Raw genomic sequence first — 72,089 nt, 5'->3', positions numbered from 1 at the left:
ATACCTATATGAATATTGTTCACCGCAGAGCCAAGTTGTATGTTAGGATTGTATTTTCTTATGTAATAGCCTAATGAAATGACCTCTGGGTTGCTCAAGATAGAATTGTTGTAGCATCAAGGTCAAAAGGTTTCTGTTGCCTTACTTTGCAACAATTGCTTAAAGTCATAGAATGCTTCACTACTGAACCACACGTTTCTCAAATATCGTTTGATTATTGTTTCTGTTGCCTTCCTCCCTCGGTTTTAATGGACTCGTATTGCTCATTTATATTTAAAAGTAAAAGATTAAGTAGCTAATATGGATTTCCTCTGCCCTATGGAGAAAGATCTTGTGCCTAATGGCCATGCACAGATAGACTGGGATACATCACTGTCAGGCTTAGCTCTGGGATGAACAGGCTGGGAGACCCTCCTCAGGTCAGAGTGAGAGAGACACTTCTGAGCAAAACATCCAACACAGAGCCATTGCTTCTTCCAGTCAATTGTTTATTCAATTTCCTTAAATAGGAGCTTTCCTAAATTTTTGTTGGAGATAAAAGCTGGGCTGCCTGTAGCAAGAGGGGAAAGGAAAGGGATATGGCACTCTCTAATACAACTGTTTTGTGTACAGACATTCTAAGAAGCCTTCTGGTAGCCTGACCTCCAACATTCCACTCTGTCTTACATGACTGCTCTAAGCTTGGAGCCCTACAGAGGCTACTTGGGCAGATCAGGTTTCACCTTCTCTGCAACCCCCTCAATTAGATGTTTTGGGCTGTTGGTTTCATGTTTCTGTTTCATCTATCAGCAGACTCCCATACTTTCTATTTTCCAGAAATTTGTTGAAATCTCTCATCTGTCAATGCAATAGACTGAATGTTTGTGTCCCCCACCAAATTTCATATGTTGAAATCCTAACCCTCAAAGTGATAGTATTAGAAAGTGAAGCCTTTGGGAGGGACATAGGCCATGAGGGTAGAACTCTCATCTATGGGATTGGTGCTCTTATAAAAGAGACTTCAGAGAGCTTTCTTCTTCTCTTTCTGCCATGTACAGATACAATGAGAAACAGGTGATCTACAACCCAGAAGAGAGCCTTTATCAGAACCCAGTCACGATGGCACTCTGATCTCGGACTTCCATCCTCCAGAACTGTGACATTCTCCAGAACAGAACATAAATTTGTGTTGTTTATAAGTCACTCAGTCTATGGTACTTTGTTGTAGCATTCCTAAGGGACTAAGACAATTACCCACTTTCCTGTTCTTTTCCAGGGTTTGGAAAATGAATGGAACAAAAGTTACCCTCACGAATAAGAAAAGTCATACTTCTCTTCATTTTTGAACCCCGCTTTTTCCTCTTTATCTCTAAAACATTTAAGTCTGTATTAGTTTTCTATTGCTGTGGCAACAAATTACTGTACACTTAGTGACTTTAAACAACACAAATTTATTCTCTGCTCTAGAGGCCAAAAGTCAGAAATGAGTCTTACAGGACTGTAATTAAGGTGCAAAGTCAAGGGCTAGTTTCTTCTAAAGCCTCCAAGAGAGAATCTGTGTCTGTCTTCTTCCAGTTTCTGGCAGGTGCCGGTATTCTTTGGCTCATGGTTGCATCATTCCAGCCTCTTGCCTCCTTTGTCACATCTCCTACTTCCTCTTCTGCGGTCAGAATCTCCCTCTGCCTTCCTTTTATAAGGACACTACCTGGATAATCAGGGACAATCTCCCCATCTCAAGGATCCTTAACTATCACAGCTGCGAAGTCCCTTTTGTCATGGGGTAACATTCACAGGCTCCAGGTAGAAGGACCTGGATATCTTTGAGGGCCATTTTCTAGCCTTCCACAGTCTTCCTCGGTTTCTTCCTTTCTGGGCCACACACATTCAATCAGTAACTAAGTCCCATGGACTGACTAGTACAATGGCTCTCAACTTGATGCATATTACAATCACCTGTAGAGCTTTAAAAAATACCATAGATCTTGGCTCCATTTTGAGGCTAAGATAATTAGAATTTCTGGGAAGTTAGATCTGGGCATTAATTTTTTTAAACTTTTTGTTTTGATGAAAATTCAAACTTACAGAAAAGTTGCAAGAAAGGTACAGAGAACTCACATAGACCCTTGATTCACCAATTATTTACGTTTTGCACCATTTACTGTATCATTCTCAATTACTCTCTATTTTTTCTAAACTCCTTGAGAATCTATCACTCTGAAATATTCTTCAGCATGTACTTCCTAAGAATAAGAACATCCTCTTTTATAACTACAATACCATGGCAAAAAACAGGAATTTAACATGGATACAATACAGTTTGCTTTCCCACCAGGGATATACGGGATGGTATCAGGGTTGTAATCCATGCTTTTTTATTGCTTCCATTTGTCTGGAAAAATCTTTGCCTATTCCTTTACTTTTAGGCTTTCTAAATTACTTTGTATTAATTGTGTTTCTGGTTAAAGCATATAGTTGAGTCTTGTTTGTGAGCCAAATAGAAAATCTTTTAGCAAGTGAGTACAGTCTATACATATTTATTGACAAAGATGATGTGTCAGTTTTAACTCTGCCACATGATTTTATGTTATTATTGATGGCAGTGGCGGCCCATCTGGAGCGGCTGCTGTGAAGACGCCAGCTGCATCAAGGGAGGCATGGCCAGGACTGCGTGCTCTGTGGAGCCAGCGGGGGCCAGGAACACGTGGGATCCCTGCCCCCTACCAAGTTGGCAGGGTGGAAATCCTGTGCTCCTGGGTGCAGCCAAACTTCCCAGCTGTGGCTCTGAACTCAGGCATCCCTGTGCTTTTGGGGGTCTGGGAAGCCCCCCACCCCTGCAGGCTCAGAAGTGCCTGCTCCTGCTCCCTGGCCTGTCCCCACTCCCAGTGACAACTCTAATTTTGGAGCAAAGCTGTCGCAACCTGGCTGGGTGTGCGCATACTCAGGGCAGCACTGACACACAATCCAGCCCCCAATGCCTTGGCCCACTCCAGACTTTGAGCACCAATAAGCATGGGGTCGGGGTGCTGAGGGTAGCTCAGTGTGGGCCTGCAGGTACCCTTTGGTGTAAATAGCCTTGGTGCTGTGGATGGCATGTTGATGATGGGGGCAGACAGGTTCCTGGGTGGAATGGTGTGGGTCCCCAGTGAAACTCCACCTTCAAGTCAGGGCTGGCCTGAAGCCCTGGGGCCGGGCTGCCAGTTCTTGGCGGAGTCTGTGCCTGGAATGAGAACTTATAGTGCTTTATCTGGGCCCACATATGGCCACTGATGGACCAGTAAGCATGCACTTTCTCCCTTCTGAGCCCATAAAAACCCCAGACTCAGCCAGACTCACACAGACATTGGACTACCAGCTGTGGTAAGCAGCTACCCACTTCTCATCTCCTCGACTCTTCGGGATGACCTGCCTGCAGAAAGGAGCTACTCACTGTGGGTCTCCTCTCTGCTGAGAGCTGGACACTTGTCAGGGTGACCTGTCTGTGGAAAGGAGCTACCCTCTTCAGGTCTCCTGAGAGCTGTTCTGTCACTCAACGAAGCTTCTTTTGACTTGCTTGCCCTCCAATTGCCTGCACACCTCATTCTTCCTGGATGTGGGATAAGAATTTGTGACCTGCTGAATGGTGGGACTGAAAGAGCTGTAATGCAAACAGGGCTGAAATATGCTCCTTGCTCACCATGTTGTGGATGACAAGGTGGGAAGAGCTATGGCCCTTCAGGAAGCTCAGACCTAGGGCATCCCTGAGCCAGAGCTCTGACACCCTCTTTGGGCCTCTGTGGTTCCTGGCATCTCCAGGCTTCCAGGTGCCACTGAGTTCCCCTCGTCCAGACGTGGGTGCCCACAGCAGAAGCTACGTGTGGTACATCTGGTCCAGCTGCAACCTTGCACAGAGCTGGCACCTGTGCTGATTCCTGAAGCTGTCTGCCTCATCACAGCAACCAGCGTGCCTGGCTGTGTGCAGTGGCCAGATCCCATGCTTGCTCACTTGCTCCCACACCCCTTGCTGCTTCTCAACTGGCTCACCCTTGGCAGGTGTGGGATCTGGGTCGGTAGTAGGAACCGAGCACAGCCTGCCAGGTTGAGTGGGGGGAATGAGCCCAGTGGGTACAAGCAAAACCCAAGTAGAGGCACCACCAGCCACAGAGGTTTCCGGCTGCCAAAGTGATACCCTAAAGATCTTGTGACATTATTATTATGTTTGTTATGTTACATTAGCTGTGTTTCCCTACACAATTTGTTTTCATTCATTTTAGATTTTTTAATTACTTTAACATTCAGGATGATTTATATTTTTGTTTTAGAGATTATCTTTGTACTTAGATCTTTAAAAAATGTCCTTAGTCACACTCATTAGAGTGGCTACATTAAAAAAGCAAAAAATAACAAGTGTTGGTGAGAATATGGAGAAGTTGCAACCCTTGTGCATTGTTGAATGGATTGTAAAATGATGTAACTGCTATGGAAAACAGTATGGTAGTTCCTCAAAAAATTGAAAATAGAACAACCAGCAATCCTAATTCTGAGTATACACCCAGAAGGATTGAAAGCAGGGTCTTAAAGACATATTTGTACATTCATGTTCATAGAAGCACTTTTAAAAATAGCCAAGAGGTAGAAACAACCAAATATTCATCAATGTATGAATCAATAAACAAAATGTTGTGTATATCTATACAATGGAATTATCTGCAGCCTAGAAAAAAGCTACAACATGATGAACTTTGAGGACATTATGTGAAGTGAAATAAACCAGTTATAAATAGACAAATACTGTATGATTCCACTTATATGAGGTATCTAAAGTAGTCAAATTCATAGATATAAAAAGTAGAATGCGTTAGGCACAATGGCTCACGCCTGTAATCCCAGCACTTTGGGATACCAAGGTGGGAGGACCACTTGATCCCAAGGGCTTTGAGACCAGTCTGGGCAACATAGTATGACCCCATCTCTACAAAAAATAAAAAGTTTACAAGGCTTGGTGGTACATGCCTGTAATCCCAGCCACTTCAGCGGCTGAGGTGAGAGGATCACTTGAGCCCAGAAGATCAAGGCTGCAGTGAACTATGATTGTGTCACTGCACTCCAGCCTGAGCCACAGAGTGAGACCTAGTTTTTAAAAAAAATGTTGTTAGTCCCCCTTTTTAAATTATTATACTTTCAGTTCTGGTATACATGTGCAGAAAGTCCCCTGGTTTTCATTTGACGTTTTCTATTTAGTTTTTCTTTAGTTAAGTTTTAAATGGTACTTTATGTCCTACCTCTGGTGTATACAATAGTCAATGAACTTAAGCATTAATAGTTTTTTAAAAATTATACATTAAGTTCTAGGGTACATGTGCACAACATGCAGGTTTGTTACATGTGTATACATGTGCCAAAGCATTAGTAGTTTTTCAAATATCTCCAGGTGATTCTATTATACAGCTAGAGCTGAGAATCACTGAGTAGCACCCCCACCCATTCTTTTCCTTCCAGTCTTATATCATGATTCTGTTACAGCTTTCATCTCTCTTACATACTGTAAACTGCCTTATCTGCCTTTTCCCAGACTGTTTATTCAATCCTATCTAAATACTATGCCCAGAGTAATCTTGCAAAAGTTCCACTTTGTGTCACTTTCTCCCCTCTTAAAAATTTGTCAATGTTACCAGGTGTGGTGGCTCACGCCTGTAATCCTAGCACTTTGGGAGGCTGAGGCAGGTGGATTGCTTGAGCACAGGAGTTCGAGAACAGCCTGAGCAACACGGTGAAACCCTGTCTCTACTAAAATACAAAAAATTAGCTGGTCACGGCAGCATGTGCCTGTAGTCCCAGCTACTTGGGAGGCTGAGGCAGGAGAATTGCTTGAACCCAGGAGGTGGAGGTTGCAGTGAGCCGAAATTGTGCCACTGCACTTCACCCTGGGTGACAGAGTGAGACTGTCTCAAAAAAAAAAAAAAAAAAAAATTCTCAGTGTTTTTTTCTGTGGCCTCAAAGTTCGAATAGGTGAATCAATTTGAGTCCCAGCTGAGCCACTGGATTAGTCCATTTTCATGTTGCTGATAAAGACATACCCAATACTAGGCAATTTACAAAAGAAACAGCTTTAATGGACTCACAGTTCCATGTGGCTGGGGAGGCCTCACAATCATGGTGGAAGGTGAAAGGCACGTCTCACATGGCAGCAGACAAGAGAAGAGAACTTGTGTGGGGAAGTTTCCCTTTATAAAACCATCAGATCTCGTGAGACTTACTCACTATCATGAGAATAGCATGGGAAAGAGCTGCCCTCATGATTCAATTACCTCCCACTGGTTCCCTCCCACAAGATATGGAAATTGTGGGAGCTACAATTCAAGATGAGATGTGGGTGGGGACACAGCCAAACCATATCATTCCACCCCGGTCCTCCCCACTTCCCATGTCCTCACATTTCAAAACCAATCATGACTTCCCGACAGTCCTCCAAAGTCTTAACTAATTTCAGCATTAACTCAAAAGTCCACAGTCCAAAGTATCGTCTGAGACAAGGCAAGTCCCTTCCACCTGTGAGTCAGTAAAATAAAAAACAAGTTACTTACTTCCTAGATAATATGAGGATACAGGCATTGAATAAATACACCCATTCCAAATGGGAGATACTGGCAAAAACAGAGGGGCTAAAGGCCCCATGCAAGTCCAAAATCCAGTGGGGCAGTCAAATCTTAAAGCTCCAAAATGATCTCCTTTGACTCCAGGTGTCACCTCCAGGTCACGCTGATGCAAGAGATGAGTTCCCATGGTCTTGGGCAGCTCAGTCCCTGTGGCTTTGCAGGGTACAGCCTCCCTCCCAGCTGCTTTCACAGGCTGGCATTGAGTGTCTGCAGCTTTTCCAGGCATCTGGTGCAAGCTGTCGGTGAATCTACCATTCTGGGTTCTGGAGGATGGTGGCCCTCTTCTCACAGCTCCACCAGGTGGTGCCCCAGTAGGGACTGTGTGGGGCCTCCCACCCCACATTTCCCTTCTGCGTTGCCCTAGCAGAGGTTCTCCATGAGGGCCCTGCCCCTACAGCAAACTTCTGCCTGGGCATCCAGGTGTTTCTATACATCCTCTGAAATCTAGGCAGAGGTTCCCAAACCTCAATTCTTGACTTCTGTGCATCCACAGGCTCAGCACCAGGTGGAAGCTGCCAAGGCTTGGGCCTTGCACCTTCTGAAGCAATGGCCTGAGCTGTACCTTTGACCCTTTTAGCCATGGCAAGAGTGGCTGGAATGCAGGCCACCAAGTCCCTAGGCTGCATACAGCAGGGGGACCCTGGACCTGGCCCACAAAACCATTTTTTCCTCCTAGGCTTCTGGGCCTGTGATGCAAGGGACTGCCATGAAGGTCTCTGTCATGCCCTGGAGATATTTTCCCTGTTGTCTTGGTTATTAACGTTTGGCTCCACATTATTTATGTGAATTTTCTGCAGCTGGCTTTAATTTCTCCTCAGAAAATGGGATTTTCTTTTCTGTAGCATTGTCAGGCTGCAAATTTTCTGAACTTTTATGCTCTGTTTCCCTTTTAAAATCGAATGTCTTTAACAGCACCCAAGTCACCTCTTGAATACTTTGCTGCTTAGAAATTTCTCCCACCAGATATCCTAAATCATCTCTCTCAAATTCCAAGTTCCACAAATCTTTAGGGTAGGGGCAAAATGCCGCCAGTTCTTTGCTAAAACATAATAAGAGTCAACTTTGCTCCAGTTCTTAATAGGTTTCTCATCTCCATCTGAGACAACCTCAGCCTGAATTTCATTGTTTATATCATTATGAGCATTTTGGTCAAAGCCATTCAACAGTCTCTAGGGAATTCCAAACTTTCCCACATTTTCCTGTCTCCTTCTGAGCCCTCCAAACTGTTCCAACCTCTGCCTTTTACCCAGTTCCAAAGTTGCTTCCACATTTTCAGGTATCTTTTCAGCAGTGCCCCACTCTACTGATACCAATTTACTGTAATAGTCTGTTTTTACATTGCTGATAAAGACATACCCAAGATTGGGCAATTTACAAGAGTAAAAGGTTTAATGAACTCACAGTTCCAAATGGCTGGGGAGGCCTCACAATCACAGTGGAAGGTGAAAGGCACGTCTCACATGGTGGCAGACAAGAGAAGAGAACTTGTGTGGGGAAACTTTCCTTTATAAAACCATCAGATCTTGTGAAATTTATTCACTATCATGAGAATACCATGGGAAAGACCCACCCACATGATTCAATTACCTCCCACTGGTTCCCTCCCACAACATGTGGGAATTGTGGGAGCTACAATTCAAGATGAATTGGGTTGGGACACTGCCAAACCATATCAGCCACTTACCAGTTATGTGACCTTTTTTAGGTAATTTAAGGGGCTAACATGTTGCTGGATCATAGTAGGTGTTCAATAAACCTCTTTCTATTCTTCCTTCCTCAAACTCTGGTATCCCATTGTTTCTGTCCACCCATCCACTCCCTACGCTCACCCTCTCACAGCTGTCTTGGAGTTTTAAAATTAGACTTATCTTTTAAGATGAAATTCAAGCACCATCTCTTGCCTAAACACTTCATTCAGAAGTAACTGCTTTCCTCTGAGCACCCGTGACACTGTCTAGCAGGTGGAATCTTTTAGTGACTGTTATGTTCTTTCTCTTTACAAAAATGTAAATAAAATTAATTAAATGGAAACAGAAACCAAGGGACAGGTGAAGGCAGGAGCAGACTAAATTCACACTATCAGAGAATTGAGGAGTCAGATAATCTACCTTGGAAACTCGTGGTCTTATTTTAACACTTCCAGTCCCAAGTCACTCATCCCCCTTATATGCTGTGGCAAGTTACACATTTCACAAACCTATTATACTGAAAGCTCTTTGAGGACAGGGATTGTGTCTTAGGCATTTCTGTACTTCACACATTGTTGGAAAGCAATAAATATTTCTTCTGTAATATGATCTACCTATCTAGTAATAGCTGACACTTATTGAATGCTTATTATCTACTTTTCCCTGCTCTAAGTGCTTTACATTAAATCTTCCCATAGCATATAAGGATGGTCCTGTTATTAGCTTCATTTTACTATTATTAGGATCTGAAACAGCTTCAGAGAAGTGAAGTAACTTGCCCAAGTTCGCACAGCAAGTGTGTGGCAGAGGCTGACTGGGATATGAATATGAAGTATGTCTTCAGAATTCATGCCACCCTGCCTACTACTGCCTCTCACTAGTGGACTTAACTATATGCCTGCAAATTATAATTGTTCATATTTTGTTCCCAGATATAGACCATATTAATATTTTCTGTTTCACTGAATTTCTAAGCAAATGAATGTCAATGATCCCCTCTGTGTTGACCAGGTGGACTTGAGTGCCCTTTGGGGTCAGCACTTCTGCATTTTAAAGTCAACCCTGCCACCTACTTGATGTGTGGCCTTGAACAAGTCACTTAACCTTTCCTGTTTCTCATCTCCACCTTCTATCATTAGGCATTTACATAGGATTTGTTGCCATAGAAATAGAAAATAATACTGACCTATCTCGCAGGAGTGAGTGTCATGGGGATTAACTAATTTACAGCTGTGAAGAGCTTTCAACATATGAACTGCTAAACAACAGTGAGATCGTAAAGAGAATTTAAAACACCATCAGTTTGTGGAGCGTGCCCATTTGATGCCTATCATTATATGTTTAACTATTAGTATTACTACTCATAATAAACTTTTATGAGGTACTTTAGGCGGTTGAAGTGTTTTTATGAGAGCTAATTAGTTGTTCCAACCAGCTCTATGAGGTAGGTCAGTATTTTTGTCATCCTTGTTTTGGAAAGTACACTAAATCGGTACATGCATCATTAAAAAAATCTTTTTTTGAATTAATTAATTTTATTATTATACTTTAAGTTCTATGGTACATGTGCACAACATGCAGGTTTGTTACATATGTATACATGTGTCATGTTGGTGTGCTGCACCCATTAACTCGTCATTTACATTAGGTATATCTCCTAATGCTATCCCACCCCCATCCCCCCACACCATGACAGGCCCCAGTGTGTAATGTTCCCCACCCTGTGTCCAAGTGTTCTCATTGTTCAATTCCCACCTATGAGTGAGAACATGCAGTGTTTGGTTTTCTGTCCTTGTGATAGTTTGCTGAGAATGATGGTTTCCAGCTTCATCCATGTCCCTACAAAGGTCATGAACTCATCCTTTTTTATGGCTGCATAGTATTCCATGGTATATATGTGCAACATTTTCTTAATCCAGTCTATCATTGATGGACATTTGGGTTGGTTCCAAGTCTTTGCTATTGTGAGTAGTGCCGCCATAAACATACGTGTGCATGTGTCTTTACAGCAGCATGATTTATAATCCCTTGGGTATATGCCCAGTAATGGGATGGCTGGGTCAGATTGTATTTCCAGTTCTAGATCCTTGAGGAATCGCCACACCATCTTCCACAATGGTTGAACTAGCTTACATTCCCACCAACAGTGTAAAAGTGTTCCTATTTCTCCACATCCTCTCCAGCACCTGTTGTTTCCTGACTTTTTAATGATCACCATTCTAACTGGTGTGAGATGGTATCTCATTGTGGTTTTGCCTTGCATTTCTCTGATGGCCAGTGATGATAAGCATTTTTTCATGTATCTGTTGGCTCATAAATGTCTTCTTTTGAGAAGTGTCTGTTCATATCCTTTGTTCACTTTTTGATGGGATTGTTTGATTTTTTTCTTGTAAATTTGTTTAAGTTCTTTGTAGGTTCTGGATATTAGCCCTTTGTCAGATGAGTAGATTGCAAAAATTTTCTCCCATTCTGTAGGTTGCCCATTCACTCTGATGGTAGTTTCTTTTGCTGTGCAGAAGATCTTTAGTTTAAGTAGATCCCATTTGTCAATTTTGGCTTTTGTTGCCATTGCTTTTGGTGTTTTAGTCATGAAGTCCTTGCCCATGCCTATGTCCTGAATGGTATTGCCTAGGTTTTCTTCTAGGGTTTTTATAGTTTTAGGTCCAATATTTAAGTCCTTAATCCATCTTGAATTAGTTTTCATATAAGGTGTAAGGAAGGGATCCAGTTTCAGCTTTCTACATACGGCTAGCCAGTTTTCCCAGCACCATTTACTAAATAGGGAATCCTTTCCCCATTGCTTGTTTTTCTCAGGTTTGTCACAGAGCAGATGGTTGTAGATGTGTAGTATTATTTCTGAGGGCTCTATTCTGTTCCATTGGTCTATATCTCTGTTTTGGTACCAGTATCATGCTGTTTTGGTTACTGTAGCCTTGTAGTATAGATTGAAGTCAGGTAGAGTGATGCCTCCAGCTTTGTTCTTTTGGCTTAGGATTGTCTTGGCAATGTGGGCTCTTTTTTTGGTTCCATATGAACTTTAAAGCAATTTTTTCCAATTCTGTGAAGAATGTCATTGGTAACTTGATGGGAATGGCATTGAATCTATAAATTACCTTGGGTAGTATGGCCATTTTCACGATATTGATTCTTCCTATCCATGAGTATGGAATGTTCTTCCATTTGTTTGTGTCCTCTTTTATTTCGTTGAGCAGTGGTTTGTAGTTCTCCTTGAAGAGGTCCTTCACATTCCTTGTGAGCTAGATTCTTAGGTATTTTATTCTCTTTGAAGCAATTGTGAATGCAAGTTCACTCCTGATTCGGCTGTTTGTCTGTTATTGGTGTATAGGAATGCTTGTGATTTTTGCACATTGGTTTTGTATCCTGAGACTTTGCTTAAGTTGCTTATCAGCTTAAGGAGATTTTGGGCTGAGACAATGGGGTTTTCTAAATATGCAATCATATCATCTGCAAACAGGGACAATTTGACTTCCTCTTTTCCTAATCGAATACTCTTTATTTCTTTCTCTTGCCTGATTGCCCTGGCCAGAACTTCCAACACTATGTTGAATAGGGGTGGTGAGAGAGGGCATCCCTGTCTTGTGCCAATTTTCAAAGGGAATGCTTCCAGTTTTTGCCCATTCAGTATGATACTGGCTGTGGGTTTGTCATAAATAGCTCTTATTATTTTGAGATACATCCCATCAATACCTAGTTTATTGAGAGTTTTTAGCATGAAGGGCTGTTGAATTTTGTCGAAGTTCTTTTCTGCATCTAATGAGATAATCACGTGGTTTTTGTTTTTGGTTCTGTTTATATGATGGATTATGTTTATTGATTTGTGTGTGTTGAGCCAGCCTTGCATCCCAGGGATGAAGCCTACTTGATCATGGTGGATAAGCTTTTTGATGTACTGCTGGATTCGGTTTACCAGTATTTTATTGAGGATTTTTGCATCGATGTTCATCAGGGATATTGGTCTAAAATTCTCTTTTTTTGTTGTGTCTCTGCCAGGTTTTGGTATCAGGATGATGTTGGCCTCACAACATGAATTAGGGAGGATTCCCTCTTTTTCTATTGATTGGAATAGTTTCAGAAGGAATGGTACCAGTTCCTCTTTGTACGTTTTGTGGAATTTGGCTGTGAATCCGTCTGGTCCTGGATTTTTTTGGTTGGTAGGCTATTAATTATTGCCTCAATTTCAGAACCTGTTATTGGTCTATTCAGGGACTCAACTTCTTCCTGGTTTAGTCTTGGGAGGGTATATGTGTCCAGGAATTTATCCATTTCTTCTAGGTTTTCTAGTTTATTTGCATACAGGGGTTCATAGTATTCTCTGATGGTAGTTTGTATTTCTGTGGGATCAGTGGTGATATCCCCTTTATCATTATTTATTGCATCTATTTGATTATTCTCTTTTTTCTTCTTTATCAGTCTTGCTAGTAGTCTATCGATTTTGTTGATCTTTTCAAAAAACCAGCTCCTGGATTCATTGAGTTTTTGAAGGGTTTTTTGTGTCTCTATCTCCTTCAGTTCTGCTCTGATCTTAGTTATTTCTTGCCTTCTGCTAGCTTTTGAATGTGTTTGCTCTTGCTTCTCTAGTTCTTTTAATTGTGATGTTAGGGTGTCAATTTTAGATCTTTCCTGCTTTCTCTTGTGGACATTTAGTGCTATGAATTTCCCTCTACACATTGCTTTAAATGTTTCCCAAAGATTCTGGTATGTTATGTCTTTGTTCTCATTGGTTTCAAAGAACATCTTTGTTTCTCCCTTCATTTTGTTACGTACCCACTAGTCATTCAGGAGCAGGTTGTTCAGTTTCCATGTAGTTGAGTGGTTTTGAGTGAGTTTCTTAATCCTGAGTTCTGGTTTGATTGCACTGTAGTCTGAGAGACAGTTTGTTATAATATCTGTTCTTTTACATTTGCTGAGGAGTGCTTTACTTCCAACTGTGTGGTCAATTTTGGAATAAGTGTGATGTGGTGCTGAGAAGAATGTATATTCTGTTGATTTGGGGTGGAGAGTTCTGTAGATGTCTATTAGGTTTGCTTGGTGCAGAGTTGAGTTCAATTCCTGGATATCCTTGTTAACTTTCTGTCTCATTGATCTGTCTAATGTTGACAGTGGGGTGTTAAAGTCTCCCATTATTATTGTGTGGGAATCTAAGTCTCTTTGTAGGTCTCAAAAGACCTACAAAGGTCCTTAGAGAATTGCTTTATGATTTATAAATCTGGGTGCTCTTGTATAGGGTGCATATATATTTAGGATAGTTATCTCTTCCTGTTGAATTGATCCCTTTACCATTATGTAATGGCTTTCTTTGTCTCTTTGGAACTTTGTTGGTTTAAAGTCTGTTTTATCAGAGACTAGGATTGCAACCTCTGTTTCTTTTTTTTTTTGCTTTCCATTTCCATCCCTTTATCTTGAGCCTATGTACGTCTCTGCATGTGAGATGGATCTCCTGAATACAGCACACTGATGGGTCTTGACTCTTTATCCAATTTGCAAGTCTGTGTGTTTTAATTGGAGCATTTAGCCCATTTACATTTAAGGTTAATATTGTTACATGTGAATTTGATCCTGTCATTATGATGTTAGCAGGTTATTTTTCTTGTTAGCTGATGAAGTTTCATCCTAGCATTGATGGTCTTTACAATTTGGCATGTTTTTGCGGTGGCTGGTACCAGTTGTTCCTTTCCTTTTTTAGTGCTTCCTTGAGGAGCTATGTAAGGCAGACCTGGTGGTGACAAAATCTCTCAGCATTTGTTTGTCTGTAAAGGATTTTATTTCTCCCTCACTTATGAAGCTTAGTTTGGCTGGATATGAAATTCTGGGTTGAAAATTCTTTTCTTTAAGAATGTTGAATATTGGCCCCCCACTCTCTTCTGGCTTGTAGAGTTTTTGCAGAGAGATCTGCTGTTTGTCTGATGGGCTTCCCTTGATGGGTAACCCGACCTTTCTCTCTGGCTGCCCTTAACATTTTTTCCTTCATTTTAACTTTGGTGAATCTGATAATTATGTGTCTTGGAGTTGCTCTTCTCAAGGAGTATCTTTGTAGCATTCTCTGTATTTCCTGAATTTGAATGTTGGCCTGCCTCACTAACTTGGGAAAGTTCTGGATAATATCCTGAAGAGTGTTTTCCAACTTGGTTCCATTCTCCTCGTCACTTTCAGGTACACCAATCAGACGTAGATTTAGTCTTTTCACATTGTCCCATATTTTTTGGAGGCTTTGTTCATTTCTTTCTACTCTTCTTTCTCTAAACTTCTCTTCTCACTTCATTTCATTCATTTGATCTTCAATCACTGATACCCTTTCTTCTGGTTGATCAAGTTGGCTACTGAAGCTTCTGCATGCATCATGTAGTTCTCGTGCCATGGTTTTCAGTTCCATCAGGTCATTTAAGGACTTCTCTACACTGTTTATTCTAGTTAGCCATTCATCTACTCTTTGTTTCAAGGTTTTTAGCTTCTTTGTGATGGGTTCGAACATCCTCCGTTAGCTCAGAGAAGTTTATTATTACCAATCGTCTGAAGCCTTCTTCTCTCAACTCGTCAAAGTCATTCTCCATCCAGCTTTGTTCCATTGCTGGTGAGGAGCTGCGTTCCTTTGGAGGAGAAGAGGCACTCTGATTTTTAGAATTTTCAGCTTTTCTCCTCTGGTTTCTCCCCATCTTTGTGGTTTTTATCTACCTTTGGTCTTTGATGATGGTGACGTACAGATGGGGTTTTGGTGTGGATGTCCTTTCTGTTTGTTAGTTTTCCTTCTAGCAGTCAGGACCCTCAGCTGCAGGTGTGTTGGAGTTTGCTGGAGGTCTACTCCAGACCCCGTTTGCCTGGGTATCACCAGCGGAGGCTGCAGAATGGCAAAAGTTGCTTCTAATCCTTCCTCTGAAAGCTTTGTCTCAGAGGGGCACCCTGCCATATGAGGTGTCAGTCGCCCCATACTGGGAGGTGCCTCCCAGTTAGGCTACTTGGGGGTCAGGGACCCACTTGAGGAGGCAATCCGTCCATTCTCAGATCTCAAACTCTGTTCTGGGAGAACCACTATGCTCTTCAAAGCTGTCAGACAGGGACGTTTAAGTCTGCAGAAGTTTCTGCTGCCTTTTGTTCAGCTATGCCCTGCCCCCAGAAGTGGAGTCTACAGAGCAGGCCTCCTTGAGCTGCAGTGGGCTCCACCCAGTTCGAGCTTCCTAGTGGCTTTGTTTACCTACTCAAGCCTCAGCAATGGCTGATGCCCATCCCCCAGCCTCGCTGCAGCCTTGCAGTTCGATCTCAGACTGCTGTGCTAGCAGTGAGTGAGACTCTGTGGGTGTGCGACCCTCTGAGCCAGGTGTGGGATATAATCTTCTCGTGTGCCATTTGCTAAAGTTGTTGGAAAAGCGCAGTATTAGGGTGGGAGTGTCCTGATTTTCCAGGTACCATCTGTCATGCCTTCCTTTTGCTAGGAGAAGGAATTCCCAGACCCCTTGTGCTTCCAGGGTGAGGCAATGCCCCACCCTGCTCAGTGGGCTGCACCCACTGTTTGACAAGCCCCTGTGAGATGAACCCGGTACCTCAGTTGGAAATGCAGAAATCACCCGCCTTCTGCATCACTCACACTGGGAGCTGCAGACTGGAGCTGTTCCTGGTTGGCCATCTTGGAACCTCCCTCCCCTCAAAAATCTTAAACTTCTTGATATTTGGAAACTTTTGTGATTAAAGACAATTCTCAAACGGTAATCACACCTAACACAAAGCTCCAATGGTAGGGCAATGGGAGAGTGAATTATACTTTGATTCTCAATACAACATGGCAAAACTTTTTATTGGAATTGTTTTGATGTTTACACACTAACTCTGTGGCAGTTCTTGTGTTAGGTTCTTCTGTGTATTTGTCAGGGTGCATTTAGAAAAACTGAGCTGACTCTAGATATTTCACACTGAAGAAGTTTAATGCAAGAAATTGGTTACATATGTTTTGGATGGGCTTTAAGAGCAAATGGAAGGATTAGGTGCTGGGAGAACAATTAAAAAGAAGAGGTCACATCCAGAAAATTAGTTACTTCAGGAATCAGTCTCACTTCCAGGGATGGGGAAGAGAAGGGAGAAAGTAAGGTTACTAGAATCCAGGAGCATCACTTGCTGCTGGGCAGGACTCATGAAGAGGAGCCCACTGCAGGAGTCAGAATCACAGAATAGAGGCAGTCACCTCCAGACCTGCAGCCAGGGAAAGAAAGAAGAAAATCTTCTCGCCTGCTTCCTCCCTCTAATATTGCAGACTGATAGAAAGTAAGAGGCCAGGGAGCCTGGGAAATAAGGGTTGTAGGTTTCCAGCTCCAGGTCCATACAACAGCAGAATAGATAAGAGTGGATGCAGGGCTGAGAGACAGCAGGTATGCAACTGGCCCCATTTGTAAGTCCGCTAATTTTTCCTTGGAGGCTCAGAGAGAATCAGAAATTTCCTCCAAGACCTTTACACCAGCAAGTGGTGGGCCTGATAGTTGCCCACCCAGGTTTGCCAACCACTAGGGTAATGTGTGTTCCAAGTGCCATATTTACCTCCCTTAGCTTTAGTGTGCTCACTTTTCCAATAGGGCTCTAGTGGCAGGTAGTAAGAATGTTCATCTCTAACTACCTTCAAGGTAGGATAAGGATCAAGTTAAATGTACATTAAAGCAAATTTACAAGAAAAAAACAAACAACCCCATTAAAAAAATGGGCAAAAGACGTGAACAGGCACTTTTCAAAAGAAGACATACATGTGGCCAACAAGTATGTGATAAAAAGCTCAACATCACTGATCAATAGAGAAATACAAATCAAAACCACAGTGAGATACCATCTCACAGCAGTCAGAATGGTTATTCATACAAAGTCAAAAAATAACAGATGCTGGTGAGATTGCAGAGAAAATGGAATGCTTATATGCTGTTGGTGGGAGTGTAAATTAGTTCAGCTATTGTAGAAAGCAGTGTGACAATTCCTCAAAGAGCTAAAAATATTCCACCCAGCAATTCCATTACTGGATATATACCCAAAAGAATATAAAGTGTTCTGTCATAAAGACACATGCATGCGCATGTTCATTGAAGAACTATTCACAATAGCCAAGATATGGAATCAACCTCAATGCCCATCCATGGTAGACTGGATAGAGATAATGTGTGATATGGTTTGGCTCTGTGTTCCCACTCAAATTTCATCTTGTAGCTCCCATAATTCCCACGTGTTGTGAGAGGGACCTGGTGGGAGATGATTGAATTATGGGAGCAGGTCTTTCCCATGCTGTTCTCATGATAGTGAATAAGTCTCATGAGATCTGATGGTATTATAAAGGGAGTTTCCCTGCACAAGCTCTCTTTGTGTGCCACCCTCCACCTGAGATGTGACTTGCTCCTCCTTGCCTTCTGCCATGATTGTGAGGCCTCCCCAGCCACATGGAACTGTGAGTCCAATGAAACCTCTTTCTTTTGTAAATTGCTCGGTCTTGGATATGTCTTTATCAGCAGCATGGAAACAGACTAATACAGTGTGGTACATACACACCATGGAATACTATGCATACATAAAAAGGATGAGATCATGTTCTTTGCAGGGACACAGATGGAGCTGGAGGCTATTATCTTTAGCAAACTAATCCCGGATCAGGAAACAAAACATCGCATGTTCTCATTTATAAGTGGGAGCTAAACGATGAGAACACATGGACACAAAAGGGAGAACAACAGACACTGAGACCTACCTGTGGGTGGAGAGTGGGAATAGGGCGATGATCAGAAAAAGTAACTATTGGGTACTAGTCTTAGTACTTGGGTGATGAAATTATCCATACAATAAACTCCCATGATATGAGTTTACCTGTATAACAAACCTGCACATTTGCCCCTCAACCCAAAATAAAAGTTTCAAAAAATAAAAAATAAAAGCACATGGTTATTGCTAATGCAATCCACAAATGCAAGTTAGTATTGTTATTTGGAAATAATTTTTACCAAGGTTTACAAAAATATTTACAAAGATAAATCCAGGATTAAGATGAGATTTCTCTTCCCTTAAAATGAAGTTGAAGCTCTTTAAATTAAGTCTGTGGCTGAAAATTGAATGTGTATGTGTGTGTGTGTTGGCGAGGGGGGATGTCAATTTTCAGTTGGTGATTGCTGTTCTTGTTGCATTCATGTGAGTCTTTACAAAACAGGCTAAAGCATTATCTACGGCTTCTAATTTATCCTGACAGGCTTTACAAAATGTTGCCAGGTTTCAGTCATGCAACCCTTACTTTTAAATAATAACTTGTTGTTGCATTATTATTAATGATCCCATTGTATAGAAAAGGAAACTAAGGTATAACATGTGCTCATTATATAGTCGGTTAAAAATAAATAAATGGACATTCATCCTGCCTTCCACTCTGTGAGTGGGCATGGTGTGTATTGGAAGTAACATTTCTGACTGGGTAAACTGGGGCAAGTCCTTTACTTTTCTATACTTCTTATTATCATTAGTAAAATAGAAGTACTCGCCCCTTCTATCTAGTGTGTAAGTTTGAGGCACACTTGTGATAATATGTGTTGAAGTGATTGGTAACATTTAAAATACTCTATCAATGTCAAGGACTACTGCTAAGTTGCTTTGATGCCTCCTAGGCTGTATGAAAACACAGCTTCTACAAACATTGAGAAATCCTTATGAGGAAACAAGACTCTGTAACATTCTATCATCAGTCATTCCCCAATGTCATGAACTGTGCTTAATGTTTATGCCCACCCTTCCCCATCAGAGACAGTGAAATCACTCTTGTGGCCTGTTGTTTCCCCAAGTAACAGCCCTGTCATTTGTATTGCTCCGAGAAAGGATATGTCGGAATCACTTGCCCCAAACTCCTGCTTTTCATTAATCTCGTTTTGGCTGCAGAACCCCATGGAGGGAGACAATATCCAAATTGCTTTCAGTCCAATAACTCACTGCAGTCAACAACAAAAACAATGACAGCAAATCTAAAACAACGATACTGGATGTTAAGTGACTCAAGCATTGGCAGGCGATCAGCCGTTTGCAGGGATCCATGTACCACTTGGATCTGTTTGTTTAAGATGCCAGGTTATAGCTGTCATCTGTGGGAGATTTTTCTTTTCTTGGAAGTAATCCAACACTTCCCTCCTCTGTAGGCTACAGATCCTCCCTTTGACTGAGCTGGGTTGCCAGGGACTCAGGCTCTGCTATCCCTCCCTTCCCATGTGGCTCTAGGGACTGAGGCTGCTCAGGGTCAGAGGCACATCTTTGATGAAGTCGGGCTGAAAATTCCTCCTTTTGGACAGCACTCAGAGTCTAGAGTCCATTCTCCTGCCCAGACCAATAGCCTGGTCAGCAGCTGATCTTGATACATTTCCTTCTGTCTAGTGGTCCTAATGTGAACTGGAAGGGGGACCCACAGAACCACCTGTTCCTGATTTCCTGGGCATCCCATTTTATGTCAATGAAAATTAATTACATAAGAATGCTTTATTATGCAATAGTAAATGAGTATGAAAGTATATCAAGTAGAGCAAATGATGAACAATAATGGCTCCATTAAATTTTGCCCTCAATAATTCATGGCCTGGGAAGGAGCTACAGGAGAGACCAGTTGACTTCAACCTCTCAATGCCACAGATAACTTCAAAAACAATTTGTGAGTAAATAATGCACGTCTCCAAATTAGTGTGCTTACCAAAAGGCAACTATACCCAAAGGAAGCATTTTTGTTTGAATTTAATTGATTTGAGATTAGCGTTCCTTTCTTTTGATGGCTCCATTATTGTTTACTGGGAAAACATTTGCAGCAAAACACATACTGTGTGTGTACCTGGGCATTGATATTCTCACTGGCAAATACTCTCCACCACAGTGCCTAGATACATATTTGCCTCAGAGACTCGAACTGCTCTGAAGGAACTGTTTGAGTCTCCCAAGGAAAGGCTATCCTTACTTGACAAGAACAATGCTGATTTTTAAAATCACTATTCAGAACAGTCCCAAGGATATTCTTCAGTCTCCTAAGTTTGTAAACTTGTGGAAAACAGTAGAAAATACTGTTAGGCAAGTGTTACTGTTAAGCCGTATTGTTGGTTCTTTCTTTCCTTATTTTTGGTAGGGAGGGGTGGAGAGTCAGGGAAGGCAGAGTAGATTGGTTGTTTAACAAAAGACTCTTTGTCTAGAAACAGATTTTTATTGTTGTAGTAATCTCTTTGTTGCTTTCTCATCTGAAAGAAGGAAAGATTCTTCAGGGAATTCATATAATGCAGAGGATTCTAAGAAATGGGTGATGGATGCATCTGATCACTTTAGATTAAGGTTCTAATTTCCCTTACAGCTTCGATTTCTCCTGCAGTTTAAAGATACACTCACACGCATGTAAACACATACATACACGCGCACACATGAACACACACATACACACACGCACACATACACACTTTTTACAAATGTGATGCTTGTTCATTGCGGAAAATAAAAGTAAAGAGAAAAAGAAAATAAATAAATAAATAAAGATACACTATTTATTTAAATATAAATAAAGATAAATATAAATAAAGATAAATAAAGATAAATATATAAATAAAGATAAAAGTAAAGAGAAAAAGAAAATAAATAAAGATACACTCACACTCATGTGCACACGTACATACACACACGCACACACATGCACACACACATACACACATGCACACATACACACTTTTTACAAATGTGATGCTTGTTCATTGCAGAAAATAAAAGTAAAGAGAAAAAGAAAATAAATACCAACCTTAATCTTACTACCTAGAGGTAATTTTTAAAAACGTTTCTTCTATTTATAGCTTACAATATTTTAGTAAAAACAAGGTCATATGGGCTATCTTTTATATAATTTTTATTCACTTACTATATTAAATGTGTTTCCATGCTTCACATTCTACCATAATATTTGTATAGAATCTTATCATGTGATGTACCAGTCTCTTTGTCGTTAAACATTTAGAGTACTTCCAATTTTTAAGTTATTTCTTATTTATTTATTTTTGAAACAGGGTCTTGCTCTGTTGCTCAGGCTGGAGTTCAATGGCAGCGATCATAGCTCACTGCAGCCTTGACCTCCTGGGCTCAAAAGATCCTCCCACCTCAGCCTCCCAGTAGCTGGGACTACAGGTATGTGCCACCATGCCTGGCTAATTTTTGTATTGTAGAGACTGGGTTTTGTCATGCTGCTCAGGCTGGTCTCCAGCTCCTGGGCTCAAGTGATCTGCCTTGGCCACCCAAAATGTTGGGATTACAGGTGTGAGTCACCATGCCTGGTGAGTACTTCCAGTTTTTCAAAATTTGATGTTATTGCAAATATTCTGGAAATTACAATTTGGTGTTTCTTGAGGATAAATGGGATGTTTGAGTTAAGGGATATGCAAAATTGTAAGGCTTTCAGTATTATTAAGTTTCCATCTACAAGGGTTGTGCCAATTTTGGCTTATTCTATCACCAGATATGTAAGAGAAAGTGACCATTTCCCCATATATTTAGCAACATCGGGCATTTAAAAAATATCTTTGCAACCCAAAGGGAAAAATAGGGTGAAGGATAGACCACTTAAAACCTATGCAACACTAACAAGAACACTGACAAAAACATAATTGATAATGTTATAGAATGAATTGTCCTCCCCACCCCCATTCATACGTTGAAGCCCTAACCCTTAATGTGACTGTATTTGGAGATGGGGCATTTAAGGAGGTAATTAAAGTTAAATAGGGTCATAAGGGTGGGGCCTTAGGCCTTAATGTAATGGGACTCGTATTCTTACAAAAAAGAGAAACACTCAACAGCTTGGCACAGAGAAAAAGTCATGTGAGGACACAGAGAGAAGGGGGCCATCTGCGAACCAGGAAGAGAGCCCTCACCAGACAGCAAACCTACTGGCACCTTGATCTTGCGCTTCCACTGTCAGAAATGTGAGAAAATAAATTTCAGTTGGTTAAGCCCCCCAGTCTGTGGGATTTTGTTATGGTGGCCTGAGCTGACTAATACAGTGCCTTTGAAGATTCTTGGCAAAACTCAGGAATTCAGCATGTTTAGAGATTGCATTGGGGATATTTTATTTTATGTATTATCTTTTTGGAGACAGGGTCTCACTCTGTCACCCAGGCTGGAGTGCAGTGGTGCTCTCGCAGTTTACTGCAGCCTCTGCATCCTGGGCTCAAAAGATCCTCCTATTTCATCCTCCTGAGTAGCCTCCTGACTATAGGCATGCGCCACCACACCCAGCTAATTTTTGTATTTTTAGTGGAGACAGGGTTTTGGCATGTTGCCCAGGCTGATCTTGAACTCTGGGCTCAAGTGATCCGCCTGCCTCAGCCTGCCAAAGTGCTGGGATTACAGGTGTGAGCCATGGCACCAGGCTTAGGGGATATTTTAAAAAGCACAGAAACAATAGAGTGGAAATGCTGATTGGGGGCACTGAGATGATACAGATGGAAGTGGAGCTCTGAGCTGGTGGGGCTGCTATTAAGGTGGGCATAGGAGGAAGTGCATCCTGCCACAAGCTGAGAACCATGCAGGTACTTATTTTCATGTATTCATTTTTAACAGCCAACAGTGTTTCTCCCTGTACAGCAGCTGAGCTGAGGGCTTTTTCTTTTATTTCCTCTTGATGTTCTGGCTCTCCTTGTCCAAGAAAAACCATGTATAAACTAACATGACTTGTATATTTTACTGACATAATTACCCTATATATCAATCATGCATAAGCTTGTTGGTGTTTTAGAAACCTAGTTCAGGCCGGCGTGGTGGCTCACACCTGTAATCCCAGCACTTTGGGAGGCCGAGGCTGGCGGATCACGAGGTCAGGAGATCGAGACCATCCTGGCTAACACGGTGAAACCCCGTCTCTACTAAAAAATACAAAAAAATTAGCCTGGCGTGGTGCCGGGTGCCTGTAGTCCCAGCTACTCGGGAGGCTGAGGCAGGAGAATGGCGTGAACCCGGGAGGCGGAGCTTACAGTGAGCCGAGATTGCGCCACTGCACTCCAGCCTGGGCGACAGAGCGAGACTCCGTCTCAAAAAAAAAAAAAAAAAAGAAAAAAGAAAAAGAAAAGAAACCTAGTTCATAGTGGAGTTGATTTTAACCACTCTGTGACCTCAGTTTCCTCAACTGTAATTTAAGGAAGTTGTAATAGATCAGTGAGTTTTAAATTTTGTGCACTGAGTAGTACTTAAGCTACATCTTCCCCTCGCCTAGTGGTGGAGGTGGGCTGTGGGGATGGGGCCCATTGTGTTATATCCAACTGCGGTGTGGTACTTCCTCCTTCCTTGCTTTAACAGAACTGCTCTGGCTTTAATTTGTTGTATACGATTTTATTTGGAGAAAAGGTCTGTTATGGATGAAATGTTTGTGTCCCTCCCAAATTTATATGTTGAAATCCTAACCTCCCATGTGATGATATTTTGAGGTAGGGCTTTGGGAGGTATATAGGTCATGAGGATGGTGTCATCATGAATAGAATTAGTGCCCTATAAAAGGAACCCCCTAGAGCTCTCTCACTCTCTTTCTGCTACTTAAAGATACAATGAGAAGACAGCAAGTTGCGAACTGAAAGGGGGCCCTCACCAGAACCCGAGCATGCTGACAGCTTAATCTCAGATGTCCAGGCTCCAGAACTGTGAGAAATAAATTTCTGTTGTTTATAATCCAACCAGTCTATGGTACTTTGTTGTAGCAGTTGAACTAAGACAAGATCTTCATCTTAAAAGGTTTAAAAACTTTAGGATGGGATGATATTAAGCTTCCTTCTAATTGTAATTCTGTAATCTTCACAATTGGCTTAGTACCTGTGTGGGCCTTTGCATACTTTATATTCTTTAAAATACATATTCTGATCTATTATACACATTCCCTCCTTGAAGTATTGTATTAAGTATGGGATGTATCATCACTCCCATTTCATATACCTTGAAGCATTATGTGACTTTCCAAAGTCACATAAAATTAGATACAGCTAGAACTTAAACTCAGATCTTCTCACTCCAGGCACCATCATTTTCCCACTACTCCTTTGAGAGAGAGCTAAGAGCTTTATTCTTATATGCCATAAGGAAAATAGGAAAAGAGTAGTGATCCTAATATTTAAAACCTAATTAAAAAGTATAGTAAATTACAGGAGTTTTTATTTCTCAAAAGCGAATTCTGTAAGATTGTTCTTCTACTTACTTGTCATCCCTGTTTATCTTAAGAAGAGTTATATTTTTTGGATGTAAGGTCAAAAATGCCCATGATTATGAATCTAGTGATCTTGAATGGAAGGCCATCATTTTAGGAATTGCTGATAAATACAAAATTCTATTGATAAGCATAGCCTAATTATAAGCATGAAATTGAAGGGAAAAGATCTCTTGAACTTTGAACTTGCAAATTTACACTTAGGAAGTGGCAAACATGATCTCTTCTCAGAATGCTGATCACTTTTCATTTTTCTAGTCTTTGTATCCCTTTTATATACAGTAACAAATTATGTTTTCCTCTATTCATTTCCATCATCTTTTATTTCATGGAAGATAAATTTTGTGGGTTGTCAAAGGATTTACCTTACTACACTAATTACAGCAGACTCTTTCAATTTCAACCTTTACCCCACATGAATTGACTGGAAGAGGCTCCATGTCCTGTACTGTAGTCCTCCAATTTGAATTTCAATCTTTTTGCTACAAAAAGATGGCTATCTTTGACCTAGAGCCTCAGGTTGTACTGCTACCTGAATGTGGTTCTTAGGTGCTGCTTATCTATTTATTTTTGAATATAATATAATTGTACTTCAGCACTCCTAGTCATACTCAGCTGCAGGAATGACTGTTGTTCCTTTATTTACTCTCTGTTGAATAGCTAAGATGGCCTGTTGAAAACAGAGCAGTCCCTGTCTCTTTCTGTACCCCTCTCTGTCCTTATCTTTCTGTATCTCTTTCTATTTCTCTCAACTCTTCAACAATTCCATTCCCCATCATGGCTGCAAGGAATCTCACAGAAGAAACCAGAAGCCAGCTCTGATTTGACATTTCTCTCGAACAGTTGGTAGATAGCATGATGTGTCCCAGAGATGGACATATGTTTTCCCTTTCAAGGATTTGGGATAAGAAATAATCAAAGAAGACATTCCTTCATTAAGCTGAAAAAGCAGTAGCCTGGAGCCAAATATATCTTCAGATTTTATAGATGCACAAACCCGCAAAAGCTTAATGAAAAGGAACTTAAAAGGGGAAGATTATCAAATTGCTTTTAGGCTCCCTGCTTGATTACTTTTAGGTACTGAGTACATGTGCCAATTTGTGTGACTGATTTAATGGTTTCCTTTTATGACATTGTTAATCATAATAATTATAATAACTTACATTTGTGTAGTACGTTCAGTTTTTAAAGCATTTTTATAACCATTACCTTATTATATCTTCACAACAAACTTGGGCAGATATGCTTTCCAGAAGAATGATCCTTTCGCTGGGAAGGTCATCTTCTTTGAGTGTGCAATGTCAAGAAGGGATGCATGAGGAAGGTTGAGGGAGGAAGGGGACACCAAGCTGAATTCCAGGGGCTGGGCAGATGCCACCCTGCCCCTGCCCCTCCACGTCCATTGTTGGGTGGTGGGGAGTACTCAGCCTTGACTTAATTTAGTAAAACATCACTTAATCACTCTGCTGAGCAAAGGGTAATGTCCAACAAGCCAGTCCTGGATCTGCCACGTTTCTGACCCAGTGGACAACAATGGGTGCTTTCTTACTTCACTCAACGAGATTATTCTCTGCATCATTTTTATTATTAATTGTAAGTGCTTCCTCAGCAAGCGTTCTAGCTCTGTCAGATTTTAGCTAAGAATTTACAGCTGAATTCCTCCAGAGTCCTGCAGGTAAGGCTGATGGTGATTGGTGCAATTCCATTGTTTTTCTTTATTGTATTCAGGAGTAATGTAACCCTGAATCTCTATGTGACCTGTAATTATTAGCCATGGAACACCGAAACTCTGCTTCATCCCCATGCCTCTGTAGGAACTGCAGTACAGTACAACCCCTCTTATATAATAGCCCTATGACATACACAGGACTAATGTTATTTCTTATTTGTAGATGAGAAAACTATGGTAAGAGGTTATATAATTTGTTCATAGTCAGTTTGGTGGAAACAGGAGCAATTGTTAGATCTTCTAGCTTCCACATTAGTTATCTTTTCTACTACACATAGAATATGATTTGGTACCCTTTTCTTTCCCCCTACCTTTGAAAGTCTTCAGAAACAGAAAATGTTCTAAGAACTTTTTTTCCAAAACATTTATCATTATTTTGCCATTTCATAAAACCATCTCAGCTGTGCTTTAAGATCGTTGAGAGTCAATGTGAGTGTGTTTATTATTGGACTTTCCTCCCAGTCCATAACCCCTTCTCTGAGAACTGTCTCCCCATGCATAGCGATGATTCCCCATTGCCATGCCATGGCACATGAATTTACCTTATCATGGTGTATGAGTCTGTTCTCATGCTGCTAATAAAGACACACCAGAGACTGGGTAATTTATAAAGGAAACAGATTGAGTTGACTCACAGTCCCACATGAGGAGGCCTCACAATCATGGTGGAAGGTAAGGAGGAACAAAGTCACATCTTACACAGCAGCAGGCAAGAGAGCATGTGCAGGGCAACTCCCCTTTACAAAACCATCAGAGCTCATGAGATGTATTCACTCTCATGAGAACAGCAAGGGAAAGACCTGCTCCCATGATTCAATTATCTCCCACCTGGTCCCTCCCACAACATGTGGGAATTATGGAAGCTACAATTCAAGATGATATTTGAGTGGGGACACAGCCAAATTATATCACATGGTTGCTTAGAAAACAGAGGAACCTAAATAGGGTGAAGCGAATGGTCTCTCTTGGAAATATGGAATTGGAATGAAATGTTTATTCAGTTTTATGGCATATTTGAACTGAGGACAATTAAACTCTGGGGCTGTGGCCACCATGTTTGATCATATAAACATTAAGCAGATGCCAGAGTGAGGACACAAAAGTGGAACAGTGCGAGGAGAGAGTCGAGAAAGCATGTGGTGCTGGAGGATGGGGGTGAGGCAGGCAGCAAGGGCTGGTTTCTTAACTGCCTTTTAGTTCCTGACTCCAGATACACAAGCAGCCCAGCCCCTGCATAATTCCTGCCCTTTGGTTCTATGAGGCATTCTAGGATTCTTTTTGATAAATTCCTGTTTTCGCTCAAGTTAGGTTAAAGAGAGTTTCTGGTACTTGTCACTCAAAGAGCTTCAACTTGGGTGTTCTGGAAACTACTTTCTTGAATTATTCACTCCAAACATTCCCACTGTGGGCTAGGTAGAGGAAATATCCTGCACCAGCCATTACCACAGCTGTGTACGCCCTCAGCTGCACACATCCCCGGTGAATGTGTCCCAAGCTTCCCCAAGTATACCTATCTCAAGGCTCCTCCCTAGTCAGCTGTGTGGCTGGAGACTGTATTCCTCAGCTGTGCTTCGCCTCCCTTTTTCCCTCATCCTGAAGCTCCCTGTGAAGAGGGCAGCCTCCAGCCTGATTCTTGGATACTTTATCCTCCAGACACTCAGCTGTCATTACCTTGTACTGCTGCATGCCTATTTCCTTTTTGTTTTGTAGTCGCTGGGTTGCTCATTGTTTGCTAATGACTCGTTGGCAGGCGGAGAGAAGTGGCAGCCAGTCTGGCCTTCAGACTGGAAAGAAGCATGTTTTCTAGAGAGTGAAAACATTATTTGGTAAGAAGCACTTTCCAGCACTGAATATTTTTCTTTCAAAGTCCTGCTGGGCTCCTTCTGTCTCCAAATGCCTGTGCTTTCCTTTGTCACTTCCTCCCACCTCCTTCCCAGATGGAGACTGGCAGGGCCACCTTATCTGGGGATACGGCTCCTCAAAGGCAGATGTAGATTCTAGGGTAGACTCTAATATGATCTCTGGAAAACAAAATATTAGGGTGGTTACATTCATAAGAAAATAATAGGCTTCCATTTGGAAACCTTTTGATACCCTTTCTGATTTTTCCAGAGAAAGCCAGTAATTAGCAAGGAATATAGGCTCTCTCTGACATCTACTCAAGAACAAATCTCCTAAGCCTTTAGAATGAACTTACCCTTGTCTTGGATTGAATGTTTGTTCCAGAGAGGGACGGCACTCTTGATACCGTTTCTTATCACCTTTCTGCTTACCTGGGGAATGGTTCACTCACCTGACTCCTCCAGAGTTCTTCAAAGCTGGGCAGCTGGGACTAGCCCTCTGAGGCCAGACCTTGTCCTGTCCCTAGGGAGAATAATGTTGCAAACTGTGACGATAATGCTGATTATTCGTTTATCACTCACCATATACCAAGCAGTCTTTAAAAGCTTGGTCAAAACGCCGCTCAGGTCTGCATAGTTATCTAAATGCTTCTCAACCAGAAGAGGGCGCTGCATTCCTGATTTTTTTTGGTTTTTCCTTTAAACTAAATAGAAAGCTCTAGGAGAACAAATGACTTTTAGATCCACGCTGTTTTCTATGTGTAAATAACAACGTGACAACAAAAAGTTCATCTGTTGAAGACAAGTATTCAAAAGGAATATTAGTAAATGCAAACCAGGCAGCTGGCATAGAACACTGCTCAGGGTACGAGGGTCCAGTGGCTTTTGGTGATCATATTTCTTATGCTGCTTGCACAGGTTCGAAATGAAGTGAGAAAAAAATCCAGCAAGGGCCTCTTGCTAGTGAGGAGCAGTGGGTAATATATTTGTTTGTACTATGGGATTGCAGTTCTACTAGAAGGAACACTTGACATTTTGATGAGTGCCTCCAGGGAGAAAAGGTAGTAACTTCAGAACTTAGTTTTAATTATACTAAGGAGATTACATTATTCAAAAGCATCCCACTGGTAAGGTGCAACATTTCCTGAAACAGTTTTGTGGAAAATGCCACATTAATCAGTTCAATATTTCACTCAGAAGGCTTAATGATGGGAAAAGTTTAAAGTACCGTGGCACGATAATGCAGAAGGAAAGAAAAAAAGAATGTTCACTTTGAGGAAAAGCCTGAAATAGTTGTGAGTCCCTTTTGTGTCTTTCCCCATTAAAAACTGGCTGGCTCTGTTACCTACCAAGCCGGGATCAACACGCGGGGCTCCACCATTCCTGAAATACAAGGACCCCGGAAGGGCAACTCACACAAGGTGAGAGAGGAAGTACATTATGTTCGGCCCAGCTGTTCTCATCTGCCCAGCAGTTTACTTCTGTGCTACTCTTAATTGGTCCAGGTTGGTAATGTATAGCTGCTCTTTCCCTCCTCATCCAGACAGACAGAAGAGGTTTGTAAATGTATGGTATTTGACACTAAAGGGAGATGGGCAAAATGCGAATCCTGAGCAGCCTGCCTTCTTCCCATTCTTTCCCCTAACTCATATTCGAATTACCATTTTCAGCCTGCAAAAAAGTTGAACAGGAATCTGGCTTGAAAGTCAGAAAGGTTTGTACTCAACAGATAGGCTCTCATCTGAAAGGTGGCCAGCACATGTGGGTGTATTGAAATGCTGAAAGACTGAGTGAGGATGGAGGTGGGAAATTCAATCCAGATCTTAATGTTGGTAAATATACAAATCAGCCTTATGGCTAGCCAAAATACAGAAACAAACAACTGAAAAACAACTAATCAAAACCCATTGTCTTCATGGGGCGGTAGTCCAGCAACTCTTTGCAAACAACTGTAGAGCCATAGTGGCCTCATGCCTGAAACCAGTCTGGAGTACTGGTTAGGGGACAGAAACCATCTCTGTGTGCATGTTTGTTACAATTTTTTAACCAAATGTCAGTTTAATTTCTCTTTAGGTCTCACCACAATGGAGCTGAAATCCCTTGAATTAAAAATGAAAAATCAAGACAAAAATAGCATAGCTAAATTGTCTAGAAGGTATGCCATGTGACATTTCCCTGCCTTGTTTTCTTTTCTCTGTTTCTTAGTAAATGTTCTAACAGATTTTTACTACATGTGTGCTGTGGGCTCCCTCCTGCTTTTATGCATCAGAATCACCTTTGTTTTTACCTTTAAAGCTTTCTGCTTCTTCCATGATGCTTTTCTTCCTCCTGCAAGTCACCTTGTTTCTTTCCCCAAAGCAGGTCCCTGTATAGCTTTACTCTCTGCATTTCTTTCTACGTACATCCTTGTAGGCAGCTTTCTCCACTGAAGAAGTCTAACCATCGTGCTCTCTGAAATACTAGCTTACTGTTCCGAATTCAGGAATTCCCAGGCTTTTTGTGGTAGGATTATCACGTTCTTGCCCTATTCTTATTTTGCTTCTGAGATAATAGCAAAGTGATTTAATATATATTTATTAAAAAAATAGTGAATCTGAATTTTGTTTCACGATGGGCACAAAAGCCCATGAGATTTTAACAACACCCCAGGGAAACCAATAAGTATGATTTCACCATTGAAATTACTATATTGACGTCCTGATGTCAAGGCCAATACACAACACAGGTGCTTGAAGGAAATTTCAGCAGGAGTGTTCTATCTCCTAGTCAGAGGCTTCTGCCACTGTCTAGGTGGTCTTGGAAAGTCATAGCTGGATGTTGAATGCTACTTTTTTTTTTTTTTTTTTGAGACAAAGTCTCACTTTGTTGCCCAGGCTGGAGTGCAGTGGTGTGATCTTTGCTCACTGCAACCTCTGACTCCCAGGTACAAGCGATTCTCCTGCCTCAGCCTCTTAAGGAGCTGCTGTACAGGTGCATACCACCATGCCTGGTTAATTTTTGTATTTTTTTTTTTTTTCAGTAGAGACAGAATTTCGCCCTGTTGGCCAGGCTGGTTTCAAACTCCTTGCCTCAAAAGATCTGCCCACCTTGGCCTCCCAAAGTGCCGGGATTACACACGTGAGCCACCGCGCCCGGTCGGATGTTACTATTTTATGTTATTTTATTTACTATCACACATAATCTTTTGTCAGGTTATGGGCTAATTCTTCAAATTCAATTGAATGGCTTTGATAAGCTCCTCATTTGTCCCTTCTTTAGCCCTGGGACCTGGACCTGATGCAGCAGCAGGGATTCTGAAACCCAGGGGGTTATCATCTACTTTCTTGCCTTGAATGTCGTTTTCTAGTTTTAGGATTCCAAGTGCTGTTCCACTCTTTAAATGTGATTGACTTCATCTCTGGATTTTTAACGGAACGAGTTTTCCAAGCATCATACCCATACTCTAGTCTTAACAAAAGGGGTGGAAGTTTAGAACATAGTATTGTAAGAAAATTAGAAAACAGAGTGCTAAACGTTGAATCACCTAAGAATTGTGAGAGACAGTGGCAGGCTATCGTCAAACTGACTTGAAATATTGAGTGTTCATTAGCTGTTATAAAATTACATAATTATACTGCACACTTTGACATCAAGTCTTCTTTGTGGGTGTAAAATATGACACCAAGATTCTAGTGGCAGAAAAAGGTAAAGGACACCTCATCCATCCATACCCTATGCAGGAGAGGGCCTGGGTTTTAATTCTGTAATTGTCTTTCCCAAGTCCCTATTCCACAATTACCTTTTATGACTTTATGAATTGTTGCTGGCTTTGACATGAACTGGTGCCGGCTGCTCGCCTGACTTCCTCCTGTGCTGATAATTTCTTCTCTTATTATTTTTTCATCACTTATGATGTGGTTTCACTATCACCATAATAATAATAATAATTTATTGAGGCTTGTTATCTGCCTCTTATTGGGCAGTGCCGATGTATTCCTAAAAACTGAAGCTAGGAAAGCTCTGGCCTTCTAAAGACTTTTTCCATGACTTTGGGCTTCAAAAACTTCCACTTCCTTTACACTGTATGTATTAACCTGCCTGGTTCCATCTGTTGTCCTTGTATCCCTTCTTCTGTATTCCAACTTATCCTATTATTTGGTTTCTCTAGAGCCATATATCTGCCTGTTGCAAATACTCCTAATCATGAGCAACTGTTTCACATGATGATTAATTCAACAAAATAGAAAATACTAGAAGTGCATTTCTTTTTGTAAATTTAATCAATTTAAAATTCAGAAAATTCTATACTTATAACTTCCTTTTAGGTGTTCATTTATTATTGCAATGCCACTGAATGGCTGCATTACTTTTTTTTGCTAAAAATTCAGAAATTATAAAATTAGCAAGCTCTGTAGCTGCGGTTCTCAACATCATTGTACTTCAGAGTCACCTGGGAACATTCTAAACTCAGTTGCCCAAGCCACAGGCCCAGAAAATCTGATTCAAATCGGTCAGGTGCTTAAATAGCCTTTTAGAGTAACTGAAAACCACCGCAGAGAAATACGAGGCTGACAATGCTGACGTTTGAACAGACACCAATATTGAGCAACAGACGTTGGAACTGGTTCCTTTTGTCTTTCTTTGACTGATCTCCTAAGCTTTCATTTACAAAATGTGGTTTGTCTCATGGTATATCTTAATAGTATATGCCTTATGAATTAAAAAAAAAGTTATTTAAAATCAGAAAACCATCATCTTTAAAACAAAGAGATTTTCATCAATGTTCTGTCTTTGAAATGTAAAATTTTTGTCAGTCACCTTTTTCATTTTGACAGCAATCCTAACAAGAGTTTACATTTTATCTAGAAAATGGTTCTTCTCCATTTGGAGCAGCTATGAAAATAGTTTTTAAAAGTACATACATGTATGACCTGGCAATTGTATTTCTAGGAATGATTCTTGTAGAAATACTTGTACATATATGAAGATTTTCACAGGAGCATTGAGTGCGATGGATAATACAAAAACCAACTACAGCAATAACAACAAAAACCAAAATGATTATTATGAGGGTAATGGTTAAGTAAAATTTGGAATTCAGTGCAATGGAGGAATATGCAGTTTGTAAAAATGAGTTATGCATTCTGTCTTGGAAAGGCTTCTATGGTAGATATTAAGTTAAAAGAAAAAAACAAGGGGCAAAAATCTGTAACACCGTGTGATCTCTCCCTTTACTTTTCTGTGTAAGAAGAGGACATTTTATGTGTGTGTGTGTGAGTGTGTGCGTGTAAGCAAAGGTATACAAAAGTCTGGAACGATAAGGAATTCTCCATATTGCTAACTGGATTTTTTGGAAAGTGTGACAAAGAAGGGGGGTAAGGAAGGGCTTGCTTTCGCTGTATTATTGCATCTTTTTCACCGTTACTGCATCTATTTCTTCAACAAAAATACATTATCTATGTAATTAAAAAACAAAAGAAAATGATAAGCAGGCAACCAAGAGTAGAAACAGCAATTCTCGGAGCCTCAGAGTCAAGCTTGTCACCAGCTCCCCAGAGGGGCAGACACACCACAGGTGCACTCCCTAGGCAGGACTAGTGCAACTCCTCCCAGATACCTGGGTCGCACTGGCTGATTCCTGCCCACACTCCATTCCCTCCCACTTTTCCAGACCAAGCCAACAGCCCCTCACAGTTGCCAGACTGGCAGCCTAAGTAGCAGATCGGCCTCTGGCGGCCTGCTGTGAGTGTAACCCTGTGCTGAGCCTGTACAATGCATAGGGAGGGGTGCAGGGGTTGGGCTTGGCTGAGCTTGGCCCTCTGAGGCCAGGAGTGAGGATTTCAGAAATGAAACTTCATGTAATATCTGAAAACTGAGTGGACTCTGCTGCTACCCTCATAGATATAGGTGCCACATACAAGTTCCCCCAGAGAACTAACAGAAAGGAGAGAGAGACTGGCTCTATGAGTTTTAGGTCTTCTATTTACTTCTCATTATGTTCTACTGCCAAATCTCCCAATGTAAGGGTCAGTTTTACAGAGTACTCATTCTATGTCAGGTTCTCTAAGTATTTTGCACATATTATCTAAATTAATTCTCACAACAACCTGCGAGATAGATGCCATTATCACACCTATTTTACAGACTGGGAAACTGAGGCACAAAAAAATTAAGAATTTTTCTCAAAGCCAGACAAATAAGTGGCAAAGCCAGGATTTGAACCCAAGTTCTCATTGACTTCCTGTGTAGACCGAACTCTTCTTTTCCCCAAGATCCCCAATACTTTGAAGTCAGAAAGTGTTTGTGAAGACAAAAATGAAGCACTGCTTATGAATTCGTGACTCCTTCCTTTTGGAGGAAAAAAATCTTAGAATTTAAGGTTAATAAGGTAATGCTTTATATGATTTTGATGGAAACAATCTATAAAAATATATGCAGACACATCCATTTACTTAAATTGTAGGTTCTCATTGCCTTTTGCTTTGATAATGTTTTCTTGGTATTTTACTGAAAACTGCCTCTCATAAATTACAAGCATAATTTACCACATATAAGAAGGGAAGCATTGCAGAGTGGTAAAAGCATGGAGACAAGTCAGATTCCCTGATTTTGAATCTTGGCTTCAGCATTCATTAGCTGTGTGACCTTAGGCAAATTACTTAACTTCTCTGTGCCTTGGTTACTTCATTTGTAAAAGAGTAATTCCTATCTCTCTGGGTTGTTATGACAATTAAATGAGTGATATTGTTAAGCACTTAGAACAGTGTCTGGCATGTGGCAAGGGGAATAAAAATATTTATTAAATAATTAAAATAATTAGGAATAAAGTACAGCACTACTGTGTGGAATCTAACCCATTGATTTTGTTTTCTTTCTTTGTTTTGTTTTTTAAGGTGGAGAAAAGAATTTGAACTTCTCCTCTGGCGACTAGCAATAGTACCAAATACAGCCTTTAGAATTTCCAGGTAAGTAAAAACCTTCTTCTAATTCAAGCAGATGATCATGATTCTCAAGAAATGGATTCTGGCTCCACAGAGACAGCCAGGCTTAATAACAAATGGGAAGCAGGCCCCAAAGACCGCATGCTCTCAGCAAGGTTCTTGGGTTTCTGGGGCTTGGGGCTTGGGGGCTTTGGAATTTGATGCTCGCTCAGTGTTGTTAATGTGGCTATTAGCCTTGAGACTTTTCTGCTTCCACAGCACACACATCGTGTTTTTCTATTTCAACCTTCTCTTCATCTCCTCCAAATTTCATACTTTAGACCTTACCCTGTGTTTCTGTTGTGTTTCACATTCTTAGAGTTGGCATTATGGTTTTAGTGTCTTTAGGGCATTAAAATCTATATTTCACTGTAACAAACAGGAGCAAATCTTAAGATTTCTAGCTGGAATTCTTTTCAGCCTTTCGCCTATTGATGTTTGCAGTTTCATTTTGCTCTAATTGTCCCCGGTGGTGCAAATAGGCAGGAACTCAGCCTTCACCAACGGATGCTGAGCCAACGACACCACCTTTTTCTGCCTAGAAAATAGAATGGATCCTGGGGCAAAGATTAGCTCCTTTTTAACACTGAGCAGAGTAGGGGGAAATTATAATGCCTACATTTTACCTTTTTCTGTTGATTGTTGCTGCCATCACTGCTTCTGCTGTTGTTAGTAAGAGGCTTCGTGAGAGGGAAGAGAGAGCAATGGCCACGTGAAGACAGTGAAACTATGCACATGTAGTTTGCAAAACCCTTTGGGATCATTCAAGCTGAAAAGGAGCTATAAAATGTAAAACAGCATCATTAATAATAATACTTTTATGATTGTAAATAGAAGCAAGTAAAATCAAGTTGCTCGGCTCTCTGAGCTTTTCACCAGACCCTAAACAGCTAGGCTATACCCTTCCTCTCTTTCCTGTTTATTGCTCATCTTGTATTCTGGAACACGTTTCTCTGCAATTGCCATAAGCAAATCATTTAACCCATAGGAATAATCCTGGGAAGGTGATGTCAGTGCAAACATATCTGTGGCTGTAAAGACCAGCCATGCACGAAGACCCAAAGGACAGGACTTACAGATATGAAGTGCTATATCAATAGCAAATACTGCCACTAATTGATAATAACAATATACATACAGGGCCCACAGCATGTCAGGAGCTACATTTCAGAGAGCTAGGCAAAATGAATCAGGCCAGAAGAAACTGGAAAGCTAGAGTTCTGAGCTCTGCCTACACAGCAGGACTACACACCAAAAGCAAGGATTTCATCTTCCGTGTGATATTGTGACAAGTTCTAGTGAGGGTGTTGATAGGTGGTTTATGGTCCTTGGCTTGGTTTGGTGCTAAAAACAGACTTTATCCTCACTTGGTAGGATTATTTAGTATATTAATTAAATTATAATGGAAGATACAGAGAAAGCAGGTCCCTGAGATAATTGTTAAAGAACATTAGCTATAGACTGTTCTCCCTCACCTTCTTGTGAGGCTTCCTTAGTGATATGCCCTTTAAAACCGGGGTCCCGAACCTCCAGGCCACTCACCGAAACCTGTCTATGGTCTGTTACGAACTGGGCCACAGAGCAGGAGGTGAGCGGTGGGGGAGTGAGCATTACCGCCTGAGCTCCGCCTCTTGTCAGATCAGGGGAGATTCTGATTCTCATGGGAGCCTGAACCCTATTGTGACCTGTGCATGCAAGGGATCTAGGTTGCGCGCTCCTTATGAGACTAATGCCTGATGATGTGAGGTGAAACAGTTTCATCCCCAAACCATTCCCTTCTCCCCCGTCTGTGGAAAAGTTGTCTTCCACAAAACCAGTCCCTGGTACCAAAAACGTCGGGGACCTCTGCTCTAAAATTCAATGGGGGCAATGCAGCAAACTTTGGGATGTCAAGAGAGAGGAAACATGGATTAGTATTTCAGGGCATGGTTGGGTCTGAATTCTGGCTTCACTGCTAAGTAGTTGGTAACCTGGAGAAAGCTATGTTACTTTTTTGTGCCTCAGCTTTCTTTCTGTAAAATACGTATCTCATAATTATATGTGAGAATTAAATGAATGATATATGTAAAAACAAACCTAGAACAGTTCTTGGCACATAGAAATATTCAGTAAATATCACCTATGTCTTATGCCCATCTTAGATATTCTGAGAGATGTTTTGAAGTGCCCCAAATGGACACAATCTGCTTTACCTGCTTGATATGCAATAAAACCACATCTGTTTTTAGGATTCCTATTAAATGTCTTAAGCTGCCTCATCCGTCAGAATGTCCCACTTCCCTGACTCCACCCTTCTATGATAATCTTTAGGAGCCTTGATTTTCCAAGGCTGGATCTTTGCTCTTATATCTAGAGCTCAGATGTGACCCTAGGGGTGAGAGCGTGTTATAACTGCCACTGGAAATTTGCTTCTGCTTGGGTTAATGCATCACAAAAATGCAGACACAGAGAAACCAGAGTAGTCAAAAGGCCCCTTGACTCATCATTTCTGAGATCTTAGTGTGGCAGTGTCTAAGGAAAGTGGCTGATGACTGGCGCTCCACTGGAGTCCCTCTCCTAGCTTAGTTCTTCAAGGTCTGAGGAAAGATCATTCTCCACTTCTCATCCATGACTGGTCAGGGGAATTTCACATCAAATTTGAGCAGGCAGTTCAACTTCACAGATTGAAAAAAAAAAAAAAGTCACCCACCCAGTCGCTTTCTCAGAGTACAATATAGGTGTTCAGAGCCACTCTTCCTTTGACTGTCTGACTTCACACAGGGGATAGCCCCTGACTCAGTCTCTTTCTATTCCCATGTTGATTTTAGTTGAGTCATCTCATTGTGTTTCCCACAGATCCTTGATCAGGTATATCCTGATGGATTTTAATAACTTTGAATCTCCCAAAGGGAGGTTGGGGGTCTCATCCTGCTATGGTCTAGATGTTTATGTTTCCTGCTAACATTAATATGTTGACATTTTAACCCACAAAGTGAAGGTCTTAGGAGGTGGGGCCCTTTGGGAGGTGATGAGGTGATGAGGTCATGAGGGTAAAACCCTCATGGATGGGATTCATGCCCTTATAAAAGAGGCCCCAGATTGCTGCCTTTTACCATGTGAGAAATAGGCCGTCACCAGATACCAAATCTGCTAATACCTTGATCTTGGACTTCCCAGCCTCCATAACTGTGAGAAATAAATTTCTATTGTTCATAAGCCACACAGGCTTTGGTGTTTTGCTTTAGCAGCCCCAAAGTACCAAGACACCTCCCTTTTATTTAAGAAGGCCCATAGTATCATACACATTTGCCTACTTCTCCCTACCTCTGAATGTCAACAATTTCTTTATCAGGAAAAAGCAAAATTCTGCCTTACCAGATACTCTGTTATACTCTTATTTTAAAGTCTTTGCTTTGCTTGATAATTGCTTTTGTGGATTATCAGTAGTGAGGGAATGTTCTGAGAGCTGTCAACAAAGTGTCAAGTAGAATGACTGAATAGCACATATTATTTCCTTGTGACCTTTATTTGATTGTGCATTTGAACAACTCTACTTTCTCAAAAGAAGGTAAAGAGGAAAAATATTTTTCAGGAAGAGGAAACATCTTTATCTACTACAAATATTTATTGAACACTACTATAGTATTTTGAGTCTATTTAAAGACAATTAAAATATTTTAAATGTTTCTTAGTATAGGAAAATTAACACAGAGAAGAACAGACATTATCAGTATTCCTTGGAAAGTTCATTTCTTTTCAAAAGTTGAAAACCATTTAAGTCATTTAAGTGTTTCATTTAGTTATTGCTACACAATGAACCACCCCAGATGTAGTGCTTTTAAATAGTTATTTTATTACCTTTCATTATCTATTGGCTGCCTAGGCTCAGTTGGGAGGTTCTTCTGCTCCATATGGTGTCATCTGGGGCTGCTGTCATCTAAAGACTCACCTGGTTTACAACGTCTAAAATCCTTACTCATATGACTCTCAGTTGGTGCTGGCAGTTGGCTGGGAGCTCAGCTGGGGCTGTTCACAAGAATGCCTTGGTTGTCCTCCCTTTGGCCTTCCCATGAGGCTTGGCCTTCCCACAGAATGGCACCCAGGACAGGGAGTGCTCCATGGGAACAAGCCCTAGTGTGCAAGTACTTTTTAAGCCTCTACTTTATCTTGCTTGATAAAGTCCCATTAGCCAAAGCCATTCACATGGTAAAGCCCAGAATGTTTGTGGGGACTGAACAAGGATGTGAATACTGGAGGCTTTATTCATTGAGTTTCCCCAAAGTGACAGTTAACCACATCCAGGAACTTCTGAATTCCAAGACAACAAAATGACAGTCTTAGAATTTTGGAATTGGAAGAGACCTCAGAGGCTTCACAGTTCAGCTTCTTTGTTTTATTCTTTGTTTTACCAACAAAGAGACATAGACCCAGAGAAGGTGATTTACTTGCCCAAAGTGGCAACTCAAACCTGGGCTGTTCATTGTAAAAACTATTTTGAGCCATGCTCTGTGTAGGTACTGTCCCTACCCTGGACAGGTGTAGCCTCTGCCCTCACAGAACTCACAAGTCTAGAAGGCAAACCTGTAGTTTTGATCTCCTGGTACCCAGGGCTGCATTTTAACCATGGTACTGCACTGCCTTCCCATTGTTAATTAAGTGTGTAATGTCTACATTAAAGTTAGTTCCAGGTTCTAATTTATGACACAATAGATGTATTTTAATGTACACTTTATGGTACATTGGAGTCCCTCAATAATAAATGCATGCCCCTCTAATCCTGCCTACTTTATAATACTTGGAGAAAATTTTATTATTTTAAACAATTATAAGGATTTATAGTTACTGAATCTTTGCTTTTGTGAAATATTTTTGTTCATGTCTACTATTTACGTGAAGCCAAGTCCTTTGTCAGGAATACAACCTCTAATTATAACATTGTTCCTATGGGAAAATGTAATTTGCTTTTCAATGATCCACTTTATGACATGGTCTCCAGGAATGTGCTGTTCTGCAATAAAAACCAAGTAGAGGCTGCATTCTCTGTAGCTTCTTGCCAATTGCCTGGCACGATAGGAACAGTGCTTATAAAGTCGCTCTTATCTTTTGATTGACATGAAATCTGAGTTAGTCAATAATGACAGATTTCCCTGAAATAGTGTGGGGGATGGAAAAGGAAACAAAATGGGAAGGTTCAACAATTCTTTCCACAGTCATCCCATCTGTCATCAAGTCCTGTCTGTTGTTTAGTGTCTGTCATTGGTTCTTCCTTCCTAGGAATCAAATGTCATTACAAAAATGAGTGGTCAGTGCAGTGAGGGGATGCACATGTGTGCTGCCCGTTGACAAGGCAGACTCTGGGTGGTGTTGGAAGGCTTCCTGGTGGAAGTGATGTTTTAGCTGGCATCTGAGGAATGAGGAGGAGAGTTAACCGGGTGAAGAGATGCCTTGCCTAGGATCTTCCAGGAAGAAGAAACAGGATACGTAAAAAGCTGGAGGGAGAGAGAACATGAACATGATAAGTTCAGTTTGATTGGAGTGAAATGCATGTATGTGTGGTGGAGAGGGGTGTAGGGAGCAGAAGAAGGAGGATGGCAAGGACTTAGAGTGGAGGTGCATGAGAGATCAGGTCACAGAGGTTCACATAGGTCCTTTAAAGGCATTTGGACTTCACCTTCTAGGAAATGGGACAGTACTGAAGAGGACAGTGACCTGACGCACTTTCTACTTTATGAAGAAACCCTCCGTTGTTTGGAAGATAATTGGAAAAGATAAAATTTGGAATTGGTAATCTTGTAGAGAGAAATGGCGACCTGGCTAGCAGAGGGTAGTGGGGGTGGAGAGAAGTGGAGTGGGTGTGAGAGAGATGTAGGCAGCAGAATCAATAGGAGCATTGAGGTATTTATGGAACTTCCAAGTCAAGAGACTAAAAGAGCAATGGAGCTCTGGAGAGAGGTTCAAAGCTGGAGAGTTGAGTCACCATCGTGTTGATGGAACTGGAAGCTATGAAAGGATGAGCTTGCCAAGCAGAGTGGGAGGATAGGGGGCTAAGAGCAAACCCTGGGAACAGCCTTTCTTGGGGCCCAGCCCTGCCTTCCCTGGGAGGGGTGTCCTCATTCCTCTGCTCAGGGATAATGTATACTGACTTCCATTTAACATGTGTTTGCAAAGGACAGGTGTTAACCAAAGTACAGTATTTTTAATGTAAAGCTTCCTAACCAAGGGTTATAGCACTGGGGCCAGACCCAGTCAGCTATTCTCTTCCTAATGGATACTCTCATCTTGTTGACCTTGGTTTTTCTAGATGACTGCTCTATTCCCTTCCTCATCCCCTTATCTGCTTGGCCCAAAAGATAGTCTAGAAAATACCTCATGATTAAAAACAAATACTGCATTGAAAAGTAAAGGATCTCAGAAGAAGTTAAAATACAGACCTCTTCTTCCCTCTTAACTTTGGATACTAGGTATGAATCTTTCTGGAGCCTAGAGGCCAAGGTCTCTTACAGGATCCTGATCCAGTCTCTCTCCTTGGCTCCTAGTCTGCAGCCTTTTTGCAGGGGCCTGATACCTCCTCTCTTGAAGACAGAAGTTTAGCATCTCTTCCCTATCTGGAGTGCAGGCCACAGCCCACAAGCTCCCAAAAGATGGGGTCAAGGAAAGCTTCTTCTATTACTCTCTTGCCTAGTCTCCCTGGCCCCTCTCCTCCATAAATGTAATATGCTTGGACAAATTCTACTTACAATAAAAACTAACTTTTGTACAGTGGAGCCAGATCTTTCCTGGGGATTAGGTTCTAAGTGTAAGGCAAAATCTGTGCATGAAATTAACCTTGGAAACCACTTGGAGGAGAGTTACATTGCAGATGGATGTAGCTTTCTCAGCAAGCCTACCTGAACCTGCTGACCCTTCAAGTCTGGAATAGATTCCCATTTCCTTAGCAGAACATCAGATGAAGTAGCTGTCCTGGGTCTAAGATTTATTTTCACTTCAGGATTCCAGTGGCCACCAAGAGATGTTCATGCTGTTTTAAGGCACGGGGACTGGAAGTTGAGGAGAGAAGGGCAGAATCTCAGTTCCTAGCCTCTCCTGGGGCACAAGTGCCCATGCTTTTTGACTACGATAGTTTCTCACTCTGTCCCTGCCTCCCTTTCTCCCTCCCTTCCTCTCTAGGTGTCTATAGGTAGAGTCCTGTGCATTTCATGCAAGCCTGACTGGATGGTCTCAGCATTATTGGGCAAGGCAGCTTAGCTGCTCATTGTCAAGAATTTCATAATTTCAGTAATAATTTATTCAGATATCTTTGTAGGACCAAAAACTCATTAAGTGTTTTTATTTTTTCCCCTCCAAAAAAGGCAATATGCTTTCAAAGGTAAATTCAAACCTCAGTCTCTAGAGAAACAGAAAATCTGCAGGCAGCTTTGAAATATGCCCCCCTCTTTACCCACTCCAGTTTTTGGCCATGAAGAGGTACACAGAGGCAAGCTCCTACCTCGTCTAGAGAACCCTTACAGTTACATTTACAGTTCCTCCACTTTCTAACCTTCAAATCCTACATCAGGAATCCTGAGCCATTCTTGACCTTTAGTGCTCTCTTTCCCTCTCGATTACTGTACCTCAAGGTGTCTTCTATATTTTCAGCTAACATTAAGTATGTCCTATGTATGTGCCAGGCATTGTTTGTTATAAGAATGACAGAACAAAGTATATTAACACATTTACTCCCCACAACAAACTTATTAGGTAAATATTGTTATTATCATCCCCATTTTACAGATGAGGAAACTGAGGCATAAATAGGTGAAGTAACTTCTCATGTTCACATTGCTATTCATGTCATCCTAGCATGACTGAACTAGGATTTAGACCCGGAAAGTATGATATTAAAGCCTGGCCTTAAATCACTGTGTTATTCTGCCTCCCATTTGTTATTTAGGTGTGGACTCTATTTCCAGCTGTTTTTTCCTATGGGTGTTCCTTCTCTCTCTCTTTGTTTATAGCCTCCTTCAGACATCATAACACATATATTTCAACAGAACTGAGGCTTATACCTTGGATCAAACAGGACCTCAATGAATATTTGTTGGATGATAAAATGACAAAAACCAAAATATAGATCATTAGAAATGATGATTCTCTGGATGTATTTTGGGTTTACTAAAAGATTTATTTTCTCTCATGAATATAGTAATAACAGTTGAAAAAACACTTGAATATGATTTGATTCTTGAGACCACCCCTATGACATGATTCTTAAGACACCTCCATGGATGGAGCAGATATTATGCCTATTTTACAGCTGGGAAAATTAAGACATACACAAAGAAATTTGTGTCCCACCATCACATATAGTGAGGGGCTGGACCCCAGGGTCCAAGGCTCCTGACTTCTAGTTCCATTAATTTTCCACTTCAGATTTTTTTCCAAGTGTAGTTCAATCTAATGCAGGCCACAGTTTGGCTCTGGGTTTGTGCGTCAGTGAAACCAGGATGTTGTATTGTGAATAGATATAAATGGTGGTATTGAAAGGACGAGGGTGGGACTGGGTGGGGGTGAGACACATGCTAGTCACACAGTGACTCTCAGTCTGAGAAGTTGCTCATGATAATCATGGAAACAGATTTAAATTAATGGCATGTTTATTCAGTGGTGTCTTCATCTACTGATGAAAATCAAATGGTGGACAAAGGGTAAATACCAGAAAATATAGGCAATCATTTAAGAGAGAGAAGAAAACGTGGAGGAGTTGGTTATGGGGAAGTTTTCAGAATGTAAATCAGAGAACTTTTTATTTTGGAGGGAAAAGGTAAAAAGAGGAAATTTGTTCTAACCGAAGTGAAAATTCAAATCTAAGCCAGAATTTGAGGAGGCAGGGCTCATTTGGAAACTCCTTTTGTTTATAACGTAGGTTTTTCTCTCCTTTATGAAGCAGATGCTTATACAAGCATTACTAGTGTTGTCAATAACACTGTAACATTTGCCTTCAATCCCTTTGTTGCTCAGGGAACATGTTGGGTTTCGGCACATTTAGCTTTGCCATTTACTTCACAAATTGCAGCTGGGTAGTGCTACAACTAAGTTGATTTTACTGAGAATAAAAATTGAAGAAAAAAAATTCTCCTAACAACCTTTCCAGTAATCACAGGGCTGAAATGCTTTGGAGTGTGTGTGTGTGTGTGTGTGTGTGTGTGTGTGTGTGTGCGCGCGCACATGTTTTCCAAACAACTTGGTTTCAGTACAATGATGCTTCAATAAGAATCTTCCTGCAAATCTAATTTAAAAGGGAAGGCTTTGTTGTTATTAAACACAATGGCAGTTTGTACATCTCCACATCATTATGTTGCTTCTCATTATGGTAATTCATTTGCTTCTGCTTTGTATGGATATCAAATAAAAATCACTCTCGCTCCTGGCAAGTGATTGCATTATGGAGACACTCTGGGAGCCCAGCTAAGCGGTGCTTGGTGTCATAGCAAACACAATTAGCAAAATGGCATCCAGAGTGACTGTATGGAGTTGCCCTGTGGTGAGTCTCTGCATTTTCTGTTTAGTAGGGCTGTAGGTTACTAGGCTTTGCCATGTGCTTTCTCTATTCTCATCTCTGTACCATTTTCTATTCAAGTGGAGCAGCGTGAGGACTTTGTGTGGATTTTATTTATTTTTTCTGATCGGCTCTTCCTCAGCACTCAGTAGGCTCAGGGAGCCCTGGGTTAGTTTGCCCTCCTAGGAACTCACGTTTCTCTAAAAAGGGTCAAAGACAGCATCACCAAATGTTCACTCTGATATCATTGTGAGTTTTTTGGCCTTTTTATTCTTCTTTATTGCCGTTTTTCAACAATTAGAGTATTGAATTTTGTATAAGGTTAAAAAAAAACCTTTATGGGTCATTATTAATAGTGCTATGTTAAAAAGAAAACAATTTAACACCACTCTCTGTAAAAGAATTTGAGGTGGGGCCATTGCTGCGAGCCCCAGAAGGCTACCTCAGTTAATGATGGATTAACCTAGATGGGATTGACAGCACCTGCTGCCTCTTTGAGATAAGAGACATAGATATAGTTCTTCACTGAGCCATGAAGAAAAAGAGGGCCTGGATTTAGTTGGACTGGTTCTTTTATGTGGAGGCACAGGGTTGTGCCTATATTTGTCATTGATACTTAGCCTATACTGTTCATTTTCATTATTCTGAGAAGCTTTTTTGATGCCTCCAGGGAGAAATGATTACTCCACCCTCTAGGCCACTTGTGGTATATACCTTGTTGAGTGTCTTCCCAAAAGCCATTCTAATTTCTGCTTCTTGCTCCTCCTTCTCCTTTTTCTTTTCTACTTCCTTCCTGATAAAATCTGTAGCTTTGTGTCCCGAGAATGATCCTATCTTAGTTCTAAGAGGTGATGCCTCATCACTGGTTTAAGTTTATCAGGGAATCAAAATTCCTCCTCTAAGTAATTCAGTTAGGCATGGGCTTGAGACACAATTCTGGCCAATGAACCTTAGGGGAAGTTTGCTGGGGGACTCTGGAAGAGTTTTTCTGTCTTGTTAAAAGAAAGGCCTGCTAAGAGAAACTGTTCTTTTTCTGCTGCTGCATGAGGCTGTGATGCCCGGAGCTGTGGCAGCAATCTTGTGACAATTAGAGTCGACCATGAAGATAATATTCAACATGCTTGAGAATAGTCTAGTGGAAAAACAGAACTAATCTACAATTTTTTTTTTTTTTTTTTTTTTTGAGATGGAGTCTTGCTCTGTCACCAGGCTGGAGTACAGTGGCACGATCTCAGCTCACTGCAACCTCTGCCTCCCGGGTTCAAGTGATTTTCCTGCCTCAGTCTCCTGAATAGCTGGGACTATAGGTGCACACCACCACGCCCAGCTAATTTTTGTATTTTTAGTAGATATGGGGATTTTACCATGAAGGCCAGGATGGTCTCGATCTCTTGACCTCGTGATCTGCCTGCCTTGGCCTCCCAAAGTGCTGGGATTACAGGCATGAGCCACCATGCCCAGCCAGTAATCTAGATTTTTGATGTGTTGTTGAGTCACTGAATTAGCCTACCTTAAAATCTTTCTACCTTTGGGCTGCTTCTTTTTCTTCCTCTTCCTCTTCCTCTTCCTCCTCCTCCTCCTCCTCCTCCTCCTCTTCCTCTTCCTCCTTCTTCCTCCTTCTTCCTCCTTCTTCCTCCTTCTTCCTCCTTCTTCCTCCTTCTTCCTCTATCTTCCTCCTTCTTCCTCCTCCTTCCTCCTTCCTCCTTCCTCCTTCCTCCTCCTTCCTCCTCCTTCCTCCTCCTTCTTCCTCCTTCTTCCTCCTTCTTCCTCCTTCTTCCTCCTTCCTCCTCCTTCTCCTTCTCCTTCTCCTTCTCCTTCTTCTTCTTCTTCTTCGAGACAGGGTCTCACTCTGTTGCCCAGGCTAGACTGTATGTGTATTCTTAGCTCACTGCAGCCTCCAACTCCTTGACTCAAGCAATCCTCCCACCTCTGCCTCTTGAGTAGCCAGGACTACAGGCGTGCACCCAGCTAATTGTTTTTATTTCTTGTAGAGTTGGGGGTCTCACTATGTTGCCCTGGTTGGTCTCAAAATTCCTGGCATCAAGCCGTCCTCTTGCCTCAGCCTCACAAAACGCTTGGATTACAGGCATAAACCACCTCACCTAGCCGACCTCTGGACTTCTTTTAGATAAAATAATAAATTTCTTGTCATTTAAGGCATTCTCAGTTAGGTTTTCTCCTGTTTGTAGCCCAAAACACCATAACTCATACAGTACTGGTCTACTTTGTACCTTTAGAATGATCTTACTGAGAGGTTCTGTAATTATTATTTTAAAAGAGGTTCTGACTCTTTGATTAGATGGTAGTTTCTTGAGGGTGGGTCTTATTTGCTTTGTAATCTGTCACCTTGTACAGATCCTGTTATATACAAGTGTGGTACAAATTGTCAGATCAACACTATGAGTAATGCTCATCTTCAGGTAATCCAGACTCACACACTGAGCTTCTCCACATTTTGGCCCAGACTTGTCAAAAAAAAAAAAAAAAAAAAGTCAAGTGAAAGTTCTCTGTCATCTAAACACAGAAGTCAGATGCGATCTTCCCTCTGTGCTGTCTCAGGAAGTGATCAATGTTTCTCCAGATGAGCTACTCCCAGGAACATTTGGCTTTTATACCTTGCTCAGAAAGTATATTCCTGAAAAATTGTTTATAAATATTAAATTTTGTAAATATATTTTAGCAATGTTTCAGTTAATAGCTAAAGGAATCCCATTTCCCTTTGAAAAGCAAAAAAAAAAAAAAAAAAAAAAAAAGGAGAGAGAGAGAGAACCTGAATAGTCATTTTCTAACTTATCAGTATTGTTAAAATTTGCATATGTAGAGGAAACTCATCCTTACAGGGAACTCTACTAGTTCAAGTTACTGCCCTTCTTTTCGGCTTGTTTTTACTTTTATGGAGGAGAGAAAAATGACAAGTTGATGAGTACTCATGAAATTGATTTTTAAAACTTCCCAGGTAATGCCACAGGCTGTGTGCACATTCAACTCAGTCCTCTAAGCTTTTATAACTATAGTAGGAATCAACTTTTAGGTTAGTGATTTTTTTTTTTTTTTTAAATAGAAAGAATGTTTAGAATGGTGGTTGTTCCCATGCTGATTCCTAAAAGTCCACCTAAGCTCAACATGTCTAGAGAAAAGGGAGGAAAGTGTGACGGGGACCTGCAGACTCAGGCTCTGGAGCATTCCTACTGCTCTGTGTCTCAGCCAGCTTGAGGGCCCTGGGAAGCTCTTTCCCTTTCTGCTCCCACCTCTTGGTATTTCTTTAAAAATGAAAAAATATATATTTTGTTACTTAAACATTATCATTTTTGTCTTTATCCACCCCTTGGTATTTTACTTGCTTTTCCACAGGAGCCCAGGCCCCTCCCTTCTTTCCCACCTCACCCCTGTGCTGAGATGAGAGCAGGTTTTGGGAAGGGCACAAGCAGAGCAGAGTGAGGAGGAGAAGGTGAACCCTGATGTGCCACCCCTTGGTCCCCATAGGGGACTCCTTTCCACAGGCGTCTATGCTCCCTGCTCCATCCTCCCTCATGAGCTCACTTCCTCTACATGTCCTGCCCTCTCCTCGGGTCCACTCTCCATTTTCTCCAACACACTCTTAACCTTCTCCCGTGGTGTGCCTGGTACTTGTGCCTGTTTCTCTGAAAGGCAGGTGAGGCTCACTTCCACCCATTTGAGTACAATCTGGAACATCAGTCAGGGCCCTGAGCAACGGTGATGCTGCGGGCTGGTCCTTCCCTGCCTCCGCAGGCTCCCTTGTTCTCTCCCCTTGCGCTCGAGTGTAGAATGGGGATGCTGTGGCAACCTGGATCCCTCCGTTGCTCAGGGCCTCCATGCTGTACTACCTGTGCTTTGCACAAAGGCCCTGGACAAAGGGAGTGAGTAGAAGCTAACATCTAGCCTGTAATGTGCTCCCCAAGCTGTGTGCCTTGGCACGTTTCTGGTAGAACAAGGAGGGTGCCTTATTTACCCAATAAAGACACCTGTTTTTGTTGGCTCAGCTGTCCATAAAAATCAAGGTGCTGCATTTTAGTTTGCACCAAGGCTCTAGAATGGCTAGTGGAGGCCCTGACACTGCTGCTGTGAACTGGAGATCTGGCCTAGGAATGTACGAGACGGGCTGATGCCCTCCAGCACTGTCTCCACCAAAGCCTCTGCCAGGCCTTTCCGGACCAACACAATTCAAGCTGTGACAGAGGCATAGAATGGCCCTTTCTTGAAGAGCAGTGCAGATCTCCAAAGCCCAGCACAATTGTGGGAGGAAGCGAGGTGGTGACTTAATCTGTCTTTTGTACCATATAATGGAAGGGCCCATAAATGGCCTCTGGATGCTGTTTCTCTCCCCTATGTCATTCTTCCTTTCCAGAGAGCTTTCTCTTTGGAATTCCCAAGGCCAGTGCCCCCATCAACCCCATCTGCGCAGTTTTATCCCACCCCACACAGCAGAAGAGCTTTCAGGTGTATCCCCCTCAGTCGCCTTTGTGTGTGGCACAGTTGAGAGCCTCAGGCTTTAGATGGATGCAAACGGCATCTCTTCTTCATTTGGTCGTTAACTGCTCAGGGTTGGGGTGTTGGTTGCTGTCCTCTGCACTGAGGGTACCCCAGTTCCAGTTTAGCTTTCTCATGAGCAAGAGCTTCCTTACTAGTTTTCCTAAGAATCCAGCTCAAATTGCCAAGCCTAGCATGGATTTTTTTGATGTCCATACAGTTTAGTCTCATATGAAGAAATCGTATTTTTCTTGTTGGCATGATTTTGACCTTTTCCATTTCAAAACTGTAACCCCTGGCATTATTGTGCTCAGGAACATTTGATGTTTTCATGGGTCACTAGACTATCTCTAAATGGCTTTTTCTTTCCCACCCAATGGTACCAATTCTGACCATATTATTTATTATTTCAAATCTCCCCTTACCTCCAACATAAGGTCAATGTAGGTTCTAGCTTATCAAATCATACTGGCATCGACTTTGTTTTTGACCCTAGTATGTAAATGAAAATGAAAAGTTGAACCAGCACAGGAGGGAGCCTATTGATCCTTGACATTCTCCTGTCTTCACTGGTAGGAAAAATCTTTGAAACATGTTGTGCGTTTTCAGGGGAGAGGAGACTGGTCAGAAAAGTACAGGGGATGACAGGATCTGAAGTGCTGAGGGGCACAAAAGTTCTCATAGCTGCTTACTCCCCTTCTCCCCTCCATCCTAATCCTCTCCATTTTTCCCCCCCATTTCTTTCTCTTTCCTCCTCTTGCTTTCCTCTCTACCCTGCCCCCAGTCTTTTTCCTTTCCCTTCTCTCTTCCCTTGGTATCACCAGAACTTCCCGGAAGCAAGCGAAGAGCTGGATATAGAACTTTTAAGATGGTCCTTGAATTTCTGCAATGGCAATTGGGAAGGCGAGGATGGAGGGTACAGAGACCTCTAGCAGTGCCTAGAAGGGAAATGGTCTTATGTTCTTTAGCACCCTGCCCCGGGCTGGTCAGCCTTTATACATGAGGAGTGCAGAATAGCTGAGCATAGGTGATTAGGAACTGCCTATACTGTAGGATGGTAATTGATATGGATGATGGGGCACTGCATTTTGTTCTTCCTTTCCCACACCTTTTCCCCTTCCAAGCCGATCACTCATTAAATCCTGTGAATTATATCTCCTAAAATCACCACCTCCTCTGTTAGTGGCCTTAATTCTTAAAAACAAGTCGACCGTATTAATTTGGTTTCCCTGGAAAAACAGAACCTGAGTGAAGGACTTGAGTGAAGGAATGGTTGTCAGAAACAGCAGCAAGGGAGTAGGGGGAGCGATAGAGGGAAGGATGAAAAGCCAGTATGAGTGTGCATTACTGAGATTTCCCACACAATCCCCCCGGGGCCTCTGAGAAGCATATGCCTCCTGGAACTGTCCACTTGTGGGATGGGTGGCTGAGAAATGTATCCACCAGCTCCTGTCTCTTACGGGTTGCAGGCTGTCTCTAGAGATATTCACCCAAGGCTCACATGGGTTGTGAGGCTGAACAGTTCCGAGGCATTGCACAAGAGCCTGAAGCAGAAAGATGAAAGACACACACATGGTGTGTTGAGGTGGGATGCTGCCAGGGTGAGGTGAGTCTGGTATCTGGCAGAAACCATTCACCACGGTGGAAACCATCCACCACAGCAGGCACCGTCCATCACAGCAGGCACCGTCCATCACAGCAGGGACTGTCCACCACAGCAGGCACCGTCCATCACAGCAGGGCTTGCCTACCACAGTGGGAACTGACCATCATAGCAGGAACTGTCCACCACAGTGGTGAATGACCATTATTTTGGGGACAGACTACCCCAAGGGGAATTGAACACCACACTGGGGACATACCATTATAGTATGGACTGACCACCACAGTGGGGACTGATCATCATAATGGAGACTGAGCATCATAGTGGGAACAGACCACCACAGTGGAGGCTGACCACCACAGTGGGGACTGTCCACCACAGTGGGGACTGATCATCATAGTGGGGACTGACCATCACAGTGGGGACTGTCCACCAGAGTGGGGACTATCATAGTGGGAACTGTCCACCACAGTGGGGACTGACCATCACAGTGGAGGCTGACCATCACAGTGGGGACTGATCATCATAGTGGGGACTGACCATCACAGTGGGGACTGATCATCATAGTGGGGACTGACCATCACAGTGGAGACTGTCCACCAGAGTGGGGACTGACCACCACAGTGGAGACTGTCCATCATAGTGTGGACTGACCACCAGAGAGGGAACTGTACACCAGAGTGGGGACTGCCCATCATAATGAGGACTGTCCACTACAATGGAGACTGTCCACCAGAGTGGGAACTGTCCATCAGAGTGGGAACTATGCAACACAGTGGGAACTATCCACCACACTGGGGACTGTCCACCACATTGGGGACTGTCCACCACAGTGGGGACTGACCATCACAATGGGGACTGACCACCAGACGGAACTGTCCACCACAGTGGGGACCATCCACCACAGCTGTGGCCGATATCAGAGATGGGCTGCAGAAATGCAGCATGGACAAATAAGGAAGTAGAAACAATGAGCCTTAAGCTTGTCCTGAACTCTGGCCTAATATACACCCTCTCTGACTATGAGGTTATGAAGAAAATGTGTGGTTTGTTAGTGTTCTGCTCTACTTTGGTGCTTTTCTAAAAATTTCCTAATCAATTCCTTACTGTTAAACCATAGGTAATTTCTATCTTTAATGTCAAAATTAAAAAGTAGTTAAGGAATAAGATATCACAAAGTAAACTTTAAAGGTACATTTTACTTTCTATGATCCTATTTTATATACTATTTAGAAAAGAGAAAGAAAAAAAAGTAAAACTTCAAAAACAAGTTATTCAAAAACATAAATACAGTTACTGTGTAATGAGAAAGACCGAGGTGAGCTGGTGTGATAAGAGGCAGGAGATGGGGAGACTCAGCTATCCTGAGACCATGAGGACAAGGTGAGGGAACTACAGGTGAGAAGTGGATCCTGAACCTCCTCTGTATCACAGGCATTGAGGTCTGAGTCTTGACTCCTCCCATGAGGCCAAAGGAAACTTATTACATAGATATTTTGGAGAAGGATAAGGGGCTAAGGTGGAGAGCTGTGGTTGGTTTGCTAGAAGAGATAAAGGACTTTGGGTTTGATAGAACAGAAGCAGGGAAAGGAAGAGAATTGAAGATAGTTTTTTCTCTTTTAAGATCATCACAGTCCTTGATAGCACTGCATGCTGTTCTTCACATCATTTTGAGTTTTTAGGTTTTCTCATGACAGAAGCAGGGATTTCCCTACCCTGTGAAGAAGGAAGTGTGTGGCAGGTGACACTGCACACACCATGCCATCCTCGCTGGGGCCACATGCTGCCAGAGCACTGGGGTACCAATTAAGAGTAAAGACTGTTTATTTTTTGGTAATTTTGAAACTTTTTTGTAAATTGTAAAAATGGGTACAAATTTCTATAAAGCAGTCTTCCAAAAAATATTTAACAGATATTAAAATGTTCCTGTGTGTGGGGATAGTACTCATCACATCCATCTGTTTCTGTTCACTCCCACAGCAACACTGATCTCCATTCATTTCACGGCCACCACAGTACAGGCAATCACCAGCTCTGCCCTGGGTCACTACCTCTAGTCTTTCTCTCTTGCATGTATTTCTCACATGTCTTTTACAGAGATCTTTCTAAGAAGAATATTGGATCATGGTATATTTGTTAGAGTCAATTTTATGTGTCCACTTAACTGGATCACAATGTGTCCAGAATTGGTTCCTTCCAGTGGATTCTTGGTCTCGCTGACTTCAAGAATGAAGCCGTGGACCCTCGCGGTGAGTGTTACAGTTCTTAAAGATGGTGTGTCCAGAGTTTGTTCCTCTGATGTTCAGATGTGTCTGGAGTTTCTTCCTTCTGGTGGGTTCGTGGTCTTGCTGACTTCAGGAGTGAAGCCACAGACCTTCTTAGTGAGTGTTTCAATTCTTAAAGATGGCATGTCCAGAGTTGTTTCTTCCTCCCAGGGGGTTCCTCATCTGGCTGACTTTAGGAGTGAAGCCACAGACCTTCACAGTGAGTGTTACAGCTCAAAAAGGTAGTGTGGACCTAAAGAGTCAGTACCAGCAAGATTTATTGTGAAGAGCAAAAGAACATAGCATCCACAGCATGGAAAGTCACCTCAGCTGGTTACTGCTGCTGGCTTGGGTGGCCAGCTTTTATTCCCTTATTTAGCCCTGCCCATGTCCTGCTGATTGGTCCATTTTACAGAGTGCTGACTGGTCCATTTTACAGAGTGCTGATTGGTCCGTTTTTACAGAGTGGTGATTGGTGCATTTACAAATCTTTAGCTAGACACAGAGCGCTGATTGGTGCGTTTTTACAGAGTGCTAAATGGTGCGTTTACAAACCTTTAACTAGACGTGGAGCACTGATTGGTGTATTTACAATCATTTAGCTAGGCAGAAAAGTTCTCCAAGTCCCCACCCGACCCAGAAGACCAGACGGCTTCACCTCTCAACAAGATGTCCACATATCTAGTTAAACTTTATTTTGGGGTGTGTCTGTGAAGATGTTTCTGGAAGAGACTAGCATTTGAATCAGTAGATTGAGTAAAGCGGATTTCCCTCCTCAAAGTGGGTGGGCATCATCCAATCCCTTGAGGGTCTGAAGGGAATGAAAGTATAGAAGAAGGGAGAGTTCACTTTCTCTCTCTCTCTCTTTCTGCTTGACTGTTTGAGTAGAACCCTGATCTCCCACACTTGGCCCTCCTGCTTCTTAGGCCTATAGACTCAGACTGAAATCTACACCATTGGCTTTCAGGTTCTCATATCTTTGAACTACACCATAGGCTTTCTCTGGAGAACCCAACTAATTAAACATATTTGCTTAAAATCTTTCAAGCTCTCACTGTTGTTCTTAAGATAAATTGCAAACTCCTTGCATCCAACAACATTCTTAAGATCACGAGGGCAGAATGCATGTCTGTCTTTGCACCCCATGTCTCCAGCACACTGACCACTGACTATTAAATAGTAAGACTCAGTGAATTTTTATTTTTAGCCCCTGTCACATCCAAGGAGATTTTAGCTCTCTAGGGTGGCTCCCTCACAGAAAGTGACTTCAGCATCCAGACCATTTACATTTGGAAAATGTAATTTCTGTGGTCACTGTGGCAGAGGAAAAGACTGGAGGACTGCACAAGGTTGGTTTACTATTTCAGCAAAGAAGACCACACTTTTAAGCCATCAAACAGGCTGAAGAAATAGTGCTGACCTGACTGCAAGGAAGTCTGGGAAATGCTATCTTCTTGCGTGCCCAGGAATAGGAAATGAAACTATTGATTATAGAATTTTGTCTGCCATAAGAGTTAATTAGAATGAACAACCTAGACTTTGGGAGATGCATTGTTTGTATTGTAATAGCCCTGTTTATGCCATGGAAGTTGAATTTCAACCTGTGAGTGATGTAAGTGATTCCTCTGAAGGTCCTGGCTGTTTCTGCTCTCAGTCATGCTTGGGCAAAAACGTGGGTCTTGAATTTGGGGAAGGAAACAGCCATTTTCACTATCTGGACCAGAGGATTTAGGATCTGATAAACTATGGGATTAAGTGGTCAAGCAAATCTGATCAATGGTAGTGGAAAGAAAAGTACAAGATTAATCGATCGTGTTGTTACGTGGAGTTATTTGAGAGCAAGGTAGGGACTCTAAAGTTGGCTGTAGGGTTTGGGAACTCTAAGAGGGCCATCAGCAGAGGAAGAGTAACTCATTTTTAGCGCTGAGCTCTCTAAATGTCAGACTTTCACTTTATCTTTGGCCAACACCACCGACTTAACTGTGTTTTTAAGAAAATCAGGGAGCAATCAGAGTCCATGTTTGGATGAAATCTGCACAACATGAGCAGCCCACAGGAGTAAGTTCCGAGATGGGACCATGAGGCATAGAGGTCCAGTATGCCAGGATTAGGAAGCCAGAGTGGGTAAAAGGGTCACGTTAAATACCAGGATTGATTTGCAGAACATGTAGTAGACTGATCCAGAGTCCCAGAAATTACTTGGGTTGGAGAAAACCTACAGAAGTTTTGATTTCCTTTCCTTGTGGGAATTTGGGAGCCTAAAGGTGCTATGGCTAGGATATGCAAAGAAATATGACCTTATTTTGTGACTTAGTTGGTGAAGCGGGACATTTAAGTTACAAATATAATGAATGTTAGAAGAGTACTTTATAGCCTGTGGTGACATACATTAGCCCTGACTTTTCTCCTCTCATAATAGAAATTACACTTACCAAAAGAGATAGAAAAGCACTTTGCAAGAAAAGTTAAATAATGTTATTCATCATTGTTAATGATAAACAGTAACCACAACAGTAACAACGACAGCAAGCTTACCCCGACAATAACAAACACTGCAAACTTATTTGTTCTTGATATTTTGTGGACACCCACATCTCTTATTTTAATCTTTGTTTTGCTTTTAAAATTATCCAACTCATTTTAGTGTCAACTTTAGTTGCTGCATTCATCAACTTGGAAAGCCCGTTGCCTTGGACAAAAGTGTCATTCGATATGTTTGATATATTCAGCTCTGCATCAGTAATCTATTTGCAAAATTGTCCAATTTGAAAGTGACACATTTGATTCAGTTGACTTTCCTTTCTCTAGCACAGTAGAATTTGAAGGAATTCAAGAGGTGCTGGATACTAGTCACCAAGGAGAAAGGACAATAAAGGGATGTGTAAAGTACTCAAGAGAAAATCGTTGTGCATCATTAGTAGTTGAACTGAATGAAGAGCCCTGTGAAGTTGAACTTCCCCAAACAAAAGGCAATGACATCGGGAGGGCAATGGAATCTTTTTAAGGTTTTGACATCTTTTTAGTTGACTTAGGTTTTTAAATATTTTATTGTAATTTATTCCAATTATAAGTAGTGCCTAGTTATTGTAAAAAAAATTTAAAGTATAGCTATATAAAAATATAGAAAAACAAACAAACAAAAATAAACAAATTGCCCACAATTCTGCCACAAGAGAGAATGATTATTCATAGTTTGGTATAATTTCTTCCATTCATTTTGCAGTGTATACAAATTATCGTTGTTGTTTTAATTAAAAGTAATTAATTTGAACATAAAATGGAAATCTTTATGTTAAGAAGCTAGGTTGAGCCTCCACTGTAAGTTTGTGATCTAACTTTTGTTGGACACTCATTGAATCTCTGTAGTGTAAAGCATTAGTAAACATAAAGGAGACCCATTCCTAGCCTTAAAGAGCTTATTATGATCCAAGGAAGGTGTCAAGGGAAATAAATGTTCAATTTAAAGCAAGAAGTACTTATTGAGAAATTACGATGTGACCAGTCCTGTGTCAAATAACAGAGCTGTGGATGCAAAGGAGTAAGTACCTGGATTCTGTCTTCAAGGCCCTGACAGTGCTATGGAAGACAAAGGACATGACTTACACACAATACAGTAAGATGGAAACCACTGTCATAAATAATTAGTATTTTAGGAAGTCAGAGGAGGGAAAAATCATCATGAGTTGAGGCCATAAGGAATGTTTGACTGAAGAGGTGATTTTCAAGGTGGGTCCTTTAGGGTGGAAGGGATCTAGAAGGCAAACAGTGAGTGAGATGACAGAGCACCTCAGCCAAAGGCCCCCAGACAGCATAAAAGTTGCTGAGGACCAGGACGACGGAAGGTGAACAGGGAATAGCACAGGTGTGGGAAGATTAGGGTGGAAAAGAAGGTTCATCCAGAGGAGTCCAAGGCCAGTGCTTCTTCTGTATTGGGCATTCCTAAGTTACAAAGAAGTAAGTTTCTCTTTTGAAACTAGATGCCAGCAGTTTTAATGAATGAGCCTTTGTTTGTAACACAGTCTTATTTTCTAAAAGGAATAAGAGTGTTTTTCACACATGGACTTATTGAAATCCACAATCAACGACAAGGATCACTGTAACCTAGTCGCACAATTTAATTTTGAACTTGCAGTGTTCTTTTTGCCTTCAAAATATTTTTTATATATTTTAAAATTTATTTTTTAAATGGTCATATAAATTATATATATTTATGGTGTATAGTATGATGGTTTGAAATTTATACACATTGTAGAATGGCTACATTGAGCTAATTAACATTTTTTGTGATGAGAACAGTTAATATCTACTCTTAGTGATTTTCAAGTATGCAATGTATTATTATGAACTATAGTCACCATATTGTACAATAGATCTCTTGATTTTTTTTCCTCTTGTCTGGCTGAAATTTTGTGTCTTTTGACCAAGATCTCACAACTCATCCCTGCCACCAAACCACTGGACCAGGTAAACACCATTCTACTCAGCTTTTATGAGTTTGACTTTTCAAAATGTGTATATAAGTGAGATCTCTTTTCTTAAGTTATTCCAGTAAAGGGAACACCTAGTAATAATGTTCTGAAACTTTCTTTTTTTGGTGATCCGTGAGAGTCAGTGTAAACATGTAACGAGAACACATTACTGGAAGTCTTATAGAACAGTAATTAAGAGAATAGATGCCAAATCCTGCCACTGTCCAGCTGTGTGACCTTGGGTAAGTTATTTGATGTCTTTGAGCTTCAGTTTTCTCACCTGCACCATAGGCAAAATGATTCCCATGGCACAGAGTTATTGTAAGGATTAAGTGAGATACGTATGTAATATAATTTCTGGCATAAGAAATGTGCTTAGACAATCACAGCAACTACTGTTATTGGCAGAGAATAAGTGAGGTGACTTCCTCATAGCTTGCTATTGGATTACTTAAGAGCTAGAACTGGCTGGAAAGTGTGGCAACTGAATTTGCTGCAAATTCTACAAGAGCAGTGTTTAAAATGGTGGTTGGGCTGATGTCAACAGAAGAATGATGCTAAGCTCTTAATGAGTAAACGTTAAGTATTTGAACATAAACACCCTGAATCCATAACCTATTAGACAGTCAAGGAAGCTCATCCTCCCTCAGAGCATTTTTTAATCTTTTATCATGAGAAGATTTTATTTCTCAACTTTAGTCTTAAAATAAGAAGACAATTTGAGGCTATACTCTAATGAGATTTTACGACATTTGTTTATGGTGCAGATGAAGGTAAGACAGAAGATGTATCTACTGGGTACTAGATGAGCTATTTGGAAATTTAGAAGCTCAACCAATGTTATTGCCCAGATGAAAGACTATTGCACCAATGCAGAGGTGGACTGCAGTATCTGGAATATTTTCTTGACTCTGTGCCTTTGTGCATGCTCTTCTCTGCCCGGATACAACCTGTATCACTACCACTTTCTGCTAAAAAAATCTGGCCAACTCCTGTTTATCCTTCAAGTGGGTTTTTCTGGTCCCTTAAACCTTGGTTTAGGAGGCTTTCCTATGTATCTTCACAACATTTTATTCTTTAGTTCATGCTACCCTTTCCAAATTTATGGAGGCTAAACAGCAGGAATGTGGCTGAACAGTATAAACTGTTTATACATTTATACCATAAACATTGGAATAAAAGTGCTCTTAGCTAAAAAAAGATTCTCCTTTCCCAAACTCCCAGGTGCCTCTCAGTTTTTAGTAAAATGCAACTTCCGCAGCTCAAAAATAGATAAGATCAAAATGTTCCAGGCAGTTTCATCAAGCCTGATTCCCACTTCTTCAGAAGTCGGCCTTTGAGTCCAACGGCAGTGCAGGTTCCAGATGGTCTGTATAATCAGACTAAGTCAGGCATGTCATATAACAAAATCTAAAAAGTATAGCTGAAAATGTGTTTTATGGACCTTACCTAGAAATTCTTTGGTCAGACGAAGGCTGATGATTTGGATTTCTCTTACTCTACTGCTGATTAAATGACACTCACTCACTGTCTCCTGCAATGAGGGTAGCTGGTAGTTCCCTGGTGCTCTGCAGTGAAATTGCTTTTTTGTGTATCTGCCTTCCCTATGGGTATGTGAGTTCCCTGAAAGCAAGGGCCACACCTTGCTCTCGCATAGCCTCTGAACCCAGTACAGCGCCTATTACATGGTAGATGCTCACAAATATTTGTTGAATAAAAGAATGAAGAATTCATCAGTTAGGGCCTGGATGATCCTTTAAACCTGAGCCCAAGTTAGCGGGTATGAGAGCTGGCTTCCTTATCTTTAAGGTCAGGGAAGCCTCAGCCTTTAGGACATTACCGTTGCTCAATCCCCTTCAGGGAGCAGGGGGTGTCTGCTTGTTCTGCCCAGAAGAGTGGGCCAAAAATCACCTTCTAATGTTGCAGAGAAACAAAAGAAAACTTTCTGTATCAGAACTACATTTTGGATTTGAGATCTTCTGAAACCCTACATAAAATGGCTTTTTTTCCCCACAGCCCTGGAGAAAGAGTGCTTAATTTTACTCAGATTTTCAAGATTGTCTGATTCCTCAGAGAAGAAGGATCATTGCTCCAGAGGCTTTTTAACTATGGGTCAGCCTTTCTTAAGATGAGAGACCCATTTGACACTGTCACTAGGTAAAAAGCACTGAAGACGCCCCACCATGGGGATGTTTCCTTCCCCTTTAGGCATCAGCGCCATTTCTGTGCCTGATGATGTTGTCTTTGCCAGAGAGGACTCTAGAGGGTATAAGTCAACTTTTTTCTCCGTTTACAATACAGATCAATGGCTTGCTTACCTGTCCTGCCCCACCTATGCCCTACTATCAACTTGCCTGTCCAAAAGTAGAATGTAAAGTCCTGCTTTTATACATAGAAGCTTTGTACTTTCACAGCCTGCCTAGTCTTTCTAAGGCTTGTTTTCTTCACATCTAAATATAATGTTCCTCACCTCTTGGTATAATGTTCTTAGCTTAGAATGTTGTTCATACATTCATTTATTCACTCAGCACATATTTATGGAAGGCCTGTTATGCACTAGGTACTGGGCTAATGGTGACTAGGACAGACGGGTCTCTATTCTCACAGAACAAATATCCTAGGGGAAGGAGTCAGACAACGAACAAATAGAAAAACAGAATACAGTATCAGATGCTGATGAGTGGTACATAGAGCATTCAAATAGAAATGATGTCATCGAAAGTGACTGGGGACTAGGTTAGACTGGGTCATCATGGAGTGCCCCTTTGCAGTAACATTTTGGATCTGAAGATCAGGGCAGAGGAGGTAGGTAGTGCCACAGCCACAGTGGTGATGAATTTCATGTGTCTGAGGAATGCCAGTGTGGGTGGGCAGGTGTGGCTTTGAAAGTCATGGTAAATAAGTACGTTTGGAATGGGTTTTAAGTACAGTGAGAGGCCTTTAAAAGCATTTTAAGCAGGAGAGGGATGTGCTGTAAAATACTTTATAAAAGATCATTGCAGATTCATGTTGTGTGGGCATGAATTGTAAAGAGTGAAGAATGAGGGCCAGGTGTAGGTGGCTCATGCCTGTAATTCCAGCACTTTGGAAGGCTGAGATGGGTGGATTGCTTGAGTCCAGGAGTTTGAGATCAGCCTGAGCAACAGGGTGAGACCCCATTGCTACAAACAATACAAAAATTAGCCGGGTGTGGTGGCTTGTGCCTGTATTCCCAGCTACTCCGAAGGTTAAAGTGGGAGGATCACCTGGGCCTGGGGAGGTCAAGGCTGCAGTAAGCTGTGATTGAACCACTGCATTCAGCCTGGGCAGCAGCATGAGACCCTGTCTAAAAAAAAAAAAAAAAAGAAAAAGAAAAAAAAAGAAAAAGCAAAGAATGAAAGCAGGGGAACTAATTAGGAAGTTACTCCAGTAGTCAGAGCTATAGACAGTGGTGGCTTGGACTGAGGTGTGGGGATGGAGAGAAGTGGCTGATTGCAGATATATGTGCAAAGTACTTGGTCCCAGGCATGACACATGATAAATATTCAATAAACTCTAGCTGCTATCGTCATCATCATTATTGCTATTGGCTGGTAAAATGAAACTGGACCAAGTAATGGACCAACATAATAGTGGTTTTAAGAATATTACTGAGTTCAGAGCAAATTAGGTAGGATGAGCCAACTATTATCTGTGCATGGACGTTTAATTACTATTCCTTTTCAGGCACTGTTTTAAATGTTGAGTTTTCAACACTTTTCTCTTTGCAGCTTGAGAAGAAATCTATCATTTACTTGTTTCAGGATACACTGTTTAGTCATTTTGTAGTGAAAGATCCTGATTATCTTCAAATGACAGATATGAAACAGTGAATTCTAAGTTGTGTGGAAGATGTAATATATTGCACTGCTCTGGAATTTATTATGAGCAAGGAGTAGGAAAAAATTAGGGAGTTAATATCTAGGAAGAAAGCAAAACTGAAAAATGACACAGATAGATTAATATATTTATGGATGCATGTCATGCAGTTTGATGCCAGAAAAGCCAAATGAAGAAGTAATGTTCTGAAAGCAACTCACAATTACTAAACCACTAAGCTCTGAGTCAGAGAAATATGAAGACTAGTGACAGTCATACATATATTGTTGCTATGGAGTTTTTTTAAGTCGAGAGAGAAAGAGAGACTGCGCTGTCCTTTTTCTTTTATTTCCCCCTTTTCAGAAGTCTTTGGCTCTATACTTGAACAAATGCACATATCTTTTCAATCTACATTTATGAAGCAAGCTTGTATTTACAAACCAAAGTTACATTATTCTGAGACATGGAAGTCTTAAGTGAAAGACAGACATCCTTGCAATCCCGTTAGTCATGGTGATCTCTTCAGCAGTTAGAATTCAGTGGAGAAAGGTAGGCTTTTCAGCTAAGTGGTCCCATCACTGTAGAGTAATCCCTGTAATGACTAAAAATATAGCAACACTTTCTAAGAAAACACTAGGTTCTAAATGATAATATTGTACTAGGCCAGAGTGAGTTTGTTTTCAAAATGTGGACACTAATATTTTGCCAGCAATGTGGCTTCTAGATATACTGATGCAGTTATTCAAGTTTACTGAGTGTTCACAGCGGGACAATAATTTTGACAGTGAATTTTTGCTATTTTCACAAGTTTTCTCTTTATTCTCTCCTCTCTTCTATTTTTGAAAATTCTGACAATAAAAATAAAAGTGTCTGCCTATAGTTAGCTTAAAGATACATCTTTTAATGAAACAACATCATCTAAAATTCCAGTAAAAAATAGCATTTCCCAAAGTACATTCTGTGGATCATTGATTCTTCAAGGCACTACTTGAAAGAAATTTCAGACATCCTGACTGTTGTATTCCCCTCATAAACAAAGGCTTGAGCCCTACTTTAAGCCCATTAATTCTACTGCCATGTCTTCAAGATCGTGGGTGGCCACAATCTCATTAAGACACTGTCAGAAAATTAGCAGAAGCAGCCATGGTACCTACAGCTCCAAGCTGGTCCCCAGGCTATAATTGATATTTATCATCTTGCTCCTCCACCCATTTTAGATTTCCACTACCCTTGGCCATCACTTTTGCTGCTTTAGATTGCTTGCGTGATACAGTAACCAAGACACTTATCCCTGCAGGTCTCACTTCCTGCTTACCATGCCCTTGTGAGACCATGACTGCTGCAATTTCCGGTTCACCATTATCATTAGCAATAGAGACACCAAGAGATACCTCAGTGAATTTCCCAAGTTCAAGGCGTGCTCCTCCCTGCCCCTATTAGGGAGCAGCAACCCTAGTTCCTCCTGATGATCAAGGAAGATTCCCCCTACCAGCATGAGTCCTTCCTTTGGCTGCTGGTCCTCAAGCATGAAGAGCCCAGAGTGATCAGGTGGCAGTTGTGACTTTCAATTCACTGGAATCCTTATCAGGTTCCCCAGTGGGAGGGTAGCCCCACTGGCAACGAGGACCTCTAGTCCAGCAGAACCTAAGTTGTAGGACTGGGAAGCACAAATATTAAGTGAATTACTGGGAGCAATGGTGAGAAGGGCCAATTTTACTTCCATCTCTTCATCCCTGAGCCTGTGTGTATTAGTCAGGGTTCTCTAGAGGAGAACTAATAGGAGATATTAATAAACTCCCCTTTATATATATATATTATAAATATATAAATTTTACAACAAACTTCCCTATATATATATGTGTGTGTGTATATATATGTGAGTTTATAAAGGAGTATTGACTCACATGATCACAGGTAAAGTCCCACAATAGGCCAGCTGAGGAGCAAGGAAGCCAGTCTGAATCCCAAAACCTCAAAAGTGAGGAACCTGACAGTGCAGCCTTCAGTCTGTGGTCAAAGGTTCGAGAGCCCCTGGCAAACCTCTGGTGTAGGTCCAAAAGTCCAAAAGCTGAAAAACTTGGAGTCTGATGTTCGAGGGCAGGAAGCATCCAGCATGGGAGAAAGATGGAGGCCAGAAGACTCAACTAGTCTAGTCTTTCCATGTTCCTCTGCCTGCTTTTATTCTAGCCATGCTGGCAACTGATTAGATGGTGCCCACCCAGATTGAGGGTAGGTCTGCCTCTCCCAGTCCGCTGACTCAAATGTTAATCTCCTTTAGCAACACCTTCACAGACACACCCAGGAACAATACTTTGCTTCCTTCAATCCAATCAAGTTGACATTCAGTATTAACCATCACACTGTGTATTTTAGTGATGGTAGATGCAGCACCGTGTATCTGTGGTTCGTTCAGTGCATCCAAGAGAGCTCTCCAACCTAGAGGGTTTAGTCTCTGGATCGACATCTTATCTGAATGTTTTAATAGTCTGTTCAAACATTCTATCAGATCTGTTGTTTCTAGGTGAGGTGGTTTACGGTAGGATGCACGGATCTTACAGTCACATACCCTTCCCACTGACACACATCCTTTGCTGGAAAATGTGTCCTTTCATCAAAGGCAATGGTGTGGAGGTAAATCGGGAATTCTAAAAGTCCCTGATAGTGGGTAGGGAAGGCAAACACATGTAGAGTAGGTTTTATTTCTGCTAAGAGCAAATCTCTGCTCCTTCCAGAGTGGAATGCCTCAAGACATTGAGAGTGGCACTAACTTTTGTAACTCACCCTAGGGTGTGAGATTGCTTCTAATTTACTATTTTCATTTGGAGGGCAATTTCAGGGGCTTCCTTCTGCCCTTTCCTGCCTCTCCCAGTCCATAATTAGTCTTATTCCACAAGTCATGAAGCCAATATAAGGTTCTGCAGCTGCTAAGATATCTATACTAATTATGTACTCAGGATCTGGGGAAGAGACATGGGCTGGGTCCTTGGACTCATGGGACACAGTATAAAATTCACTTAGGTTAGGACTCCATTTACCACCTGACCTCTGAGAGTCCACACTTCGTTAATGTTCCCTGGTGCCAGTGCCAGCTCAGACTCTATATTTATCATCCCTTTATTCATCATTCCTCCAAGTGAAATATTTGGGTATGCCACTGTTTTAGTTAGGGCTCTCTAATAGAACATCTATGCATATATATGAATTTATTAAGTTTTAACTTACACAATCACAAGGTCCCAAAATAGGCTGTCTGCAAGCTTGAGGAGCAAGAAGAGCAGTCCAAGTCTCAAAACTGAGGAACTTGGAGCGCGATGTTTGAGGTCAGGAAGCATCCAGCACAGGAGAAAGATGTAGGCTGGGAGGCTAGGCCAATCTCACCTCTTCAAGTTTTTCTGCCTGCTTTATATTTGCTGGCAGCTGATTAGATTGTACCCACCAGATTAAGGGTGGGTCTGCCTTCCCAAGCCCACTGACTCAAATGTTAATCTCCTTTGGCAACACCCTCACAGACACACTCAGGATCAATATTTTGCATCCTTCCATCCAATCAAGTTGACAGTATTAACCATCACAAGTCCACCCCTTGTTAACTTGAACCCATATATATCTCTTGAGATCATAATCTTCCAATAAAGACAATAATAAGGTAATAATTATGCCTAACATGATACAACTATCCTTCATACATCCAGAAATGCACCAATCCCAATCCAAATACTATTATATAAAGTTATCAATACTTAAATGCTGATATGAAGTCAATAAATCTTACATCACATGATAAAGGAAAATGAAATAAAATGAAGATATTTTCTTAGTGCAAAGGTATATATGCACAAACATGTTTTTAACAAAAGAAGGAGGAAATACTCATGACAGTTACAGTCCTCATTTCTGCAGCTAGTCGCATGGTCGTAGCTGGTATTAATGACTACCTTCCTCTACTACCCATTCTGTATTCCATTTGCCTTCAGCAAGCACCTCAGCAGCTCGTGGTGTTTTTCCTGGTGGAATGACCCAAACCTTCATTCTTAAGGGGTCCGGACCATTTGTAGTCCTGCCTGGATTGGGTTGTTGTAGTTTCCCATTGACCTTAATCACAAGACATGGTAATATTAAGAGATGCCCTAATGGATCTCCTGTATTCCATGCATGCCCTTCCTTACCTCTGTCGTGGAGTAGTAGACTGATTTAATCTTGATAGTTGGGTCAATCACCCCAACCAACACTGTAACTCCCTTCTTAGCCTGTTGACTTAAAGGTAAGAGGAGCCCAAAGTGTCCAGGTGGCAATCTTAACTTCCAGTTTAATGGATCATTGTTGTGTCTCCTGGTGGCAGTGTTCCTCCTTCTGGAACTAAGACCTCTAGGCTAGCAGAACGTAATGTCGCGGAAAAAGGAAGCAAAATTTTGCTAGTGGATCACTAGGGGTAACGGTGAGTGGTGCCACTTTCACTTCTACCCCTTGATCCCTGGACCCGTGAATCCTGGCTATGGGAGAAACAGTACCATATATTGGACACTGATTCAGAGCATACATGGCCTTCTGGAAAACTTTAGCCCAGCCCTGCAAAGTTTTGTCACCTAGTTGGTGTTGTAATTGTGACTCCAAAAGGCCATTCCACTGTTCTATCAATCCAGCTACTTCAGGATAATGGGGAACATGATAACACCAGTGAATTCCTGCCTACTGCTGCCCTTCTTTAGCTGTAAAATGAGTGCCTTGGTCAGAGGCAATGCTGTGTGGATACCATGATGGTGGATAAGGCATTCTGTGAGTCCACTAATGGTAGTTTTGGCAGAAGCATTGTGTGCTGGATAGGCAAACCCATATCTGGAGTAAGCGTCTACTCCAGTGAGGACAAACCTCTGTCCTTTCCATGATGGGAGAGGTCCAATATAATCAACCTGCCACCAGGTAGCTGATCACCCCAAGGAATGGTGCCGTATCGAGGGTTCAGTGTTGGTCTCTGCTGCTGGCAAATTGGGCACTCAGTGCCGTAGCCAGGTCAGCAGTGGCCGTAGCCAGGTCAGCCTTGGTAAGTGGAAGTCCATGTTGCTGAGCCCAGGCATAACTTCCACCCCTGCCACCATGGTCACTTTGTTCATGGGCCCATTGTGCGATGACAAGGGTGGCTGGGGAAAGAGGCTGAGTGGTATTCACAGTACAGGTCATCCTATCGACTTGATTGTTAAAATCTTCCTCTGCTGAGGTCACCCATTGGTGAGCACTCACATGGGATACAAATATCTTCACAGTTTTTGACCACTCAGAGAGGTCCAGTCACATACCTCTTCCCCAAATTTCTGTGTCACCAATTTTCCAATCATGCTTCTTTCAAGTCCCTGACCATCCAGCCAAACCATTGGCTACAACCCATGAGTCAGTTTATAATCACACATCTGGCTATTTCTCCTTCCTTGCAAAGTGCACAGCCAGGAGCACTGCTTGAAGTTCTGCCCACTGGGAAGATTTCCCTTCACCACTATCCTTCAGGGATGTCCTAGAAAGGGGCTGTACTACTGCAGCCGTCCACTTTCGAGCGGTGCTTGCATATCCTGCAGAATCACCTGTGAACCAGGCCCTAATCTTCTCTTCCTCTGTCAGCTGATCATAGGGAACTCCCCATGAGGCCATTGGTGCAGGCCGGGGGAGAGAAGGCGGGGTGACAGGAGTGGAGACCTTGGGCATTTGAGCCACTTCCTCATGTAACTTACTTGTGCCTTCAGGACCTGCTCAAGCCGGATCACGTATATACCACTTCCATTTGGTGATAGAATGCTACTGTGCATGACCCACTTTATGGCTAGATGGGTCAGAAAGCACCCAGTTCATGATAGGCAGTACAGATTGCATGGTGACTTGATGACCCATAGTTAAATGTTCAGGTTCCACCAAAGCCCAGTAACAGGCCAAGAGCTGTCTCTCAAAAGGAGAGTCGTTATCTGCAGAAAATGGCAGGGCCTTGCTCCAAAATCCCAGAGGCCTCTGCTATGATTCACCTATAGGGGGCCTGCCAAAGGCTCCAAACAGCATCCCTATCTGCCACTGACACCTCAAGCACCATTGGATCTGCTGGGTCATATGGCCCAAGTGGCAGAGCAGCTTGCATGGCAGCCTGGACCTGTGGCAGAGACTTCTCCTGTTCTGGATCCCAGTCAAAACAGGCAGCCTTTCAGGTCACTCAATAAATGGGTGGAGTAACACGCCCCAGTGAGGAATGTTGCCTTCAAAATCTAAATAGGCCTTCTAGGTGTTGTGCCTCTTTCTTGGTTGTAGGAGGGGTCAAATGCAGCAACATATTCTTCACCTTAGAAGGAATATCTTAACAGGCCCCACACCACTGGACCCCTAGAAATTTTACTGAGGTAGAAGGTCCCTGAATTTTAGTCAGATTTATTTCTCATCCTCTGCCACTCAAATGTATCACTAATAAGTCCAGTGTGTTTGCTACTTCTTGCTCACTGGATCCAATCAGCATAATGTCATCAATGTAATAGATCAGTGTGATATCTTGCAGAAGCAAAAAGCAACCAAGGTCTCTCCGAATAAAATTATGACACAAAGCTAGAGAGTTGATATACCGCTGAAGTAGGACAGTGAAGGTGTATTGTTGGCCTTGCCAGATGAAGGCAGATTGCTTCTGGTGGGCCTTATGGACAGGAATGGAGAAAAAGGCATTTGCCAAGTCAATGGCTGCATACCAGGTACCAGGAGGTGTGTTAATTTGCTCAAGCAATCAACCACGTCTGGTACAGCAGCTGCAATTGGAGTCACCACTTGGTCAAGCTTATAATAATCCACTTGGGTGAATGGATCCTCCAAGATCCATTCATCTGCACAGGCCAAATGGGAGAGTTGAACAGGGATGTGGTGGGAATCACCACCCCTGTGTCTTTCAAGCCCTTGATGGGCACTAATCTCTGCAGTCCCTCCAGGGATGCGATATTGTTTTTCATTTACTATTTTTCTAGGTACAGGCAACCTTAATGGCTTTAATTTGACCTTTCCTACCATAGTAGCTCTCACCTAACCCGTCAGGGAGCCAGTGTGGCAGTTCTGCCAGCTGCTAAGTATGTCTATGCAAATTATGCATTCTGGCACTGGGAAAATTACCACAGGATGAGAACAGAGACCCACTGGACCCACTGTAAGTCAGAACTGAGCTAAAGCTCCATCAATTACCTGACCTCCATAAGCCCCTACTTTAACTGGAGGACTACCATGACATTTTGGATTTCCTGGAATTAACATCAGCTCAGAGCCAGCCCCGAAATGTCTGATCATTTCTTTCTCCAATGAACAGTTACGTTGGTACAAAGCCAGAGGTCTCCTTAGGGAAAGATGGCAGAAAGATTCACTGCACAAATTGTCAGTAATGTAGTAGGGTCCTCCCTCCAGGGGACCCAATTCCCGTTTATTCAAGGGCTTCTGGGTCTGTAAACTGGCTCAAGTCTAGAAACTGATTGAGGGGCGGGGCTGTGATTCTCTGGTTTTATAATTCAAATTATTCTTTTGTCCATTTGACCTGTAAGTTTTCTGCTTGTATAAATTAAGTAGGAATGCAGCAGGCTTCCTATCAATTTCACTTCTAGGAACACTGTGACTAATTAGCCAATGCCACAGCTCTACACGTGTCAGACTATTCTGATTGCTGCTTTGCCTCTGCTGTCTATTACAGTAGGTACGCCCAGCTTGCCTTTGACTGTTGAGTGCTGCCACTTGGCCCCTGCCACCTCAGGATTCAATTATTGCTGTTGTATTTAAGTTTTGTAGTTGAGTGACTGTGGTTTCCACTGTTAGATCTGACATACAGAGAAGAGTAATTACAGGGCTCTTCAAAGATGCAGGAGCTGCCCTCACAAATCTATTTCACACAGCATTGGTCAAGGGTATATCTTCTGGACCCTCCCAGCTGGGATGAATAGGTCTAAAGTAACTAATCCATTCCATCATCCCAATCTCCCTAAGCCTTTGGATCTCTTCCTCTACATTAAACCAAGGGAGATCAGGCATTTCCAGCTCACTCACAGTGGGCCATCTTTTAACCCATATTTCAGCTAACCAAGTAAATCAACTATTAGAACCTTTTTTAACTCCCCAAGCTGCAACATTAAATGCAGAGTCCCTACTTAGTGGGCCCAAATAAATTCAGCCTGATCCAACTCTATATTCCTTCCACCATTATCGCATACCCTTAATATCCATTCCCATGCCTGTTGTCCAGATTGCTGTTTATATAGAGAACTCAAACAGTTCTTTTTGAGTGTGGCACATCTCCTCATGGGTCACACTCTCAACCTCACCTCTAGGGGCCCACCAGGACTTTAGTCTAGTTATAGGTCTAGAAGCAAATGGGGGTGTTGGGGGTGGCTTCTGAGGAGAATCAACATTATTTTGCCTGGCAACTACCTCACGGGAGGCCATCACTGTTGCCTCAGGCAGCACAGGGTTTATCTCCTGAAAGTTGGAAAGGCCGATGGCAGTGTGGGTTGGGGAGGGGATGTTGCCACTACTGGGGATAGGGAAGCTGTTCCTTCTGGCAAAAAAGGTTCATCAGAGTTGACGTACTCAGTGTCCCCAGCTTCATCATGGTACTCCCACATGTCCCCATTCCAGTTGCAGGGCCTCGTTCTTTTCTAATCAATGCCCTTAGCAAGTAGACACTTGGTGAGGCTGTGCATGCACCTTTTGTTGCAGGTCAGCCACTCACATAAGAGCTTGTATCTGTTTTTCCACAATTTCAGCTTTTTCTCTACAGGAGATAAGACTCTCACTAAGGGCAATCTTAGCAGATTTGAGGCTCAGTATCTGCTTCTGAAGCCAGGAGACAGAATCCCTGAGTTCATCATTTTCTTTCGTCCCTGTTTCCACTGAACTTAGGAGCAACCAACCATCTTCATTATGTTCCTTGGTTCTCCACATATGGTCAAAGGTATTATCTATAGAGTCACTAAACTCCTTGCCTCTCACAAGCGGGGAATGAGGAATGTCAAATGCATTTATTTTGCATAACTTTCTAGACAGTTTATGCCAACTATTAGAAGTAGAGTACTGGGCCAGGCACAGTGGCTCACACCTGTAATCCCAGCACTTTGGGAGGCCGAGGCGGGAGGATCACAAGGTCAGGAGTTTGAGACCAGACTGACCAACATGGTGAAATGCTGTCTCTACTAAAAATACAAAAATTAGCTGGGCATAGTGGCAGGCGCCTGTAATCCCAGCTACTTGGGAGGCTGAGGCAGGAGAATTGTTTGAACCCGGGAGGCGGGGGTTGCAGTGAGCCAAGATCGCACCATTGCACTCCAGCCTGAGTGAAAGGGAGAGACTCCATCTCAAAAAAAAAAAAAAAAAAAAAAAAAAAAAGAGGGTTCTTAGCATTTTGGGGTCTAATCATATTAAGCAGCCAACTCCAGAAACTCCAAAACCAATGAAAGAACTCCATCCTTAATATTCTGTTCTTCTAGAACCACTCCTGGTACCAAAATCTGTATTAGCCAGGGTTCTTTAGAGGGACAGAACTAACACTTTCCTCAATACTCTGAAAGGCAGTTTTGGCATTTCATTTTACTTACAGGCCATATCATCTCTAAGCTTTAAGGAGCCAACTCAGTGGTGTATTAAGATCAGAGGCATGACCGAACATGGTGGCTCACACCTGTAATCCCAGCACTTTGGGAGGCTGAGGTGGGTGGATTGCTTGAGTTCAGGAGTTGGAGACCAGCCTGGGCAACATGGCGAAACCCCACTTCTACAAAAATTAAAAAATTAGCTGGGCATGGTGGTGCATACCTGTAGTCCCATCTACTTGGGAGACTGAGGTGGGAGGATGGCAGGAGCCCAGGGAGGTTGAGGCTGCAGTGAGCTGAGATCACACCACAGCACTCCAACCTGGGTGATAGAGCCAGACTGTTTAAAAAAAAAAAAAAAAGTCTCATCACTCCCTGCCTCTAAAAGAAAAAAAAAAAAAAAAAAAAAAGGCATAGTAAGAGTGCTCCTGTGTCTATAACCTCTCTTTCAGTTTTATATTTACACCCCTCTCCTTTTCTTCCCTCCCCTCCCTGAAAATCTTAAGTTCCCTTCTCACACATGTTCCCCTGGCTCCGGGTGGTCTTGCAGTTGTCTTGATGAGCAAGGTGTTTCTTTCCACAGCTGAGACTATTTCTCTGCTGGGGCTGTGTGACCAGTTATTGGTCCAGAAGCAGTGAGGGGAGGCAGGGACTCATCTTAAGGAGGACAAACATAATTTTGCAAAGCATTCATCCCAGGTGAAGCTTTGCATATTTTCCAGGCAAGGTGCAATTGCTTTCCTCTAGCAAGGGGCAGAGACACTTGATTTCAGGGGAATCTGGTGGGGAGCTGCCCTGTTATTCAGGTGCTCCAACCTCCCCTTCCAAGGTCTCAGATTCCCACTTCTCTCTCAGGATCCTGACATTTGCATGGAAGACCTGTCAATGCTGAACTCATACAATCAAAACCTGAACCTGATTTTAGCTTAGTGAACCATCCAGTTGCAGCAGATGAACCCTTAAAGTGCTGCCATGGAGGCCTTTTGGCTTTCTCAGCAAGCCCTAAGTTAGTAATTGGCTTCTCAAATCTGTCATTATCTTTCTTTAAGGCTTCCAAGTCAGGTAACAAAACCCAGCCAACTCCACAATCTTTGTTATTACCACTGCCCCCATTTAAGTGTAGGGCTTCTGCATCACCAAATGCTTTCCCTTCCACCTGGTTCTTATTCCAATCCACAACAGGTGAGACTCTTCATAATTGGCAGGTTACACTCTGCTACAGCTTATTTCTACCCCACATACCACTAGCATTGGGTCCTGTGGCTACACACCTGTGAACGATCCAGTTCAAGAACAGCAACATGGCACAAGTATAC

The sequence above is a fragment of the Macaca fascicularis genome, chromosome 6 (assembly GCF_037993035.2).
Source record: "Macaca fascicularis isolate 582-1 chromosome 6, T2T-MFA8v1.1".
Taxonomy (NCBI): Eukaryota; Metazoa; Chordata; class Mammalia; order Primates; family Cercopithecidae; genus Macaca; species Macaca fascicularis.
This window is presented reverse-complemented; position numbering follows the sequence as displayed.